This window comes from Pistacia vera, unplaced genomic scaffold (assembly GCF_008641045.1).
Source record: "Pistacia vera cultivar Batoury unplaced genomic scaffold, PisVer_v2 Contig34, whole genome shotgun sequence".
NCBI classification, from domain to species: Eukaryota; Viridiplantae; Streptophyta; class Magnoliopsida; order Sapindales; family Anacardiaceae; genus Pistacia; species Pistacia vera.
In genome coordinates, this window is record NW_022196157.1 from 409,841 (window position 1) to 480,242 (window position 70,402).

Below are 70,402 nucleotides of genomic sequence, written 5' to 3' on the forward strand. Positions count from 1 at the left end.
GGTAGCTCTTTTAAAACTACTTATCATATTGGTGATTCTTGGTAAAAAAAATTAGTATCATATTTATGAATAGGGGGCATTTTGTTATTTTTTAAACTTAAGGGACTTATTAAAACACCGTTTAAACTAAATATAAAGTGGGGAAGGATATCATCACGTGGTTAGCGATCGTGACAGACGCTGCTGTGTTTGTAAAATTTTGAAACGTGGCACGTTGTGGCGGTGATATGCAATACTTCAACTCGAACAACTTCCCCAACAACACATCTCTTTACGAAATACTGGGCTGAGCCTGGGCCAGCCCAATTGTAATATATTGAGGATAAAATAGACCCAACTATTTATAAAATTAAATATTAAATTTTATTCAAAATTAAAGTATAACATATGTAAATTAGTTAAAGATATTAATTCGCCCTAGGTTTTATTCAATAAAAAAAATCCTCATGATATTTTTAAATAACGTAAATCCTTCAACCGTTAAGTTTAGAAATTAAAATAAACAGTGTAAAAAAACAATTCGATAAACATATATAAACTTATAATAATGTATATTCTAATAACTCATTAACAATCTACTACCGGTAAAGAGATTTTATTATTTTACTAAACCTTCATATATAATAATGTAAGGTTAATTTGCACAAAGAAGTTCGTATAAAATATTTGTAATACATTAAATAAATTAATATAACTAATGATTAAATGAATATAATAAGTAAACTCTCCCTTCAAGTTGGTTAATAATTGTTGTGGCGGCAATGGCCGTTGGTTCATAAATAGCGGGTAAATGAAGTTTTAATGCATTGAAAAATCACCAAACCATGGTGTACTTAGCCAGATTCAAATTCTTGTATTCAAACTCAAGCTGTAAACTGAGAAAATCTGAACTCTGTAGAGTTTGGATTTCTCGTCTGTCAACCTTTTCCAAATCATCTAAACCTTCTCAAACTAAAAATGCCCAGCATCACCCTCCAAAGGGCCAAACAGAGAAAATTTCTTCCCTTTTTAACGAAATAACTGAAATTTTAGGGGCTGATAATGTTGTGCCAGATGAAACCCCATTTGGGCTTTCGATATCACGAGAAACGGAGGAGAAAGCAAGCAGGGTTAGCGAAAATTTTGATTCTTGCTTACCAAGTGTTTGTGGAAATGCCCAAGAGGAGAAATTTTCGGTATTGGGAGATACCCAGATGGGGAATTTGAGTGAAATTGATGTCAGTCCTGTGGTTCATGAGATAACAGAGATTGTTAGGGCTGAAAAGTGTGTTGTTTCGCTGGAGGAGAGGTTGGGGAATTTGGGTTTTCGGTTTGATCCTAAGGTTGTTGAGAAGGTTTTGAAACGATGCTTTAAAGTGCCGAATTTGGCTTTAAGGTTTTTCAATTGGGTGACGGTAAGAGAAGGGTTTCATCATACGAGTGAGATTTATAATACCATGTTGTCGATAGCTGGTGAAGCGAAAGAGTTTGGGCTGATGGAGGAGTTGGTGAAAGAAATGGAGATGAACTCGTGTGAGAAGAGTATCAAGACTTGGACAATTCTTGTATCGCAGTATGGAAAGGCGAAGCTGATAGGGAAAGCTTTATTAGTCTTTGATAATATGAAGAAATGCGGCTTTGAACCTGATGTGTCAGCTTACAAGATAATGATACGATCGCTTTGTAATGCCGGAAAAGGGGACATAGCTTTGGAGTTCTATAAAGAGGTGGCACAGAAGGAGATGCTGCTCGATTTGAATTTGTACAAGATGGTAATGAATTGTGCAGCAAGATTGGGCGATGTTGATGTAGTCCACTCTGTTGCCAATGATATGATAAAAATCTCTCAGATTCCGGAGCATGATGTTTATGTTCATATGCTGAAGAGTTTTTGCGCCTCTGGGAGAATTAAGGAAGCTTTAGAATTGATTCAGGACCTCAAGAGTAAGGAGGTATCAATTGACGACGACTATTTCAAGACTTTGGTGGAAGGACTGTGTAGGGCTGGTAGGATTTCAGATGCTTTGGAGATCGTCGACATTATGAAGAAAAGAGATTTGGTTGATGGGAAGGTCTACGGGTTCATTATTAGTGGACACTTGAGGAAAAATGATCTTTCTAAAGCTCTCGTTCTGTTTCAAGAAATGAAAGAATCTGATTATCTGCCTCTGGCTTCTACCTATACAGAGCTAATGCAATGCCTCTTCAAGTTAAATGAGTATCAGAAAGGCTGTGAACTATACGATGAGATGCTGCAGGGAGGAGTCCAGCCAGATAGTGTGGCAATCACCGCTATGGTTGCAGGTCATGTTCGCCAAAATCATATATCCGAAGCTTGGAAAGCGTTCGAGAGCATGAAAGATTACGGTATCAGAACCACTTGGAAATCTTATTCAGTGTTTATCAAGGAGCTTTGTAGAGTTTCCAGGACCGATGAGATTTTTAAGGTTTTGAATAAAATGCAGGATTCCAAAATAGCAATTGGGGATGAAATATTTCATTGGGTTATATCTTGTATGGAGAGAAGGGGAGAGATGGATAATGTCGAAAAAGTCAAGCAGCTCCAAAGAATCTCTAAACTTCACTCTCAAGGTGAATTCTCTAGTAATGAAACTTGCAGGAGACAAGAACTCCACGTGGAGTTGAACCATAACCAAATAGAGCAAGAGAAGATGAATTCTGTCTTGGTGAAGCCACCTTCAAAGGCTTACGGTGAGCAGGATTTGAAAGAAATTTGTAAGATCTTATCATCCTCCACGAACTGGTGCTTCGTTCAAGAAGCTTTAGAGAAATGCGCTGTCCAGTTTACACCAGAACTTATTCTGGAGATTTTGCGCAAATGTGAAACGAATGGTAACACAGCTCTGCAATTTTTCTCATGGGTAGGTAAACAAGCTGGTTATCACCACAGTACAGAAACTTACAACTTGGCGATCAAGATTGCAGGACGTGGGAAAGATTTTAAGCACATGAGGAACCTCTTTTTCGAGATGAGAAGAAAACGTTACATAATCTCGCCAGATACATGGACAATCATGATAATGCAATATGGTCGAGCAGGTCTAACAGAGATTGCTCTGAGGGTTTTTGGGGAGATGAAAGGTAATGGCTGCAATCCAACAGGTAGTACCTACAAGTATTTAGTCATATTGCTTTGTGGGAGAAAAGGTAGGAAGGTAGATGACGCTGTAAAAATATTTCAGGAGATGATTCATGCAGGATATATCCCAGATAAGGAATTGATTGAAACATACCTTGGTTGTTTAAGTGAAGTAAGTAAGCTGCAGGCAGCTAGAAGTTGCATCGATTCACTCTGCAAAGTTGGTTTCACTCGCCCTCTAAGTTACTCCTTGTATGTTCGAGCTCTTTGTCGAGCAGGAAGATTGGAAGAAGCCTTAGCATTGCTTGATGAGGTTGAAGAAGATCGACCTAAACTGGATCAGTACATCTATGGCAGCGTTGTTCATGGACTATTGCGAAGGGGACAAACAGAAGAGGCATTGGCAAAGGTGGAGTCGATGAAGCAGGTAGGCGTTTATCCAACTGTCCATGTTTATACATCCTTAATAGTCCATTTTTTCAAAGAAAAACAAATAGAAAGAGCTTTAGAAACTTTTGCCGAAATGCAAGAACAGGGTTGTGAGCCAACAGTCGTCACTTATTCTGCATTGATTCGAGGATACGTGAACGTGGGTAAGGTTATTGAAGCTTGGAATGTCTTTAACCATATGAAAACGAAAGGACCTTACCCTGATTTTAAGACTTATTCGATGTTCATAAGTTGTCTGTGTAAGGTAGGGAAATCTGAAAAAGCCCTGCAGCTTATATCAGAAATGTTAGACAGTGGAATTGTTCCTAGTAATATTAATTTTCGAACAATATTTTTCGGGCTTAACAGGGAGGGTAAGCAAGATTTAGCTCGTTCTGTATTACACAAAAAGTCTGCTTTAATACGTAGCCGAAAGTTCTTAAACTGAATTGTGTTTGTTTGGGATAATATTTGTTTTGATGACCTATATTCTTGGCTTATACTTTAGTAAAGACAATATACATAAAATCTTATACCCATTTCTCTGTTGTCATCGCTTCTTAATACACCATTTTCGTGAAATCAAAGTAGACAATATCTACTGGGAACTGTACTTATGAATCTGAATGAGAATGTCAAACAATATCTACTCGATCAGGCTGAAAAACTTGGACATCACTCAATAAAATATCTTACAAGCAGTAACTCTAACATGGAATAATATTTCATAAAATAAACAAAAGAATCTCATTTAGTAGTCCATGCATTTATTTCTGGCCAAAAAAGCCCAGGAAATACTAAGATAAATGTGTCAGACTCACATATGTGAACACTTATAATTCAATTATTTTTTTTCAAAAAAGAAAATGTAGCTCAGATCATTAAATTACAAAAATTAAAAAAGAGCTAATGTGACAATAGGTACCACAGGGATCTCAACTTTCCTATTCAGATTCCTTCATCTGTGTTTACTTCAGTAGCAACTAGGCCATCCATCAAATTCAGAAATTTCACCTACAAAAGGGGCAGAAAAAGGAGTACATAGCTTTGGAGTTCTATAAAGAGGCGGCACAGAAGGAGATGCTGCTCGATTTGAATTTGTACAAGATGGTAATGAATTGTGCAGCAAGATTGGGCGATGTTGATGAGTCCACTGTTGCCAATGTATGATAAAAATCTCTCAGATTCCGGAGCATGATGTTTATGTTTCATGCTGAAGAGTTTTTGCGCCTCTCGGGAGAATTAAGGAAGCTTTAGAATTGATCGAGACCTAAGGTAAGGAGGTATCAATTGACGACGACTATTTAAGACTTTGTGGAAGGACTGTGTAGGGCTGGTAGGATTTCAGATGCTTTGGAGATCGTCGACATTATGAAGAGAAGAGATTGGTTGATGGTGTATATATACACATATGTACGAATCTTTTTAAGACCCCAGTATTTTAAAAAATAACGAATCAAACCCTTAAGTGTACAAAATAAAAACTTGTAGATAAGATTGCCTCGTAAACAACATAAAAGATTGACCTATATATACGAATAATACTACATATACATCATTTTCATACAAAATTTCTCATACAATACTATGCGGTAAGATGTGATTGGGTGAAAGTTTGATTTTAACTTTAAATTAGTCAATCATATATTGCCACGTCTTGTTGTATGAAAATTACGTATGTGTAATATTACTTATATATTTTCTACTATCAATATGCAGTTTTAATATTTACTTATATTATTATCATTGGGGAAATTATGATAATAATTTTGCTAATAATTGAATTTATTCAAATTAAAAACAAGATTTTAACTTCTTTTTTTCACCTTAGCTCTCACTTTCTCTCTTCCACCAACTCTAAGTTATTAGTAGAAGATAAAATGGCTCCAAAAAAATTTATAATACAAACTTTATTTACAATAAATTAAGTCTTTCTTCTTATTCAACATTCCATGACCACGATACGTGGATGACAATAATCCCTCTCTTTGATATTTAAACAAAAAATGAAACATGATGAGGGCTTTCTTTTTTCCTTCTTATGATAGTTTATTAAAATCGATAGTCATACTAATATATGATTATTGATGAATTATAATTATTAATATGATATATTTGCACTAATAGAATAATATAATATATCTGTTGTTGCATGTAAAGACAATATCCAATTATTCAACGTCACATATTTTTATGTGGTAGCTCTTTTAAAACTACTTATCATATTGGTGATTCTTGGTAAAAAAAATTAGTATCATATTTATGAATAGGGGGCATTTTGTTATTTTTTAAACTTAAGGGACTTATTAAAACACCGTTTAAACTAAATATAAAGTGGGGAAGGATATCATCACGTGGTTAGCGATCGTGACAGACGCTGCTGTGTTTGTAAAATTTTGAAACGTGGCACGTTGTGGCGGTGATATGCAATACTTCAACTCGAACAACTTCCCCAACAACACATCTCTTTACGAAATACTGGGCTGAGCCTGGGCCAGCCCAATTGTAATATATTGAGGATAAAATAGACCCAACTATTTATAAAATTAAATATTAAATTTTATTCAAAATTAAAGTATAACATATGTAAATTAGTTAAAGATATTAATTCGCCCTAGGTTTTATTCAATAAAAAAAATCCTCATGATATTTTTAAATAACGTAAATCCTTCAACCGTTAAGTTTAGAAATTAAAATAAACAGTGTAAAAAAACAATTCGATAAACATATATAAACTTATAATAATGTATATTCTAATAACTCATTAACAATCTACTACCGGTAAAGAGATTTTATTATTTTACTAAACCTTCATATATAATAATGTAAGGTTAATTTGCACAAAGAAGTTCGTATAAAATATTTGTAATACATTAAATAAATTAATATAACTAATGATTAAATGAATATAATAAGTAAACTCTCCCTTCAAGTTGGTTAATAATTGTTGTGGCGGCAATGGCCGTTGGTTCATAAATAGCGGGTAAATGAAGTTTTAATGCATTGAAAAATCACCAAACCATGGTGTACTTAGCCAGATTCAAATTCTTGTATTCAAACTCAAGCTGTAAACTGAGAAAATCTGAACTCTGTAGAGTTTGGATTTCTCGTCTGTCAACCTTTTCCAAATCATCTAAACCTTCTCAAACTAAAAATGCCCAGCATCACCCTCCAAAGGGCCAAACAGAGAAAATTTCTTCCCTTTTTAACGAAATAACTGAAATTTTAGGGGCTGATAATGTTGTGCCAGATGAAACCCCATTTGGGCTTTCGATATCACGAGAAACGGAGGAGAAAGCAAGCAGGGTTAGCGAAAATTTTGATTCTTGCTTACCAAGTGTTTGTGGAAATGCCCAAGAGGAGAAATTTTCGGTATTGGGAGATACCCAGATGGGGAATTTGAGTGAAATTGATGTCAGTCCTGTGGTTCATGAGATAACAGAGATTGTTAGGGCTGAAAAGTGTGTTGTTTCGCTGGAGGAGAGGTTGGGGAAATTGGGTTTTCGGTTTGATCCTAAGGTTGTTGAGAAGGTTTTGAAACGATGCTTTAAAGTGCCGCATTTGGCTTTAAGGTTTTTCAATTGGGTGAAGGTAAGAGAAGGGTTTCATCATACGAGTGAGATTTATAATACCATGTTGTCGATAGCTGGCGAAGCGAAAGAGTTTGGGCTGATGGAGGAGTTGGTGAAAGAAATGGAGATGAACTCGTGTGAGAAGAGTATCAAGACTTGGACAATTCTTGTATCGCAGTATGGAAAGGCGAAGCTGATAGGGAAAGCTTTATTAGTCTTTGATAATATGAAGAAATGCGGCTTTGAACCTGATGTGTCAGCTTACAAGATAATGATACGATCGCTTTGTGATGCCGGAAAAGGGGACATAGCTTTGGAGTTCTATAAAGAGGCGGCACAGAAGGAGATGCTGCTCAATTTGAATTTGTACAAGATGGTAATGAATTGTGCTGCAAGATTGGGAGATGTTGATGCAGTCCACTCTGTTGCCAATGATATGATAAAAATCTCTCAGATTCCGGAGCATGATGTTTATGTTCATATGCTGAAGAGTTTTTGCGCCTCTGGGAGAATTAAGGAAGCTTTAGAATTGATTCAGGACCTCAAGAGTAAGGAGGTATCAATTGACGACGACTATTTCAAGACTTTGGTGGAAGGACTGTGTAGGGCTGGTAGGATTTCAGATGCTTTGGAGATCGTCGACATTATGAAGAAAAGAGATTTGGTTGATGGGAAGGTCTACGGGTTCATTATTAGTGGACACTTGAGGAAAAATGATCTTTCTAAAGCTCTCGTTCTGTTTCAAGAAATGAAAGAATCTGATTATCTGCCTCTGGCTTCTACCTATACAGAGCTAATGCAAAGCCTCTTCAAGTTAAATGAGTATCAGAAAGGCTGTGAACTATACGATGAGATGCTGCACGGAGGAGTCCAGCCAGATAGCGTGGCAATCACCGCTATGGTTGCAGGTCATGTTCGCCAAAATCATATATCCGAAGCTTGGAAAGCGTTCGAGAGCATGAAAGATTACGGTATCAGACCCACTTGGAAGTCTTATTCAGTGTTTATCAAGGAGCTTTGTAGAGTTTCCAGGACCGATGAGATTTTTAAGGTTTTGAATAAAATGCAGGATTCCAAAATAGCAATTGGGGATGAAATATTTCATTGGGTTACATCTTGTATGGAGAAAAGGGGAGAGATGGATAATGTCGAAAAAGTCAAGCAGCTCCAAAGAATCTCTAAACTTCACTCTCAAGGTGAATTCTCTAGTAATGAAACTTGCAGGAGACAAGAACTCCACGTGGAGTTGAACCATAACCAAATAGAGCAAGAGAAGATGAATTCTGTCTTGGTGAAGCCACCTTCAAAGGCTTACGGTGAGCAGGATTTGAAAGAAATTTGTAAGATCTTATCATCCTCCACGAACTGGTGCTTCGTTCAAGAAGCTTTAGAGAAATGCGCTATCCAGTTTACACCAGAACTTGTTCTGGAGATTTTGCGCAAATGTGAAACGAATGGTAACACAGCTCTGCAATTTTTCTCATGGGTAGGTAAACAAGCTGGTTATCACCACAGTACAGAAACTTACAACTTGGCGATCAAGATTGCAGGACGTGGGAAAGATTTTAAGCACATGAGGAACCTCTTTTTCGAGATGAGAAGAAAACGTTACATAATCTCGCCAGATACATGGACAATCATGATAATGCAATATGGTCGAGCAGGTCTAACAGAGATTGCTCTGAGGGTTTTTGGGGAGATGAAAGGTAATGGCTGCAATCCAACAGGTAGTACCTACAAGTATTTAGTCATATTGCTTTGTGGGAGAAAAGGTAGGAAGGTAGATGACGCTGTAAAAATATTTCAGGAGATGATTCATGCAGGATATATCCCAGATAAGGAATTGATTGAAACATACCTTGGTTGTTTAAGTGAAGTAAGTAAGCTGCAGGCAGCTAGAAGTTGCATCGATTCACTCTGCAAAGTTGGTTTCACTCGCCCTCTAAGTTACTCCTTGTATGTTCGAGCTCTTTGTCGAGCAGGAAGATTGGAAGAAGCCTTAGCATTGCTTGATGAGGTTGAAGAAGATCGACCTAAACTGGATCAGTACATCTATGGCAGCGTTGTTCATGGACTATTGCGAAGGGGACAAACAGAAGAGGCATTGGCAAAGGTGGAGTCGATGAAGCAGGTAGGCGTTTATCCAACTGTCCATGTTTATACATCCTTAATAGTCCATTTTTTCAAAGAAAAACAAATAGAAAGAGCTTTAGAAACTTTTGCCGAAATGCAAGAACAGGGTTGTGAGCCAACAGTCGTCACTTATTCTGCATTGATTCGAGGATACGTGAACGTGGGTAAGGTTATTGAAGCTTGGAATGTCTTTAACCATATGAAAACGAAAGGACCTTACCCTGATTTTAAGACTTATTCGATGTTCATAAGTTGTCTGTGTAAGGTAGGGAAATCTGAAAAAGCCCTGCAGCTTATATCAGAAATGTTAGACAGTGGAATTGTTCCTAGTAATATTAATTTTCGAACAATATTTTTCGGGCTTAACAGGGAGGGTAAGCAAGATTTAGCTCGTTCTGTATTACACAAAAAGTCTGCTTTAATACGTAGCCGAAAGTTCTTAAACTGAATTGTGTTTGTTTGGGATAATATTTGTTTTGATGACCTATATTCTTGGCTTATACTTTAGTAAAGACAATATACATAAAATCTTATACCCATTTCTCTGTTGTCATCGCTTCTTAATACACCATTTTCGTGAAATCAAAGTAGACAATATCTACTGGGAACTGTACTTATGAATCTGAATGAGAATGTCAAACAATATCTACTCGATCAGGCTGAAAAACTTGGACATCACTCAATAAAATATCTTACAAGCAGTAACTCTAACATGGAATAATATTTCATAAAATAAACAAAAGAATCTCATTTAGTAGTCCATGCATTTATTTCTGGCCAAAAAAGCCCAGGAAATACTAAGATAAATGTGTCAGACTCACATACGTGAACACTTATAATTCAATTTTTTTTTTTCAAAAAAGAAAATGTAGCTCAGATCATTAAATTACAAAAATTAAAAAAGAGCTAATGTGACAATAGGTACCACAGTGATCTCAACTTTCCTATTCAGATTCTTTCATCTGTGTTTACTTCAGTAGCAACTAGGCCATCCATCAAATTCAGAAATTTCACCTACAAAAGGGGCAGAAAAAGGAGTAAACTATAGTTTTGTTTAACTAGCAGAGATTAAATGTGTAATAAGCACTAATAGAAATAAGCTGACATGAAAAATCCAAACATTACAAGTTTTGCACTAAGAAGAGGAAAAATAAATACCCACATCTAATGTGAAGTCATCTGCATCAGATCTTGAAGTTAACTGTTGTCGACTCCATAAGGAATTGCTGATTACGGCAGCAAAAATAAGGATTAAATCATCAAAACCTTGAAAACAGTTTAGATAACAATTTTGTCAGAAATTTTATTATCATTATTATTACTCACTTAGTTACTAAGAACTTAGATTCCAAATGGTTTAATAATGACAAAGTAAGATCTGTACTTCTCAAATTGTCATGTAAAACTCGCAGTTGCAGATATAGATCTCCCTAACCTAATATTTATACTTTGTCACACTTTTAATTCTTAGAAATAAATTTTTGCTTTCTAGAAGGTCACTGTTAGAGTACTAGCAAAGACGAATGATCATTACCTCTAGAAGTATACCTAAGTTAAGATCAATAACATTAATGTACATGTGCATATTTGTCATATTCGACAACAAAAAAACCTTTGTCAACAAAAACACTTGATAATATCTTTTCTTATTATTTATTCTTTTTCTCTCATTTGTAAACAATAATATTTGTAGCCCCTCTAGCCAATATATTAAATGCTTGGATGGAATACCTGCATTAAAGCTTCTTTGCAATTTCTTCATTTACACGACTATAGTAAGTCATTCTTCGGATACATATTAGCGCATCGTCAAATTTATGATTTTGAAATGCATTGGCAAAGGAGTTTGACCAATGCATCAACTTCTCTTGCATCTGACCAAACAAGGAAAATTAAAGAAATTAAAAACAAAATGTAATAAACAATAATAGTAGTTACATCAAATAAGTCTGCACATTTCTGCTGAAGTGGCACTAAAATTTAGTAAACATCGACGCTTTTCTTCTATAAACTGTCCGCAGGCAGAGTTGCAAAAGATATAGCCCACTAATTGTAGGCCGTGTTCCTACACAACCATCCTGTTCAAGGTCCTTGATCAGGCAATTATCTTCCATACTTTCAACAGTCTACAGAATGTGATTTCAGAAATGCAGACCATGGAATAGATGATTGTCTAGCTCGGTCTCATCAGTGCTCACTTCAGCCAACACTCAGCATGCAATATATGCATATGAAAATTTTGATCCAACACTCTGAACAAACTAGTCTACCCTCACAAAACAAATCTATAGATCAAGAGCTGTATCATACCGTAGACTTTATTTGATTTAAAGCCTGCGAATCAGTTGCATCTTCTACAGCTTCCCTGATTTCCATAATCTGTAGTTAAATCAGAAACCGCCATTAAATATTTTTAATTAAGAAAAAAAGAAAAGAGATTCAACATAAGGTTCAAGAAGCCAAAAAATTTCCTCGCCATTTTTATCAGAAGCATCAGATATTTATCAACAAATCGAATGAGAAGGAAGAGCAGCAAGAAAGTGCAAAACGCTCCTCCCCATATTTCTATACATCCTAACAATCCTTCTACTTGTAAAAGACAAAAAGATTTTTCTGAAGGGAACTCCAGATAGAACTATAAAGAGTTGAAGCTTCACATTTATATCAAACAAGGCACCAACACATACCTCAGTGAGCAACTCTGGTTCAGAAACTGTCTCTTCTTCATTAACATCTACACCTTCAAGCCTCATCTGTAAAGCAAATTGTAAAATTTTTAATTTCATTAGCGATTATATATATATAAGACAAAAGAAGCATTGATGAGAAGCATAAAGAAGGTCTTCTTTCATATCTATGGAACTAAATGAATAATTTAAATCACAAGGACCATAAACCAGATACATCAATAGCTTCTCAACAACAATATACTAAATCCACAAAGATTCAATTGTCCTCTGGTGAGGAGTACACTAATCTATAGCTAATGCACACTCAAGTCTTGGTTTCTCTTGTAATCATACTAATATTCGCTTCACTACATGTATCTGCTAATTATTTTTAAAAAAGTGCAAAATATTTTACATATTAAACTAGAAAGCCCTGATAATTTTCCGAGTGTAATAAAATTGACAAGAAATTCATCCTAATGATTCTTAAAGTAAATCTTACAATGTATATTGCCCGAGACAATGGATTCCTAAGTGTGCGGTAGGCTTCAATCACGCAAGCAGACTGTTCAGCAGCATACTCTTTCTCCCTCTAGCAAACAGAAGAACATATTAACACAAAATCATAAGATATCAAACAACACATTTTTTTTTTTCAAGAATTTCACAAGTATTGGAACAGACCTCAGATTTTGAATGAACTAGATCAGGATGTAGCTTTTTCTGCCAGTCTTTGTACTTTCCCTCCAGACTCCCATCCTCTATTTCATACTTTTTCCCCCTGTTATGAATTAACCGAAAAATAATTGTGTTTATGGACTTCAAAATAAAAGTACAGAAACCATAACAACCTCAACTTAACTGCCTATAATATACAGCCCACTACTAAAAATTGATATTACTGGTACACTAATTTTGAAACTAACTTTTCGGTCCAGTTGGGAGAAACAGAGCTAATGAAGCTGAGAGAAGCTACAGACTTTACATAGTTTGAATGCTTAAGTGAAAATGAAAATAGAAAGAAGAGAAGATAGATTCTATAATTACCCTCAGAACTTTTACAACTTGAAGGGTATTAACGCCACAAAATATGGCTTGTTAATGTTACAAATGTAAAGTTCGGGGAAGAAAGTATCACGATTCACAATTGCAAAAATTTAATAACTTGTGATTATACATTAATGTAACTTGTAAACATTACACGTGTTTCGTTCTTTTAACCATCTTCCATATAGTAGCTGAAAAATCTTCAGTGAAACATAAAGATAACCTTTTAGTCTGTCGAGCCAATTTCATTTTCCAAGGGAAAGTAAAATAATGAAAAAAATTTCCATCGTTGTCAAATTCTCATATCCCTATATTTATCAGTTCCCTTAGCTTCTTTCGTTATCCAAACTAGAAATCAAAAATTAACTCTCCTTGCTTATACTCTCAAATACAATAAACAATGAGACAATAGAACTCATTTCTTAGGTCCATAATTGCACTAATCTTTCGAGCAATCAATTTTAGTTCCATTTAGTTCAAATTTCATTTACACAAATCTTTCTCGCAATCAATCAAAGGTAAATTTCAAATTTCATTTTTCTTTTTCTTTCCTAAACTTTCTCGCGAACCAAACAGTAATTCAGCAATTACTAAAAGAAAAAGGGTAATAGCAACAGAAAATATATATATATATATATATATAGAAAATAACCAAGAAAAAACTTAAACTTGAAATTTAAATACTCACAATCCAAATATTTGAAAATAATTCACCGACTGATCAACAGGCTGAACACTCCGACAGGACTCACAAAACAAAAACGGCGACGTTTCAGGCACCGCATTGCAGTTCCAGCACGTGACGTTGTGAACTCTATCGGCGGATTCCGAGCAGAAGGTTTCGGACCAAAATGTAAGGTTTGCACCAGAACGGCACCGTTCGTACGGACGAGAGAAAGAAGATGAATTGAGGAAGCGATTCCATGAGGTTGAAGTGTAATTGTAATTTGAAAGCTCAAAACGACACGTCGTACGAAGCGCTTGGCGGACAACGCCGGAGAGAGGCTTCCAAAGCTTCTCTGTTCTATTCATCTTTCCGTTTGCTTTCCTGAATATGAAATATTTTAAATTAATCGGGGACTATTTATACTGTGGTGTGATATTAGTCCCGTGGCGTGATATTTTAATTTAAATGTTTTTTCGGTTAAATTTTTAACTTTTAAAATTAAAATCGAGTTTATTGCGATTTTCTCCCGGAATTTTAACTAAATAATTTTTTTTCTCGAATACTTGAAATAACAATTTATTCTCTAGTGTCAATGTGCTACTTTTTTCTTTAAATCTATTTATAGTAATATTTTATATAAAAATAACTTTTATATAATTATAAAATACTTTAGTCCTAATTCGAAAAAGATATAAATAAGAATAAATTTTACATTGTAATAAGTTATAATTTTTTTCTAATTACCGTCTTAAGAAAGTAGTCTCCACATAGTAATAATTATTTGTATATTACCAAAAAATATATACTATGTTACAACATTAAAGATTTATGATAAAATAAAATATTTATCTAAAGTTATTTGGGATAATAATTTATGCTTTAGAGTTGTTATCGCATCTTTTAATTTACGGGTGCATATTAACTCGTTAGCATAGATACCTTCTTGTTGAAACTAAAATATTTCTATCTTTTCAAGCATGTTTAGAGTTTCTTGATACGAAACTTTTTATATTTAGATACTATTATTCTCAAGACTATTTTATTTCTCTTCTTATCTAATTATAACAAAGACTACTAAAATAATTATTGAAATCCTTATACATACTACTAAAACGTGAATTATAAAATAATAAATGAAAACAGTAATTTTCTTAACTATATCTCTATTAAATTATAATTTTTTTATGATAATAAATTAATTTGATCACACATATATGATCATAGAAAAGTTTTACTGTATTACCATTTATTTATTATTCCGATATATTAAATTTAAACCTTATTGTCGGGTTTTTGTCATATTACGAACGCATATTATTATTGATCATTGATCCGTACTTAAACATCGTTATCAAAATATTGATGGATGAGCATGGTAAATTGTTATTTTAGATACGAGAAGGGAAAAATTAGTATTAAGTAAAATCTCGGAGAAAAAATTCATTAAACTCTAGTAATAATTAAAAACTTTTTTTAATAGAAAAAATTAAGAATTAAGAAAAAATATTTATTTTTTTGGTTTTTCTGATTTTACACACTATTGTTTAGGATTTTATTTTAAAAATTATTTTTGAAACATTTTCAATTTTATTTCAACTGAGCACTTTTTCATTAAAAAAATTATTCCTTTATTGTTTTTAAATAAAAAGCTTTATTTAAATTCTATACTGAGCATGCCTTTAAAAATTTGGATTAGTTAACTACCTCTGGGTGATCAAATGGTTTGATAGAAACTCTTGGATGTATTATTCAAGAGGTTCTGAATCAAGTCCCATCTATTGCTATAGGGATAGCCATTGGGGTTTTTACCTGACCGATAATTCTAAGATCCTGGGGAATAGGAATTAGTTGAGATACGTCTAAACTGACCCGCACACCCAATCATCTAAAAAAAAAAAAAAAATGAGTTAGTTTTAAATTCAAACTCTCTATTAAAATCTTTTCTTTTTTTTTTTTTTTTTTTTTTTCTTTTTTGTTACTTTAGACTTAAAAGAGTCGGACAAAATAGGATATATGATTAAAAGTTTAGATTTATTATTATTAATTCTTAACGAATAAGATACTAATAAGGTGTAAAATGCGATTATTGTAAAGTTACACATTACTAGTATAATATTAAATTTTATCAAAAATAAAATAAAATAATTTCAATAACATTTACTGATTTTAGAAAGTATCATAACCATCATGGCAGAGTAGAGTTAATTGCTCAATTTTGAAGAAAAATTGTAACAATTTTCATATAAAATCATTTCCTGAAGTACAAATTTATTCTACTAAGAAAAAAAAATATAAATATAAATATAAATATAAATACAAACACATCCCCGAATGGGGTGACAAAAAGGCTTCAGAGAAATGTATAAAACAAAGTGTAGTCTGAAAGCAAGATTTTGTGTAACATGTTACAGATTCATTCTCAGGTATCTGCAGTCATTTATTGATGCTGAAAAGCTTCTTCTTCTAAGTCATAAATTAAGCAGAATTCAAGGGGAAGAAGCAACAGATCCAATGCTTTTTTCGCCGGCTTAATTTCTTCTTTTCATTGATATAGTTTTCATGGATGACATTTGCTTCTGTGTTTGGTTGCTTATTATTAGCATGCATGGTTTGGTCTGAAACAGGTGTTGTTACCATAGTCCCATTCTGGGAGGAACTCAAAGAAACCTGGTTGGTCTCACCCAGATTTGGAAGATCATCTTCTGGTGATGCTGGCGCTATCCTATTATGGTTCACTTCCCTTAAGTAAGAATTTGATCCGGCTTGCCTGCAAAGAATGATCAAACCAGTGTTAGTTCATTGTTATACATTCGCTTATGTCTAACCAGGGAAACTGATACTGAAATGTACCTGTCATCTTGAATTCCAGAGCTATTTCTCGATTCATTACCAGTTTTCTCTACTGTTTCTTTTTTGGATACCTCAACTTTTGTACAGACTTCATCTTCTGAAGAATTTGTGTCTTTATTGTCACCCTTTTCCGTGTTAGGAGGCTTTTTATTGGTAAGAAGAAGGGATGGACTGCTTTGGCCATTAAACCCATGTTCACGAACAATATGTATGGCCTTCTCTAATGTTTGTAGAGCTTGTTGCACACGAGGACTGATAGAAACATTTGTTTTGACATTCACATGACAATTTTCTGGGATCTTATCGGCAAAGGATTGATCCATATCTTTGTCACTCTCCTCTAAGTACGTGCTTTCCTCGCTTTCTTCTTCCTCTATCTCATTGACAGCTTTTCTCTCTGTAACTTGTGCATCATTGGGCAAAGATTCACTGGCATGGTTCACGTTATGAGCATTCTGTTCAACATCACTCAGGCCATCCTGCATACCTCCAATAAGATGTTCTTCCGGCATAATACAGGAATCATGCCTGAGCTCCTTTTCTCTCAGAGACTCATCAATCTCAACAACAAGCTTTTTATCTGTAACTAATGCATTGTTTGGCGAAGATTCACAGGCATGGTTAATGCTAATAACATTCTGTTCAGCATCACTTGGGCCATCTTGCATGTCTTCTATCAGATTTTCTTCAGGCAGAATAGATGTATCATTCTTTGGCTCTTCAGTTTTCCAAGTTTCCTTGGACTCCTTCCTGGAATAAAGAACTTCACGTATTCGGGCATAAAGTGGCTCCTTCAAGGCCTTGCTGTACTCTTCACTATCACTAAATGCAGAAGCCACTGCCTGAAATAAAGTTAAAAAGCTGAATTAGCTGGTAACATACAGTAGCATGACACATAGCAAACAAGATGACCACGTGCTCAAGGATAAAACATTGCTGAAGAAATTGAATTACCTTTTGATAGAGCCTGAAACCACTTCCGATGAGCTGCCTTGAAATAAAATTTATGAGGGAAGGAGGGACAAAGTCAACCTTCACATCCATACGTGCTATTGTCCTACAAAAATTGGCAGAATTCAAAATTTTGTGACAAAAGAGCACCAAAAACAGAACATTGTTGCGCGGTAACAGTTATTTTTCTTTTTCTCCTTTGGTGCCTTTCCTATTAGCAATTACAAGCAATCTACCAGCTTAACTATGATTTTGTTTCATTTTAAGCACAAAGAAACTACATGATTCACCTTCATTTTATCTCATTATTCATGGAAACTTCAATGATTAGTTTTTGTCTTCTGCTCCATATAGATTATCAAGCAACGCAAAGTTTGGTTTTATGTGGCCTTAACTATGTCCTTTGGTATTTTTCTCCATCGGAAAAAAAATGACGCAGCTCAACCCATTCTCATAGGCGGCCACAGAGGTAGTATAGCCAATTTATATTACCAATTAAAGACGAACTCACCTAAAGTAGCTTCTTTCCTGGGTCACCTTTTGTATAGCAACGCCTCCCACCACCTCAATCCTTACCACATCTTTTGCTTCAGGAATTCCATCATTAGTGAACCCATGAGTATTTTTATCAATGCTCTTCACATCATCAATCTGAAAGTAAAATGATAACAAAATTCTTTTGTTTAGCCATCAGTCCGAAAGTACTCGGGTTTCTGGACACAGGTAGAAAAAATATAGAGAATCTGATGAAAATAAATTCCAACATTTAAATGCATACCGTGTTAAATAGAAGAACAATGAGATCATCTTGAAAATACTCAAACATAAAATAGTGCACAATAGCCTCTCTGGCAGACAGCGGCCAAGTAACCTTCATTCTTTCTTCCGAAAACATAAGGAAAAATCAGCATCTTTAAGTTACAGAATTAAGGGAAATTAAAGGAATCAAGTAAGAAAATTTCAAACAACTGCTGCGTTTTTATGATGGACAAACCTCACTAAAGATATCTGCTCACAAATCCGGACCTTTTGCAAACATTGTAAAGCAGTGATTTTGAACGTCGGAAAATTATACTGAGGCCACCTGGTAGAAAGTAAGGAATTAGAGAAGAGAAAATTATATTCCAATTACAATCCACATCAAAGGTTCTCACAGAAACCATCTTAATTTCAACTATATAAATCTTATTAGCTCTTAACCTTTCTTGGTTGCAAGTATAGGCAAAACTGATAAGCCCTTTAAGCTAACATTGTTCTAATTTTGGATGCAAGAGTAGATATATTCCTCCACAGAAGACGTGTGAGAAGAATAAGACAAATATCAAAAGAAACAACTTTTCATTTTGACATCATTTTCCATAGCCAACAAACTTTTCACAGAGGAGGACTGGGAGGACTCGGAATAGAAATAAGTTCACATCACAGCGCATGGCTGAATATCAAGCACATGCACGACAAATACTAGACTAGCTCACTCAAGACAAAGATAATGGTGAAATTCAGCAAAACAATTCCAGAGTTAACAGATTCATACTTTCTGAAGTCCAGAAAATTGATAACACCATAAAGAAATATTAGTATCATAAGATGATACACCTGGAACTCTTGGTTATGCCAATAAGAAAAGTCTTGGAAGAAAAAAGGTCGATTGTGCTCATAGATGAGCCTGACAAACAATAAATGAACCATAAGCACAAGTTTTTTGAAATCAGGGAGGAAGAAAAAGAATACAAAATTTTAAACAAGTATAGATGTTTTAACTATATTTTTCTTGGAAAAGAAAAGTGTCAGTATTATTCACATACTACATCAACTAATACTCAGTATTCCCTATACATAAAAAAGATATTATGAAAAGGGAAAATATCAACAATGATGGAAACAAGTCTCACCATTTCCTGTAGAGGGTTGACTCCCAAGAGACACATAAACCTGCATTGAGGTACAGAAGTTAAATAAAAACTACCAATAATGAATAAAAAAGTGATTTGTGCGGTTTTTTTCTCATCATTGTAGTATTCTATGATGAAGCTTGAAATTCTCTTAAGTATTTCAGTGAAACTCACAAGCATCTACGGGCCCCTCTACATAGCCTTCAACAAGTAATGAATGAAGAGGAGTGCCCTCAGGTCCTTCACGATACATAACACGGAACTCTTCATTATCCTGTTTTAACTGTCAGAAACCGCAGGCATCAACTATGTCAATATATATAGAAGCCATTTTGGAAAATATTTGTCAGTTGATTTAACTACCAATAATCATGATCAAAGAGAAAACACACAAGAATTTAAAAACCTCAAAAAAGGAAAATAAAGTACAATGGTCCTCTGACACATGATGTCCAACAGAACAATTGAACACAATCAACAAGGTGATGATATTGCTCATCTGCCATGATTTCTCTCTTTCAAGATAAAAAAGAATTTTAAGGATATAAAAAAGGTAAATTTTCCAGCATTCCAGCTGAGTGAGCTTACTTTCCATTCACGATGTGATCCCTCGCTAGCTTTTGAAACCCCATCATCATCTACAGAAGCACTCCTCAACATGTCAAGAAACTTGGAAACTTCCACCGTCTTCCTCTGTACTACACTTTCACTACATTCTGCCCAACCCAAAGTTATGAATTACAAACTATTATTCGCTCAGATTACAAAACAGTTCACCAATACCTTACATCAACTATACTTACAAGGATTCACACAAAGTTTGAATAGATACTAACCTCCAAATCCATCACCGGAAGAATTTAGCTGATTTTTCACTAGATTTCTAAGGGTCTCCTCATTCGTCAATTCAGGAGATGCCAATGTCCTGTCAAGCCTCTCTCTATACTGAGAAATTTTTCCCTCCTTTCCCATCTTAGTATCGCCAAGAAAATCACAAAGACTTCACATTGTATACCGCATATTCATTTTGCTCCAATCCCCCCTAAAGTTTCAATCACATAACAACGTTCAGATTCTCTAAGAAACATAAAGTCAACCCTATATACTATTTCTCTTAACATTAAAAATACCAAAAAAAAAAAAAAAATTATGAACTCATTTGTCTTCAGCAATAAATACCTGCAAATTTACCAGAAATAGCAAAGCAGCAAGTGAATGGAAAAATTATCATCAAAATCCGTTTCTCCTGATTGAGACAAGTTTAATAGTTTAGTACGATCTTTAAGATTCTATGCATGAATAAATAGTCAAATTCAGCTACATAAAAAGCATTAAATTTTCAAACTTCATAAGTTCAAATACCATAAAATTTCTCATTCAACTTTCCCAGCATAAAATAACATAAAAAAAAAAAAAAACGCAATCAAAATTAAAAACCCAGAACGAAAATGAAAAAGTTTATGAAAAATCAACTCACCAGAAGCTCTTGGTAAGACAAACCCAGCTGGAGTTATGGAATTCTGAAGCCAACCCAGAATAAAAAATCAGAAATTGTTGCAACCTATATGCAGATCTCGATATAATTTAGTGAAAATCACAACCAGAAATGAACGTGAACATGAACTCTCTTCTTGGACTTAACCAATTCCAGACATAAAACAGAATCAGAATCACCAAAAAAGAGTTATTTAACTTAACCAATAAAAAACTTTTATTTATTTATTTTGTTTATTTAATAAAACCATGGAATGGTTGCCGGTAACTTTAACTGTATTAAGTATCCCTTTTTCTTTTTCTTTTTTTTTCTGTGGAATATTATATTATAAAATGGGAGACTTTCCTATATGTTAGGATTTGTAATCCAAAGCCTAAGATCTGGTCCAATAATTAAGACATTATTACAATACTGGATCCCTAATGTTATCAAAACATTTTTATCGTGATTAAAAGTGTTTAAAGGTAATGTAATATTCTATTAAAACATTAAAAAAATGAGAAAATAACACCTCATTCCAATTTCCAGGTGAGTTTGACTCCAAGGGTTGATGTCTAGAAAAACAGGTGTGTTTGTTTTATTATCTTGAATAGTATTTTTTAAATATTATTGGGAAGTAGAGTTATTATTATAGGTAGAATTTAAATTTTTCATAAAATGACAAAAACAACCCCACCTACCCACTGTGGCTAGATTTCGACCATCACTGCTGGAATCTAGCATAATGGCACACGACCGATTAGATTTGGCCAATAGTTCGTCGATCTGGCCAGATCTGACTGTCATTGACAGTCAACGATGGCCAACTCTTAGCCATTGTTGACGTCAACGATGACCAACTCTTAGCCATTGTTGATGTCAACGATGGCCGTTGACTGCCAAATCTAGCATTTTTTTGCCAGATCCATCGTGGATCTGGCCGAAAAATGTCAAATCGGCATATTATTGGCTAGTTCCAGTTGGTAGTGCGCTGTTGTGACATATTCCGACTACTATCAACGGTGATTGCCAGAATCTGGCAACTATGGGTGGGTGGGGGTGTTTTTGTTTATTTATAAAAAAAAAATTATTGGGGGTGTTTTTGTTTATTTATAAAAAAAAAAATTATTGGGGGTGTTTCGTCAATTAACAAACTTAAGGGGTTTAAAATAGCTTCTTAATTTAGAATATGATTTTGAAAATAAACATTTATATTTGGAATAATGATAGGATATTGGTGAAATAATTAAACAAATGCAACCATTTTATGACAATAAGCATTTATTGATTCAATTAAGTTGATAGAAACAACTTAATTGAATTTATTGATGAGTAAGCTACTTTTTTCCACCTAAATAATGATTTAATGAATTTTTTTACCTACAACTTTTAAAGTACTATTTTATACTAAATTTAATTCCAACCGTGAATAGAGAGTAAAATGATATAGACTGTTAAACTTTTGAACAGGGAGGGTGATGGTCTTTTGGTAGTGAAAAATTAGATTTTGGTGATTGAAATTCATCGAAATTTGACTTAGGAGGGACCTATACAAACCCTAATTGCTCGTTCTTGGCGTTTAGTGGAGTCGAAGAAAATAGAGTTTGAGGAGTTTTGGTGAATGGTGATCAAGGAAGAGAATAGTTTGTGATGTGGGATCGCAATGATGTCAGATCAGAAAACAGAATATAAATTTAGGTATTAAAATGATTTTTAAAGTTGTGGGTTAGAAAGTGTCATTAAACTATTTTTGAGTGAAAAAAAAAAAATCCTTTGCTTTTTATTGATACCACAAAGTTGATGAAACAAGTTAATTGAAAACCATAATAATCTAGTAACATTTCTTGATGATATTTAGTTATAATAGTAAAAAAAAAATTATGCTATATAACAAATTTTTGTAATCATAAAATGTAAATAACAAAATTTCGATCTAACAACATTATCGAACGAAAATATGTTGCTCACATCTTAACATAGTAAAAAATATTGACTTTAATAATATATATAACTAAGATGCCAGCTCAATTACATTATCAACAGTAAAAAATTCTTTGAAATCCTAGGGTAACGGTTTTGATATAGTACTACTATGTTAACACTTTCTAACCTTACAATCCCTAGTATTGAAGGCAAGTTAATAAGTGGGGGTGGGAGACAGGGTTAAATTAGATTGAGTGCGGAGAAAAGAGAAAGGAAAAGAGGAAACTTTTGCCTTTTGGGACATGACATGGCGACTATTAATGTTACATTGCTTGTTGGTTGCGTAGAGCTTTGGTTATGTCGCGTTGTCTTTAAGCCGTATTTATGCGATGCTACATTCTTGCTCACGTTCCCACTCACGGAACGTGAAACACGCTCATTTTGATCATTCTCTCTTCTTTTAGAAACTTAAATTCTCATTTAATGGCGCATTTATTTATTTAAACTACATTTTCTTCTAACTCTTTAATTTAGAGCATGTTTGGTTGACTTTTCACTGGCCAATTTTTTTTTTTTTATCTATAGCACTTCGAAGTTTTTAAATTTTTTTGGTTGCATTTAAAAATGTTTATACAATTATAAAAAAAAAAAAAAAAACTATTTTATGACTTCTAGCTCTCCCATAAACTCTTTTTGGGCTTTTCTAAAACTTTTCTATGTCAAATATTTACATTATTGTTATCATTTCCCCATATATCTTTCCTTTGAAATAAAACTCTATTATTATATTATTATTATTTAATCTAGTAAAAAAACTCACCACTTTCATCTAAGATCGAATTCACAATAATTTTATAGGTATGCAAACTGCAAAGTCTTACCAATACTTTTAATATTTAAATGATATTTTTTTTTGGTATATATATAAGTTTGGTAATATGTGAAAAAAATAAAAAAAATTTGTTTCATTACATAGGTTTTCAATACTTGAGACTGCAAATTTTATGTTGTTTTTATTATTTAATTAAAAAATTAGTTAAGACCATTAAAACCTCGAAGTTAACATTATTTAAATGTAATAATATTGAGACAAATTACTATGTCTTTTTGTTTTTGTTTTTATGTATCGGGGATGTTCAAGCCAGTTTGAACGCATTTAATTAATCCATTGAATTTAAATTACAACCGTGAAATTCTCTATTAATTACCTTTATTAGCAACTTAGGTTAATCGAATTCATGACCTCTTAAGTATACACTCAAGATTTTAGTTGATCACTATTCACCAATGGGTGTTTTAACTAAATAAGTTATGTTTTTAAAATAATTTTTTTTTTGATAAATTATTTTTATTTGGTTTTAATTGAAAGTTTATTTTTTTTAAAATATGTTTTCAAATAAATATAACAAACGCATATACGATTTCTTATTTTCAAAAAGGTTTTCAGGCAAATATATAGAATGTATTTTCATTTCTTTAAAATAGGATCATCTAAATCAATTATTTTAAAATATTCTCATAAATAAAAAGCACACACCCGTGAAGAGTTTGGTATTATTTGCTCTCTAATGAAGTTGAACGATAATTAGTTTGAATTATTGATTAGTAGTAAATTAATTAGTTGATTTGTTTGGTTACCAACTAATTAATCATATGATTATTCTAATAAAATTAAATCTGGTAATATAATTGGTTAATTAATATGCATTAATAATTTTAAGGAGACTTTAAATTAGACATTAATATTAATTATTTAAATAGATAAAAATAACAAAACTTTATAAGTATATAATAGAAAAAATCAAAAACTTTTAAGTATTATAATTATCTCAACTGATAATTTTGTTAGTCTAATACTGTCTCTGTTTTATTATAACTTTTAATAAATTGAAATGTTTGTTTTTCGGTTTGAAAACAAATAAATTAATATTTATTATTTTGGTTGGCAGCAGTGTTAAATTACAAACGGGGCCCTGAACATGTTGATGACAAAAAGTGGGCAGCCATCCACATCTTTCCTAAAGTAATTTCCAAATCTTCAGAATGTGGGCCTAATGCCCACCCACATAAGTGTAAATATAAAATTTAATGTTAGCCCATACTTTTCTGAAACTGTCACTTATACGCTGTTATAATAATTACATTCATAAAAAATTCCTAAAATGTAAAATCCCAAACTCGAACATTAAATTTTTGAGGGTTATCTTACTTGTGCTTCTAGGTAGGGATGTGAAAAAGAAACCCGAAACCGAAACCAGCAAGTACGGATTTCGTTCGGTTCCTACTCGAACTGACCCTCACAAGGTACGTTCGATTCTAGAAATCAGGAATCAGTTAGTTCTATTTTGGTTCCACCTGTAGGAATCGAAAACCAAACCGATCGGTGGGTAGGAATCAGGACTAAATTATAATTTTTGTAACTATTGCCATGTATAGTAACTTTTAGAGGGTTTATTTGTCATTTTTATAAATATAGAGGGTAATTAAATTAACACGGTACCCGAAATTAAACCATGTTTCAGGTTCGATTCGGTTCCAATTCAAGGAACAGCCAGATTCGTTTCCTTTGTTGAGCGGGTACCTGGACCTGCCCACCTTACTTCTAGGCAGGTAAAACCATTGAAAAACAAAGAAATTTGATAATATTAATGCATTGCGACAAGCTTTTTTTTAAAATAAAAATAAATGCATTGAAAATCAACCTTTATTTTGTAGTGACCTTAACGTGCGCTGAAAAACCCAATGTCCAAAATTTCTAAAATTTTAACATATTCAAAACTTCAAAATTATATCGGTAACAAATTTGACAATCGACATGATAAGTTCAACAGAAGAAGTTGTGGTTTTGTCGGAGATGTGTAAGGCTCTCTTCAAAAGTGGGCTTTGTACTGAATTTGGGCCTTTAAGAAAGTTGTAGCCCATGATCATCTCTTAGAGTCGGGCCTCTTCATTAAGCTTCTTATAATCGATAGGCTAAATCGAACAAGATGCTTCAAAAGAAAATGAATTGGAAGGAAAATTATTTAGGGAATATTTTTTTTGATTCAAAATAACTTCTAAAAATTATCAAAATTTATTTTTATTATTCTCAATATTTTTAATATTTGAAATAAGGTCCAAAAACTTTTTCAAAGTTATAAACACAACAAAATAATTTTTTCCTCAATTTGATTTTACCCTATACCCTTCAAAATTATATTCGCAAACTATTCCTTAAATATTTTTAATTCATGTTTTTTATTTAAAAAAATTATATTTAAAGCATAAAGCCACAAACCCTACTTGGTTTGGGCCTGTAAACCCAAATCGAAGCCCAAGTTTAAAAATCCAGGCCCATGATCTCAATACCCCTCATTTTTTCCTCCTTCTCTTTCGTTCAACATCGCGCACACTCTGCTCTCTACTTCTCAGTCACAGTCGACTCCGTCGCCTCCGTCACCTCTCTAACGGTAAAATACTTCACTTTGCTCTTCCATTTGTCTCTGCTCAGGTTTCTTCAATTCATTGAATTCGCTTTAGTTTAGTTTATTTATTTATTTATTTTTATTGCTTATACAATGTTGTATTGTTGTAAATGCGATGTTGTTCAAAGTTCTCTTCCACCGCGTGAATTTTTTTTTTGAATTTTGTTTTAGGTTATTTCAAGAAGGAGAAGCTATTTGTACTAGAAACACTGTTTTACACTTTGTTTTTTTACTAGTATACTCGTATTGAAAATAAAAATGTCTGTTTTAATTATCTCTACAATTTTTTTTTTAATATTTTTTGTTCAAGTACTATTGTTTAATTGTTTTGTATCCAAAGTACTAGAGATGTGGAGTAAAAATCTAAATTTTTAACTAAATAAGATTGTGCACTTAGAAAATGGGTGGTGCATTTTATTGATACAAATAACCCATAAAAGTTCGAGAAATTTATGACAATTTCCGTTTCTTTTGCTATTGTTGGAGGAATTTTTGATAATAAGTGTACAATTTTGAGGGGATGTTATATAATTATATTGTATTTTTGTTTTGGTATATTCGTTCAAAGCTGCTTGCATAACATTGTTATTTAATTTTAGTCTCCTGCAGGTTTGCAGCGTTAAAATTTTAATATGCTGTCTTGTGTGTTTTTTGTTTCTTGAGTTTTCAATGTAATTGGTTACTATAATTTTTCAGATTATTTAATACATTTCCCCGTGGATATTCTTTGTTATTTGCTTTCAAAGTCATGGTGGGGTGCCGAGACATTTGCAGTTTGCGCTTCATCAAGTTGGAAAAAGGGTGGCACATAATTCAATGTATCTACCAACTTTTCTTGTCTGTCTCGTGTGGATTCCCCTCTTTGTGTTAGTCTATTGCAATCTCTTTCTATGGGAGCATATTATGAACTCTTCCTCTGACTGAATAAGAATCTAAGGTTAAATTTATAGTAAAGTAAATGGCTAGTTGATAGGAAATATGGAATACCAAATTTAAAATCCCTTGTCATCATTCTCCTTGAACTTTTGCAGGTCAGTTACCTCATGCACAGAGGCTCTGGAAATCACCTCTCAAACTTCTCAAGGCCTTTATACAGTATTTGCACACATTGGTAATACTTGCATGCCTTTTACATTTGTGTGTTTCTTTTATGAAATTGAAGCAATTTTAGAAATTGCTTGATTGATCTATGTGTCAAATATAATAAATAGAAGCAAAGTGCCAGTTTAGCTATGACACACGTTGAGACCTGACATGTTTGCAAATTTTCTGTTAACTGTCCATGATTCTTAGTAGATCTGATAACATTTTACAGCAGGCTAGCATGGATTTCTCGTATAGGGGCTACTTTCTGAATTAATTGGGAAACATGTGTTGTTAAGAAAATTTAATGAATAGTGTTGCTGTCAAAAATTGTTCAGCTTGCTTGATGTTCACAGATGTTTTTTCTTCATGCATGCGTGGCCACACCCCCCTTTGTTGTAGACAAGCACTCCTTTTGTAGTGCCTAAGGTCATGTACAGTTGGAAACTCTTTCTAATTATCGCTTTTTAAGTTGAAGCAGAGGATGATACACCAAGCAAAAGCTGACACCTTTCAAATAATTTTCAAGATGAACATTTATCTGCTGGAACATTATATAAAGATTTGAGTTTGATTTGTTCAACCCTTCACATTCGTACTATGGGAATTTTGTACTATGTAGTTTGCTGGTTTGGGTCTCTTGGGGCTATACAAAGGTCTTTGGAATAGGTTTGGTTAAATTTGTTAGTTTAATAAAAAGTATAAACTTTAAAAGAATAAAGCAAACACAGGAATTTTTCGGATGATGGGGTTTTTACTTCAGTGCTCAAGATGCAAAATGTGACATTTTATTTTTATCTTATTTCGGTTGTTACTGTTATAATTTGTTGTATCTATCATCATTATTGTTTTTACTCGAATAGGATATTTCCCTCAGGCAGTTACTAGCAGAGTTCATCAAATGAAACACCTATTTCATCTCCATTGACTCCTGTGTTGCAATAGATAGTGGAAAAACTGATGAGAGAAGGTGGTTGTTACCCTCAAAAGTTCAAGCAGTTCTAAAGGGCATAAAACAGTACTACTATAGAAAATTTTACAGGAACATTTATTTTCATTGTTTGTTGTAAGTGTGGATCTTATTCCTGCTGTCTTGCATCCAAGTAGTTCTAGGCTTAAATTTCGTTGTGTATTAGACTTCAAATTTAAACTGCTTCAGAAAACATGAGTTGCACATGGTTTGTGTAAACACAAGATATACATTGGTAGATCTCTAGTACAGACATTATGCTATTCAGGCTTAATTCTGCTGTGTTATGTAAACATGTATATTTCTTGGTCTTTTTCTGCGTCATTTGACTAGCTTTAGTTCACGGCTCTTTCAGAGTCCTAAAAGGTCAACTTGGTTGCTGAATTCATACGTGGCATGCGTGTGGAAGATGCATTGTTGCAGCTACAAGTGACCATAAAGCGAGCGGCAAAAACTGTCTATCAGGTGATCCAGCCATATGACTCCTGTAGGTTTCATCAAGTAGGAAGACTTAAAATTTTAATGATACAGTAGGGTGGGGTCAACAGAGTAACTTCTCAGTTAATTAAAAGTGTGTTGACAATTTTTTTCTTTTTTTTTGAATCTAGCCTTCTTAATAGTTCCTACATTTTGAAATAAAGGAAACAATAAAAATAAATAATAAAGGGAAGTTATAATCAGGAAGCAGCTAAGGTGAAGAAAGTTATGCACTTTGGAACAAGATTTGGACTGTATTTGTAATTTTTAAAATTCATTATTAAAGCATTTTCAAAATGGTTGTGCGGCTTGTGCATTTTGTTTACATTCCTGCCTGTGAACTGAAGACAACTCATAACTTAGTGCATAAGGGTTTCCAGAGGTTTGAAGACGAGAATGATTGGTTTCCTAAGAATTGGGAATGTCAATTTTAGCATTCATTTGATTAATTTGTATTCTGTAGGTTATTCCCTCTGCCCGAGCAAACGCCACTCATAATCATGGGTTGGATCCTGATCGTCTACTTGTTGGTAAGTAATCGCAAGTGAATTTTCTTGTATTTTGTTTTCACTCTGCTAATCTGTATATCTAATTCTTTACAGCTGAGGCATTTGTTGGGAAGGATTTTTTAAGAAAAGAATTTCATACCATGCAAAGGGAAAATGTGGACTTAAAGTAAGACCGAATGCCGTTTGACAGTGGTCGTGAGGGAGTGACCCCAGAAGAGAGCAAATAGCCCGGTTGAGAGTACACAATTTCCGCAAGAAACTAAGAGGGAAAAGCGGCTTGTACCTCATACACTTATTGAGCAACTCCAGTTTGGAACCGCAAAGGCAAAACCCGTCGTCATGAAGCAAATGTGGCTGCGTAACTCTAATTTCTCTGTTTTTGCCTTTTTTTAGAAGGTTTTAGTAGTTTGTGAGACCTAGATCTGCATTATAGCAGAATTATCTTGTAGAATTTTGCCACCAAATGTCCAAAGACAGAATGAATAGAACAAAAAAGCAAAATAACTGCTCAGTTTTGGTTAATGCAAATTGTAGCTTCAACGGCTGCAGGTGTTTTTGAATACTCAAATGTAGAATTTCATGGGAACATATTTCCAGTTTAATTCTCTATAAAATGAAATAATATTTTGTAACGGACATGTTCATTTTGTTTTTCTCTTAATTCTCGCACTATTCTACTGGAAAAGTATAAAAGAATAATCCAAATTTCATCACTTTGACATTCAAATTTCAAATAAACCCGAAATGGTAATAATTAACGTTAACATCAATTCAACAATAACAAAACTAACATTGATCATCACCCGCTGAGGTTTTCAGAAGTTTGGGAAGAAAAATAAGACTGCAAGAAAATACGAGACGAATGCCAGATGTTACAAGAAATTCCAAGTACTTAGCAGTTTGGTCCATCGATATTTCTGTCTGAGGATCTCAACCCCCAAGTAGTCAAGAGGGCCATGAACAGCAACATGAGGCTTCCAACCTTCACTCTTACGGCAGAAATTTAGAGTGTTTTGTCAGAGTGTTCGAAGCAATGAGTTGAGCCACTGACTCAAGAAGTTCTGAGGTTGTCCTTCAACAACTTCCTAACTATGCTGTTAGTCACCAGTTCACACCACAGAAGGAATTCATGTCAAAGAAGGCATACACTTACTAATCCACAACTATCAAAGGAGAAACATATCAAGAATAAGATCCCATTAAAATTCAATTTGTATTTGGTAAAATGTTTCAAAAACCCCCTTTTGGAAAAATCAGAAGTAGAGGAATATATGTATATACAAAATGGAGAACGATCCATGGGATAATTTTGAGTGTTAGATCAGTGCAAATTGTTGATTGAGATCATCTATCATGCATATTGCATAATGAGCAACATAATTTAGAAAGGATCTTAACTATTCAAAATACATTGATAATAAAAATGCACCACTGATCCTTACCAAGCAGAATTTACCAAATTCAATAAACTATTTCGGAAACTCAAAGCACTTCCAATAGCAAAATTATCAATCACTCCTTCTTTTCTTCACACAACAACTAATATTACTTCTTTCTAATGTTAACAATCATTCAAACTGGTCCTAGACTATCCAAGGTCTGTTCACATTCACCGTAAAAACGAACGAGCAAGTTTCAATGGGCCACAAACACAACAATAAAATGTTAACATCAAATGCAAATATTTAGAGAAACATCAGCACCATCATCATCATCATATATAACCAATTGCAAGAATTATATGAGGGTATCAAAACTTTGACTTACCGATAAATGCCGTTAACTAACAGTATCGACAAGGAATCAGTTTTACCAGCCATCCGAAGATCCATCCAGCATCTACATCGATCAAAAACTTCTGACCGAGTTTTCTTTCTTCGGGCTTCACTCCGTGAAAGCCTGAAACTTCAACCCCCTCAATACGAGTTTGTCACCTCTCAATAACTCAACTGTTCCATAACTGCTCCTAATCAATATCATAATTCACAATTAACTATGACTCAACACATAGTACTTTAATTTCCCATTGGCATCTCATCAAAAACTTGAGTGCATAAACAAAGTACTAAAATTTCACACAATAATGGACATTAACATGATATACTATTTGGAGAATTAAACGAAAAGAAATACTGAAATTGAAACCAATAAACCAGTAGTTTAAGTCTGATAGGCACTTCACCAACACTTGGGGCATAAACAAAGTACTCTAATTTTACACTCAAAAAACTGTAAATACAAATGAAACAGAGTAATCTTGGAGAATTAAAGCAAAAGAAAAGGCTAAAATTGAACAAAACACAACCCACAAACCATAAGTTATGTTAAGACAAATATATAATAACCCAGAAAAATATTGAAGTTAAAACTTGAGAAGAAAAAAAAACCCAACTTTAGATTGCATAGAACAAAATAAATCCTTATAATGAAGATACAGAGTGTTTTGGCGCTAATGAGAGCTTTATTGGGCTATAAAGGGGAATGAGACTTCAGACTTATCGAGTATACACCCACCAAGATCCCTATCGTCCCACAGGCCACCAAAGAGTCCCTAGTCTTTGCATACTTTTGTTAATTTGTTAATAGATTAGGGGTGTTCGTTTTCGGGTATCCTACACTTTTTGAAGAACCAGAACTGAACCGGAATCGGAACCGACGTTTCCTTGAAGTTTGGAACCAGAACCAGAACCAAACCGACGGTTCCGATTCCTAGGTACCTGGAACCAAAATCTGTAATAACGGTTCCGTTTCAGTTCTGGGTACCCGTAAAAATTACATGACCCCTCAAAAGTTTTTAAAATGGCAAAAAAACCCTTAAAACTTACAAATACCCCCTACCTGGCACTGTTACAAAAATAAAATTACAAATTATAAATTCAAAATTACAAACTCCATTACTTTGTAAAGGTAGATTCTCAAAAGGCAAACCAACTTACTTTAAATGTTATCAATAATAATATAAATGTATTCCACTTACTTTTTCTACAAAAGTTTTTATTAACCCCCCTAATCTTTAATTTTATTTTATATAGTCTTGGTTCCTGGTTCCTAGTTCCTGGTTCTGGTTCTGGTTCCTAACTATAGGAATCAAACCGGAACCGAAACCTACCCATTACGACTGTTTGGTGGAACCGACCAGAACCAGAACCGGAACCAAACCCAGGGTACCCGCCGGTTCGGGTCCACCATTCTTTTGAACACCTCTAAATAGAATAGAAAGAAGTAAGGGTGTCTTTCATAGTTTCAAAACGATAAGGGGTACTTAATATTTTCAGTATTTCAGTGTTAATAAGTGCCAAAATCTTCTACATGTGGTAAATGGTGGACTAATAAGATTATAAGATGTTGCCACGTTTCTTAAGCCACTGTACTAACATAAACGTGGCGATGATCTGTTAATTTGTGACATATGTGTTTGTTTTGGCAGCGTGCAATTGGTTGAAGTGGGCGGCTCAAGTTCTACATAAACACCTCCTCGACTCCCCCTCTGTACAATGTATCCAATTCAAAGAGTGGTGTAAGGAGAAAGAAATAACATTGCAGTCCTCTAAGTTTTTGTTCTATTCTGTGTCATCCCTCATATCTGCAGAAATCAGCTCGAGTTCTGTTAAGGTTGTTATTTCTATATGTGAATTAGATACAATTGAACATGTTATTTAAGATTATAAGATTATAACTTGTTGATGCCTGATTTTGACACCAATTAAATGCACGTGTGAAATGCTGAGTGCGCCCAGAAGACACACGTGGATGTGAGAGTGAGAGTAAATGCAATAAAGAACAGCGTTTAAAGTGGTTCGGATGCTAAGGAAGTAAATCCTACGTCCATTGATTTTGTATTAATGATAGTGGTCAGGTCGCATTCAACGGACTGACTTACAAATGATTATACAAGAGTTAGAATGCTATTTTTTCTTTAGAGAGAGTAGTTAATCCCTTAAATGAGAGAGGAGCTCTCAATTTATAGTGGGATGGATTAAGGTTATCATTACTAAATCTATGAGTTGGTGGGATTATCCGTGTAAATCCTTCTTTATGTCCCATTGCCCACCTTATAGAGCGATTTACGCGATTTGGTACAGTGATTAGACACGTGGAATCACTCTAGCTCTTAGCTGATCTGACGTGCACCCATTGCCCTGACAAGAGCACGCCGCCCCTATCATTGTGTGACGTCTACCTCTGATTGGCTGCGGACATACCTAAGCTCTGACTTTTTATGCTGATTGGGTCTTGCGTCAACCCTACTTTTTCAGGCATAATAGAAGTCCCCTAGTTTTTAAGGTTTGAGGATCAAACCTTGGACACTATAATTCATGCCGTGACAAGACGCCTTCGAGGAAATTTTGGTGATTTCGACCTGTATGAAAAGAGGTCGAGACTGCGCTTCTGTGCACGCGACCTGATTTTGGACCATACTAGTGCTTTGATTTTGATCTTCCGAAGTTCACGACCTAACTATACTTGGAATTCCCCGGACAAGGGATTGGGCTGTTTCGAAACTTAATACTCATCGAGAGTCACGTCGCCTCGCGACCAATAGGGTAGAATTGAGGAGTCACGTTGCTTCGTGACTGGTCAGATGAAGAGTGTTCTACGTAACGATCTCTTTGGGCTTTACCCGTTGCATTTTCGCAATGGATACATTTAATGAAATGCCTTCTGCTCTGACAGACGTGTCCTGTGCGCAATTAATGTCAGCCATACGCATTAAATGCATGACATGCCAAAACGATATCCCCTATTAGAGCATTAAATACAGATTGGGGTGCATTTAATGCGGCAGGGGAATCGTGTCGTCGCTTGGGTTTTTCAACGGAGAGGGACGAAGATTTGGTTTTCTTGGAGCGTAACGGTCACCCTTCCTCGTGGGTCTGGGACACGTGGTCGCGATCAACAGTGAGGTACATTTTTTTGCCCAAACGTTGTTTGATTTCAAGAAAACCAAGTGCCAGTTCTTTTGCTATAAAACTCAGGTTCGTTTCAGGTAATGTCGGCACACTCATCTTTTCAGAGAGAGCAAGAAACTTTTGCAAACTTGGATTCTTTGCCTTCTAAACCAACGCGTACCTGATATTCGAAGCAGAAGGATCCATCTTCATATTCTGAGAGGTAAGAATTATTTTCTGTTTTTATTTCTTACTCCTAGTAGTTGATAAATGATACGTCTTCCGGTAGTTGATCGAAGACGAAATGCTCTTGCTAGGTTCGAGCCATGAATGGCGGCTCAAAATATTCTGTTAGGGTTTTTCTGGGATTTAGGAAGGGAAGTGTTTGCTTTCCTCCACACCATCGTACGAAATAATGTACGAGTGCTAAAAAGATTCCCTGCTTATCGCTTTTGCAGACTACAATAGAATGGACCCCTCAACAACCAAGTCCGAGGAAGAGACCAGTTCGCCTACGCTGGATGTTCCTGCGAGTCCCACCCGAGAGATCTTCTCAGTACTTACTGAGAATGAGCTCGAAAGAGTGATAGACCAATACGGTATCGTGCACTGCTCGGCATCCGCCACGTGGGTTGGCTGTGATCTCCGAGGAAATCTTCAAGGGTGGGGGATTGATCCCTTTCCACCCTTTTGTCAGGTTGGTTCTGGATAATTTTGGGATCGCACCGATGCAACTCATACCAAATGCGTACATGATTGAGGTTGCCATGTACATCACGTGTCGCGAGAACGGGTTGGGCAAGCTAACCGTAGTAGAACAATGATTCCTACTACTTGTCCAGGCGACCTACTATAGAAGCGGGGATACACAGTTACCCTAGCAACGCAAGGGCCTACGAGATGAAGTTTTTCTTCTTTTGTTATGACGGCCTCTATCGTTTCCAGGACCCGAGTAGGTTCTTTTCCCTTAACGAACTCATTGACTTTGTTTTTCTTACTAATGAACTGTGTATTTTTTTGGTAGTTAACAAAACAACCAGTTTGGATTTGCTTGCGAATCCGAATAGAATCGTAGCCTTTGGTTTCTTACCCGAAGTGAGTCGCGATGCAAAGCTGCTCGTGACAACCGCGAATCTGCGGAGATACAGCTTTATCAATGTAGACGCGACCTTAGAGTCCCCATTGAGTAAGTTGCGCTAATTGGGTCCTTTTTTATTACACAGTGAACTATTTTTACTAACGACGTTCATACGCAGCAACCATGCCTCTGAAGGTGCCAAGGTTGCCACAACGAAGACAATTTACCTTCCCTCGAGCGAGGATCGCTAAGACGATCGAAGCAGCTTCTAGTGGTCTCCCGTTCGAAGGGGCAACACTAGGGGCTTCAGCATGTCCTGTTGAGACTTCTCAACCTTCAGCGGGCACCCTGGACCGACCTACGGGTACTTCCTAGTCTTCAGCTGTTCACCCAAAGCAAAAGACAATGGCCTAGTGATCAAGGAAGAGGCAACAAATTTGGGCCAAAGAGTCAGAGTCCGAACCGGATGATCTGGGCATTTAGCTCGGGAGGTCGCAGCTAGGCATTCCCACTACTTCGGGAGCATCTTGAGTAAGGCAAAGCGGGGTCGCGAGTACTGGAAAGAGGTCGGGTAAGGAACCGATGGGCGACGCCCCTGTCGAGGGCACCGGCAAGGACACTCCAATGCTAGACTCGATGGGACAACTTGTTAGTGAACGACCCAGTTGCGCAGTGGAAAACAAAAATTTATACAACCATAGATCGTTCCTTAAAGTCCAAAATCAAGGCACAAATTTTACAGCTTATGTATTTCATCAAGAATCTGCAGAAAAGTAAATCTAAAGTTTAGATTCATACCCACGTTGGAGGCTCCACCAATATTGTCTCTGAACATTTTTTGTTCAAGTAACTATTGGTTTATTGTTTTGTATCCAAAGTACTAGAGATGTGGAGTAAAAATCTAAATTTTTAACTAAATAAGATTGTGGCACTTAGAAAATGGGTGAGTGCATTTTATTGATACAAATAACCCATAAAAGTTCGAGAAATTTATGACAATTTCCGTTTCTTTGCTATTGTTGGAGGAATTTTTGATAATAAGTGTACAATTTTGAGGGGATGTTATATAATTATATTGTATTTTTGTTTTGGTATATTCGTTCAAAGCTGCTTGCATAACATTGTTATTCTAATTTTAGTCTCCTGCACGGTTTGCAGCGTTAAAATTTTAATATGCTGTCTTGTGTGTTTTTTGTTTCTTGAGTTTTCAATGTAATTGCGTTACTATAATTTTTCAGATTATTTAATACATTTCCCCGTGGATATTCTTTGTTAATTTGCTTTCAAAGTCATGGTGGGGTGCCGAGACATTTGCAGTTTGCGCTTCATCAAGTTGGAAAAAGGGTGGCACATAATTCAATGTATCTACCAACTTTTCTTGTCTGTCTCGTGTGGATTCCCCTCTTTGTCGTTAGTCTATTGCAATCTCTTTCTATGGGAGCATATTATGAACTCTTCCTCTGACTGAATAAGAATCTAAGGTTAAATTTATAGTAAAGTAAATGGCTAGTTGATAGGAAATATGGAATACCAAATTTAAAATCCCTTGTCATCATTCTCCTTGAACTTTTGCAGGTCAGTTACCTCATGCACAGAGGCTCTGGAAATCACCTTCAAACTTCTCAAGGCCTTTATACAGTATTTGCACACATTGGTAATACTTGCATGCCTTTTACATTTGTGTGATTTTCTTTTATGAAATTGAAGCAATTTTAGAAATTGCTTGATTGATCTATGTGTCAAATATAATAAATAGAAGCAAAGTGCCAGTTTAGCTATGACACACGTTGAGACCTGACATGTTTGCAAATTTTCTGTTAACTGTCCATGATTCTTAGTAGATCTGATAACATTTTACAGCAGGCTAGCATGGATTTCTCGTATAGGGGCTACTTTCTGAATTAATATGGGAAACATGTGTGTTAAGAAAATTTAATGAGATAGGTGTTGCTGTCAAAAATTGTTCAGCTTGCTTGATGTTCACAGATGTTTTCTTCATGCATGCGTGGCCAGCACCCCCCTTTGTTGTAGACAAGCACTCCTTTTGTAGTGCCTAAGGTCATGTACAGTTGGAAACTCTTTCTAATTATCGCTTTTTAAGTTGAAGCAGAGGATGATACACCAAGCAAAAGCTGACACCTTTCAAATAATTTTCAAGATGAACATTTATCTGCTGGAAGCATTATATAAAGATTTGAGTTTGATTTGTTCAACCCTTCACATTCGTACTATGGGAATTTTGTACTATGTAGTTTGCTGGTTTGGGTCTCTTGGGGCTATACAAAGGTCTTTGGAACAGGTTTGGTTTAAATTTGTTAGTTTAATAAAAAGTATAAACTTTAAAAGAATAAAGCAAACTACAGGAATTTTTCGGATGATGGGGTTTTTACTTCAGTGCTCAAGATGCAAAATGTGACATTTTATTTTTATCTTATTTCGGTTGTTACTGTTATAATTTGTTGTATCTATCATCATTATTGTTTTTACTCGAATAGGATATTTCCCTCAGGCAGTTACTAGCAGAGTCATCAAATGAAACACCTATTTCATCTCCATTGACTCCTGTGTTGCAATAGATAGTGGAAAAACTGATGAGCAGAAGGTGGTTTTACCCTCAAAAGTTCAAGCAGTTCTAAAGGGCATAAAACAGGTACTACTATAGAAAATTTTACAGGAACATTTATTTTCATTGTTTTGTTGTGAAGTGTGGATCTTATTCCTGCTGTCTTGCATCCAAGTAGTTCTAGGCTTCAAAATTTCGTTGTGTATTAGACTTCAAATTTAAACTGCTTCAGAAAACATGAGTTGCACATGGTTTGTGTAAACACAAGATATACATTGGTAGATCTCTAGTACAGACATTATGCTATTCAGGCTTAATTCTGCTGTGTTATGTAAACATGTATATTTGCTTGGTCTTTTTCTGCGTCATTTGACTAGCTTTAGTTCACGGCTCTTTCAGAGTCCTAAAAGGTCAACTTGGTTGCTGAATTCATACGTGGCATGCGTGTGGAAGATGCATTGTTGCAGCTACAAGTGACCATAAAGCGAGCGGCAAAAACTGTCTATCAGGTGATCCAGCCATATGACTCCTGTAGGTTTCATCAAGTAGGAAGACTTAAAATTTTAATGATACAGTAGGGTGGGGTCAACAGAGTAACTTCTCAGTTAATTAAAAGTGTGTTGACAATTTTTTTCTTTTTTTTGAATCTAGCCTTCTTAATAGTTCCTACATTTTGAAATAAAGGAAACAATAAAAATAAATAATAAAGGGAAGTTATAATCAGGAAGCAGCTAAGGTGAAGAAAGTTATGCACTTTGGAACAAGATTTGGACTGTATTTGTAATTTTTAAAATTCATTATGTAAAGATTTTCAAAATGGTTGTGCGGCTTGTGCATTTTGTTTACGATTCCTGCCTGTGAACTGAAGACAACTCATAACTTAGTGCATAAGGGTTTCCAGAGGTTTGAAGACGAGAATGATTGTGTTTCCTAAGAATTGGGAATGTCAATTTTAGCATTCATTGATTAATTTGTATTCTGTAGGTTATTCACTCTGCCCGAGCAAACGCCACTCATAATCATGGGTTGGATCCTGATCGTCTACTTGTTGGTAAGTAATCGCAAGTGAATTTTCTTGTATTTTGTTTTCACTCTGCTAATTCTGTATATCTAATTCTTTACAGCTGAGGCATTTGTTGGGAAGGATTTTTTAAGAAAAGAATTTCATACCATGCAAAGGGAAAATGTGGACTTAAAGTAAGACCGGAATGCCGTTTGACAGTGGTCGTGAGGGAGTGACCCCAGAAGAGAGCAAATAGCCCGGTTGAGAGTACACAATTTCCGCAAGAAACTAAGAGGGAAAAGCGGCTTGTACCTCATACACTTATTGAGTCAACTCCAGTTTGGAACCGCAAAGGCAAAACCCGTCGTCATGAAGCAAATGTGGCTGCGTAACTCTAATTTCTCATGTTTTTGCCTTTTTTTAGAAGGTTTTAGTAGTTTGTGAGACCTAGATCTGCATTATAGCAGAATTATCTTGTAGAATTTTGCCACCAAATGTCCAAAGACAGAATGAATAGAACAAAAAAGCAAAATAACTGCTCAGTTTTGGTTAATGCAAATTGTAGCTTCAACGGCTGCAGGTGTTTTGAATACTCAATGTAGAATTTCATGGGAACATATTTCCAGTTTAATTCTCTATAAAATGAAATAATATTTTGTAACGGACATGTTATTTTGTTTTTCTCTTAATTCTCGCACTATTCTACTGGAAAAGTATAAAGAATAATCCAAATTTCATCACTTTGACATTCAAATTTCAAAATAAACCCGAAATGGTAATAATTAACGTTAACATCAATTCAACAATAACAAAACTAACATTGAATCATCACCGCCTGAGGTTTTCAGAAGTTTGGGAAGAAAAATAAGACTGCAAGAAAATACGAGACGAATGCCAGATGTTACAAGAAATTCCAAGTACTTAGCAGTTTGGTCCATCGATATTTCTGTACTGAGGATCTCAACCCCCAAGTAGTCAAGAGGGCCATGAACAGCAACATGAGGCTTCCCAACCTTCACTCTTACGGCAGAAATTTAGAGTGTTTTGTCAGAGTGTTCGAAGCAATGAGTTGAGCCACTGACTCAAGAAGTTCTGAGGTTGTCCTTCAACAACTTCCTAACTATGCTGTTAGTCACCAGTTCACACCACAGAAGGAATTCATGTCAAAGAAGGCATACACTTACTAATCCACAACTATCAAGGAGAAACATATCAAGAATAAGATCCCATTAAAATTCAATTTGTATTTGGTAAAATGTTTCAAAAACCCCCTTTTGGAAAAATCAGAAGTAGAGGAATATATGTATATACAAAATGGAGAACGATCCATGGGATAATTTTGAGTAGTTAGATCAGTGCAAATTAGTTGATTGAGATCATCTATCATGCATATTGCATAATGAGCAACATAATTTAGAAGGAATCTTAACTATTCAAAATACATTGATAATAAAAATGGCACCACTGATCCTTACACAAGCAGAATTTACCAAATTCATATAAACTATTTCGGAAACTCAAAGCACTTCCAATAGCAAAATTATCAATCACTCCTTCTTTTCTTCACCAACACACTAATATTACTTCTTTCTAATGTTAACAATCATTCAAACTGGTCCTAGACTATCCAAGGTCTGTTCACATTCACCGTAAAAACGAACGAGCAATTTCAATGGGCCACAAACACAACAATAAAATGTTTAACATCAAATGCAAATATTTAGAGAAACATCAGCACCATCATCATCATCATATATAACCAATTGCAAGAATTATATGAGGGTATCAAAACTTTGACTTACCGATAAATGCCGTTAACTAACAGTATCGACAAGGAATCAGTTTTACCAGCCATCCGAAGATCCATCCAGCATCTACATCGATCAAAAACTTCTGACCGAGTTTTCTTTCTTCGGGCTTCACTCCGTGAAAGCCTGAAACTTCAACCCCCTCAATACGAGTTTGTCACCTCTCATAACTCAACTGTTCCATAACTGCTCCTAATCAATATCATAATTCACAATTAACTATGGACTCAACACATAGTACTTTAATTTCCCATTGGCATCTCATCAAAAACTTGAGTGCATAAACAAAGTACTAAAATTTCACACAATAATGGACATTAACATGATATACTATTTGGAGAATTAAACGAAAAGAAATACTGAAATTGAAACCAATAAACCAGTAGTTTAAGATCTGATAGGCACTTCACCAACACTTGGGGCATAAACAAAGTACTCTAATTTTACACTCAAAAACTGTAAATACAAATGAAACAGAGTAATCTTGGAGAATTAAAGCAAAAGAAAAGGCTAAAATTGAACAAAAACACAACCCACAACCATAAGTTATGTTAAGACAAATATATAATAACCCAGAAAAATATTGAAGTTAAAACTTGAGAAGAAAAAAAAACCCAACTTTAGATTGCATAGAACAAAATAAATACCTTATAATGAAGATACAGAGTGTTTTGGCGCTAATGAGAGCTTTATTGGGCTATAAAGGGGAATGAGACTTTCAGACTTATCGAGTAATACACCCACCAAGATCCCTATCGTCCCACAGGCCACCAAAGAGTCCCTAGTCTTTGCATACTTTTGTTAATTTGTTAATAGATTAGGGGTGTTCGTTTCGGGTATCCTACACTTTTTGAAGAACCAGAACTGAACCGGAATCGGAACCGACGTTTCCTTGAAGTTTGGAACCAGAACCAGAACCAAACCGACGGTTCCGATTCCTAGGTACCTGGAACCAAAATCTGTAATAACGGTTCCGGTTTCAGTTCTGGGTACCCTGTAAAAATTACATGACCCCTCAAAAGTTTTTAAAATGGCAAAAAAACCCTTAAAACTTACAAATACCCCCTACCTGGCACTGTTACAAAAATAAAATTACAAATTATAAATTCAAAATTACAAACTCCATTACTTTGTAAAGGTAGATTCTCAAAAGGCAAACCAACTTACTTTAAATGTTATCAATAATAATATAAATGTATTCCACTTACTTTTTCTACAAAAGTTTTTATTAACCCCCCTAATCTTTAATTTTATTTTATTATAGTCTTGGTTCCTGGTTCCTAGTTCCTGGTTCTGGTTCTGGTTCCTAACTATAGGAATCAAACCGGAACCGAAACCTACCCATTACGACTGTTTGGTAGGAACCGACCAGAACCAGAACCGGAACCAAACCCAGGGTACCCGCCGGTTCGGGTCCACCATTCTTTTGAACACCTCTAAATAGAATAGAAAGAAGTAAGGGTGTCTTTCATAGTTTCAAAACGATAAGGGGTACTTAATATTTTCAGTAATTCAGGTTAATAAGTGCCAAAATCTTCTACATGTGGTAAATGGTGGACTAATAAGATTATAAGATGTTGCCACGTTTCTTAAGCCACTGTACTAACATAAACGTGGCGATGATCTGTTAATTTGTGACATATGTGTTTGTTTTGGCAGCGTGCAATTGTTTGAAGTGGGCGGCTCAAGTTCTACATAAACACCTCCTCGACTCCCCCTCTGTACAATGTATCCAATTCAAAGAGTGGTGTAAGGAGAAAGAAACATTGCAGCCTCTAAGTTTTTGTTCTATTCTGTGTCATCCCTCATATCTGCAAAATCAGCTCGAGTTCTGTTAAGGTTGTTATTTCTATATGTATTGATACATTGACAATGTATTTAAGATTATAAGATTATAACTTGTTGATGCCTGATTTTGACCACCAATTAAATGCACGTGTGAAATGCTGAGTGCGCCCAGAAGACACACGTGGATGTGGAGTGAGAGTAAAGCAATAAAGAACAGCGTTTAAAGTGGTTCGGATGCTAAGAAGTAAATCCTACGTCCATTGATTTTGTATAATGATATTGGTCAGGTCCATTCAACGACTGACTTACAAATGATTATACAAGAGTTAGAATGCTATTTTTCTTTGAGAGAGTAGTTAATCCCTTAAATGAGAGAGGAGCTCTCATTTTATAGTGGGATGGATTAAGGTTATCATTACTAAATCTATGAGTTGTGGGATTATCCGTGTAAATCCTTCTTATGTCCCATTGCCCACCTTATAGAGCGATTTACGCGATTTGGTACAGTGATTAGACACGTGGAATCACTCTAGCTCTTAGCTGATCTGACGTGCACCATTGCCCTGACAAGAGCACGCCGCCCCTATCATTGTGTGACGTCTACCTCTGATTGGCTGCGGACATACCTAACTCTGACTTTTTATGCTGATTGGGTCTTGCGTCAACCCTACTTTTTCAGGCATAATGAAGTCCCCTAGTTTTTTTTAAGGTTTTGGGATCAAACCATGTTTTCAAATAAATATAACAAACGCATATACGATTTCTTATTTTCAAAATAAGGTTTTCAGGCAAATATATAGAATTTATTTTCATTTTTTTAAAATAGGCATCATCTAAATCAATTATTTTAAAATATTCTCATAAATGAAAAAGCACACACCCGTGAAGAGTTTGGTATTATTTGCTCTCTAATGAAGTTGAACCGATTAATTAGTTGGTAAATTATTGATTAGTAGGTAAATTAATTAGTTGATTTGTTTGGTTACCAACTAATTAATCATATGATTATTCTAATAAAATTAAATCTGGTAATATAATTGGTTAATTATATATGCATTAATAATTTTAAGGAGACTTTAAATTAGACAGTAATATTAATTATTTAAATAGATAAAAATAACAAAAACTTTATAAGTATTATAATAGATAAAAATAACAAAAACTTTATAAGTATTATAATTATCTCAACTGATAATTTTGTTAGTCTAATACTGTCTCTGTTTTATTATAACTTTTAATAAATTGAAATGTTTGTTTTTCGGTTTGAAAACAAATAAATTAATATTTATTATTTTGGTTGAGCAGCAGATGTTAAATTACAAACGGGGCCCTGAACATGTTGATGACAAAAAGTGGGCAGCCATCCACATCCTTTCCTAAAGTAATTTCCAAATCTTCAGAATGTGGGCCTTAATGCCCACCCCATAAGTGTAAATATAAAATTTAATGTTAGCCCATACTTTTCTGAAACTGTCACTTATACCCTGTTATAACAATTACATTCATAAAAAATTCCTAAAATGTAAAATCCCAAACTCGAACATTAAATTTTTGAGGGTTATCTTAACTTGTGCTTCTAGGTAGGGATGTGAAAAAGAAACAGCTGAAACCGGAACAAGCAAGTACTTGGGATTTCGGTTCCGGTTCCTAGTCGAAACTGACCCTCACAAGGTACGTTCCGATTCTAGAAATCAGGAATCAGTTAGTTTCTATTTTGGTTCCACCCTGTAGGAATCGAAAACCAAAACCGATCGGGTGGGTAGGAATCAGGACTAAATTATAATTTTTGTAACTATTGGCCATGTATAGTAACTTTTAGAGGGTTTATTTGTCATTTTATAAATATAGAGGGGTAATTAAATTAACACGGGTACCCAGAATTAAAACCAATGTTTCAGGTTCCGATTTCGGTTCCAAATTCAAGGAACCAGCCAGATTCGTTTCCTTTGAATTTGAGCGGGTACCTGGACCTGCCCAACCTTACTTCTAGGCATAGGTTAAAACCATTGAAAAACAAAGAAAATTTGATAATATTAATGCATTGGCGACAAGCTTTTTTTTTTTAAAATAAAAAATAAAATGCATTGAAAAAATCGAACCTTTATTTTGTAGTGACCTTAACGTGCGCTGAAAAACCCAATGTCCAAAATTTTCTAAAATTTTAACATATTCAAAACTTCAAAATTATATCGGTAACAAATTTGACAATCGACATGATAAGTTCAAACAGAAGAGAGTTGTGGTTTTGTCGGGAGTATGTGTAAGGCTCTCTTCAAAAGTGGGCTTTGTACTGAATTTGGGCCTTTAAGAAAGTTGTAGCCCATGATTCATCTCCTAGGAGTTGGGCCTCTTCATTAAGCTTCTTATAAATTCGATAGGCTAAATCGGACAAGATGCTTCAAAAGAAAATGAATTGGAAGGAAAATTATTTAGGGAATATTTGTTTTTGATTCAAAAATAACTTCTAAAAATAATATTCAAAATTTATTTTTATTATATCTCAATATTTTTAATATTTGAAATAAGGTCCAAAAACTATTTTCAAAGTTATAAACACAACAAAATAATTTTTTCCTCAATTTGATTTTACACTATACCCTTCAAAATTATATTCGCAAACTATTCCTTAAATATTTTTAAATTCATGTTTTTTATTTAAAAAAAATTATATTTAAAAGCATAAAGCCATAAACCCTACTTGGTTTGGGCCTGTAAACCCAAATCGAAGCCCAAGTTTAAAAAATCCAGGCCCATGATCTCAATAACCCATTCATTTTTTTCTCCTTTCTCTTTCGTTCAACATCGCGCACACTCTGCTCTCATACTTCTCAGTCACAGTCGACTCCGTCGCCTCCGTCACCTCTCTAACGGTAAAATACTTCTCTTTGCTCTTCCATTTGTTCTCTGCTCAGGTTTCATTCAATTCATTGAATTCGATTTAGGTTTAGTTTATTCATTTATTTTTATTGCTTATACAATGTTGTATTGTTGTAAATGCGATGTTGTTCAAAGTTCTCTTCCACCGCGTGAATTTTTTTTTTAAGGTTATTTCAAGAAGGATGAAGCTATTTGTACCCTAGAAACACTGTTTTACACTTTGTTTTTGTTACTAAGTATACTCGGTATTGAATTTAAAAATGTCTGTTTTAATTAATTCTCTAGAATTTTTTTTTTTTAATATTTTTTGTTCAAGTAACTATTGGTTTAATTGTTTTGTATCCAAAGTACTAAGATATGTGGAGTAAAAATCTAAATTTTTAACTAAATAAAGATTTGTGCACTTAGAAAATGGGTGGGTGCATTTTATTGATACAAATAACCCATAAAAGTTCGAGAAATTTATGAAATTTTCCGTTTCTTTTGCTATTGTTGGAGGAATTTTTGATAATAAGTGTACAATTTTGAGGGGATGTTTATATAATTATTATTTTTATTTTTGTTTTGGTATATTCGTTCAAAGCTGCTTGCATAACTTATGTTATTGTAATTTTAGTCTCCTGCGTGAGTGTTTACAGCTTGTAAAATTTTAATATGCTGTCTTGTGTGTTTTTTGTTTCTTGAGTTTTCAATGTAATTGTGTTACTATAATTTTTCAGATTATTTAATACATTTCCCCGTGGATATTCTTTGTTAAATTTGCTTTCAAAGTCATGGTGGGGTGGCCGAGACATTTGCAGTTTGCGCTTCATCAAGTTGGAAAAAGGGTGGCACATAATTTCAATGTATCTACCAACTTTTCTTGTCTGTCTCGTGTGGATTCCCCTCTTTTGTCAGGTTAGTCTATTGCAATCTCTTTCTATGGGAGCATATTATGAACTCTTCCTCTTGACTGAATAAGAATCTAAGGTTAAATTTATAGGTAAAGTAAATGGCTAGTTGATAGGGAAATATGGAATACCAAATTTAAAATCCCTTTGTCATCATTCTCCTTGAACTTTTGCAGGTCAGTTACCTCATGCACAGAGGCTCTGGAAATCACCTTCTTCAAACTTCTCAAGGCCTTTATATCAGTATTTGCAACAATTGGTAATACTTGCATGTCCTTTTACATTTTGTGTGATTCTTTTTATGAAATTGAAGCAATTTTAGAAATTGCTTGATTGATCCTATGTGTCAAATATAATAAATAGAAGCAAAGTGCCAGTTTAGCTATGACACACGTTGAGACCTGACATGTTTTGCAAATTTTCTGTTAACTGTCCATGATTCTTAGGTAGATCTGATAACATTTTACAGCAGGCTAGCATGGATTTCTCGTATAGGGGCTACTTTCTGAATTAATATTGGGAAACATTGTGTGTTAAGAAAATTTAATGAGATAGGTGTTGCTGTCAAAAATTGTTCAGCTTGCTTGATGTTCACAGATGTTGTTCTTCATGCATGCGTGGCCAGCACCCCCCTTTCTTGTAGACAAGCACTCCTTTTGTACTGCTCTAAGGTCATGTACAGTTGGAAACTCTTTCTAATTATCTGCTTTTTAAGTTGAAGCAGAGGATGATACACCAAGCAAAAGCTGACACCTTTTCAAATAATTTTCAAGATGAACATTTATCTGCTGGAAGCATTATATAAAGATTTTGAGTTTGATTTGTTCAACCCTTCACATTCGTAAACTATGGGAATTTTGTACTATGTAGTTTAGCTGGTTTGGGTCTCTTGGGGCTATACAAAGGTCTTTGGAACAGGTTTGGTTTAAATTTGTTAGTTTAATAAAAAGTATAAACTTTAAAAGAATAAAGCAAACGACAGGAATTTGTTCGGATGATGGGGGTTTTTACTTCAGTGCTCAAGATGCAAAATGTGACATTTTATTTTTATCTTATTTCGGGTTTTACTGTTATAATTTGTTGTATCTTATCATCATTATTGTTTTTACTCGAATAGGATATTTCCAGCTCAAGGCAGTTACTAGCAGAGTCATCAAATGAAACACCTATTTCATCTCCATTGACTCCTGTGTTGGCAATAGATAGTGGAAAAACTGATGAGCAAAAGGTGGTTGTTAAACCCTCAAAAGTTCAAGCAGTTCTAAAGGGCATAAAACAGGTACTACTATAGAAAATTTTACAGGAACATTTATTTTCATTGTTTTGTTTGTGAAGTGTGGATCTTATTCCTGCTGTTCTTGCATCCAAGTAGTTCTAGGCTTCAAAATTTCGTTGTGTATTAGACTTCAAATTTAAACTGCTTCAGAAAACATGAGTTGCACATGGTTTGTGTAAACACAAGATATACATTGGTAGATCTCTAGTACAGACATTATGCTATTTCAGGCTTAATTCTGCTGTGTTATGTAAACATGTAATATTTGCTTGGTCTTTTTCTGCGTCATTTGACTAGCTTTAGTTCACTTGCTCTTTCAGAGTCCTAAAAAGGTCAACTTGGTTGCTGAATTCATACGTGGCATGCGTGTGGAAGATGCATTGTTGCAGCTACAAGTGACCATAAAGCGAGCAGCAAAAACTGTCTATCAGGTGATCCAGCCATATGACTCCTGTAGGTTTCATCAAGTAGGAAGACTTAAAATTTTAATGATACAGTAGGGTGGGGTCAACAGAGTAACTTCTCAGTTAATTAAAAGTGTGTGACAATTTTTTTCTTTTTTTTTGAATCTAGCCTTCTTTAAATAGTTCCTACATTTTGAAATAAAGGAAACAATAAAATAAATAAATAAATAAAGGGAAGTTATAATCAGGAAGCAGCTAAGGTGAAGAAAGTTATGCACTTTGGGAAACAAGATTTGGACTGTATTTGTAATTTTTAAAATTTCATTATGTAAAGAATTTTCAAAATGGTTGTGCGGCTTGTGCATTTTGTTTACTATTCCTGCCTGTGAACTGAAGACAACTCATAACATTAGTGCATAAAGGTGTTTCCAGAGGTTTGAAGACGAGAATGATTGTGTTTCCTAAGAATTGGGAATGTCAATTTTAGCATTCATGTGATTAATATTTGTATTCTGTAGGTTATTCACTCTGCCCGAGCAAACGCCACTCATAATCATGGGTTGGATCCTGATCGTCTACTTGTTGGTAAGTAATCGCAAGTGAATTTTCTTGTATATTTGTTTTCACTCTGCTAATTCTGTATATCTAATTCTTTACAGCTGAGGCATTTGTTGGGAAGGGATTTTTTAAGAAAAGAATTTCATACCATGCAAAGGGAAAATGTGGACTTAAAGTAAGACCGGAATGCCGTTTGACAGTGGTCGTGAGGGAGATGACCCCAGAAGAGGAGGCGCAAATAGCCCGGTTGAGAGTACACAATTTCCGCAAGAAGACTAAGAGGGAAAAGCGGCTTGTACCTCATACACTTATTGAGTCAACTCCAGTTTGGAACCGCAAAGGCAAAACCCGTCGTCATGAAGCAAATGTGGCTGCGTAACTCTAATTTCTTCATGTTTTTGCCTTTTTTTAGAAGGTTTTAGTAGTTTGTGAGACCTAGATCTGCATTATAGCAGGAATTATCTTGTAGAATTTTGCCACCAAATGTCCAAAGACAGAATGGAAATAGAACAAAAAAGCAAAATAACTTGCTCAGTTTTGGTTAATGCAAATATGTAGCTTCAACGGCTGCAGGTGGTTTTGAATACTCAAATGTAGAATTTCATGGGAACATATTTCCAGTTTAATTCTCTAGTAAAATGAAATAATATTTTGTAACGGACATGTTAATTTTGTTTTTCTCTTTAATTCTCAGCCTAATTCTACTGGAAAAAGTATAAAGAATAATCCAAATTTCATCACTTTGACATTCAAATTTCAAAATAAAACCCGAAATGGTAATTAATTAACGTTAACATCAATTCAACAATAACAAAACTGAACATTGAATCATCACCGCCTGAGGTTTTCAGAAGTTTGGGGAAGAAAAAATAAGACTGCAAGAAAATACGAGACGAATGCCAGATGTTACAAGAAAATTCCAAGTACTTAGCAGTTTGGTCCATCGATATTTCTGTATCTGAGGATCTCAACCCCCAAGTAGTCAAGAGGGCCATGAACAGCAACATGAGGCTTCCCAACCTTCACTCTTACGGCAGAAATTTGAGAGTGTTTTGTCAGAGTGTTCGAAGCAATGAGTTGAGCCACTGACTCAAGAAGATTCTGAGGTTGTCCTTCAACAACTTCCTTAACTATGCTGTTAGTCACCAGTTCACACCATCAGAAGGAATTCATGTCAAAGAAGGCATACACTTACTAATCCACAACTATCAAAAGAGAAACATATCAAAGAATAGGATCCCATTAAAATTCAATTTAGGTATTTGGTAAAATGTTTCAAAAACCCCCTTTTGGAAAAATCAGAAGTAGAGGAATATATGTATATACAAAATGGAGAACGATCCATGGCATAAATTTTGAGTCGTTAGATCAGTGCAAATTGGTTGATTGAGATCAATCTATCATGCATATTGCATAATGAGCAACATAATTTAGAAGGAATCTTAACTATTCAAAATACATTGATAATAAAAATGGCACCACTGATCCTTACACAAGCAGAATTTACCAAATTCATATAAACTATTTCGGAAACTCAAAAGCACTTCCAATAGCAAAATTTATCAATCACTCAACTTCTTTTCTTCACCACAACAACTAATATTACTTCTTTCTAATGTTAACAATCATTCAAACTGGTCCTAAGACTATCCAAGGTCTGTTCACATTCACCGTAAAAACAGAACGAGCAAGTTTCAATGGGCCACAAACACAACAATTAAAATGTTAACAATCAAATGCAAATATTTAGAGAAACATCAGCACCATCATCATCATCATAATATAACCAATTGCAAGAATTATAGATGAGGGTATCAATAACTTTGACTTACCGATAAATGTCCGTATAACTAACAGTATCGGACAAGGAATCAGTTTTACCAGCCATCCGAAGATCCATCCAAGCATCTACATCGATCAAAAACTTCTGACCGAGTTTTCTTTCTTCGGGCTTCACTCCGTGAAAGCCATGAAACTTCAACCCCCTCAATACGAGTTTGTCACCTCTCAATAACTCAACTTGTTCCATAACTGCTCCTAATCAATATCATAATATCACAATTAACTATGGACTCAACACATAGTACTTTAATTTCCCATTGGCATCTCATCAAAAACTTGAGTGCATAAACAAAGTACTAAAATTTCACACAATAAAATGGACATTAACATGATATATCTAATTTGGAGAATTAAACGAAAAGAAATACTGAAATTGAAACCCAATAAACCAGTAGTTTAAGATCTGATAGGCACTTCACCCAACACTTGGGGGCATAAACAAAGTACTCTAATTTTACACTCAAAGAAACTGTAAATACAAATGAAACAGAGTAATCTTGGAGAATTAAAGCAAAAGAAAACGCTAAAATTGAACAAAAACACAACCCACAAACCATAAGTTATGTTAAAGACAAATAATAGAATAACCCAGAAAAATATTGAAGTTAAAACTTGAGAAGAAAAAAAAAACCAAACTTTTAGATTGTATAGAACAAAATAAATACCTTATAATGAAGATACAGAGATGTTTTGGCGCTAATGAGAGCTTTATTGGGCTAATAGAGGGGAATGAGACTTCAGACTTATCGAGTAATACACCCACCAAGATCCCTATCGTCCCAACAGGCCACCAAAGAGTCCCTAGTCTTTGCATACTTTTGTTAATTTGTTAATAGAATAGAAAGAAGATAAGGGTGTCTTTCATAGTTTCAAAACGATAAGGGGTACTTTATATTTTCATTAAGTTTAGGGTTATTAAGTGCCAAAATCTTCTACATGTGGTAAATGGTGGACTAATAAGATTATCAGATGTTGCCACGTTTCTTAAGCCACTGTACTAACATAAACGTGGCGATGATCTGTTAATTGTGACACGTGTGTTTGTTTTGGCAGCGTGCAATTGGTTGAAGTGGGCGGCTCAAGTTCTACATAAACACCTCCCCGGCTCCCCCTCTGTACAATGTATCCAATTCAAAGAGTGGTGTAAGGAGAAAGAAATGACCTTGCAGTCCTCTAAGTTTTTGTTTTATTTTGTGTGATCCCTCATATTTGCAGAAATCAACTCAGGTTCTGTTAAGGTTGTTATTTCTATATGTGAATTGGATACAATTGAACATGTTATTTAAGATTATAAGATTATAACTTGTTGATGCATGATTTTGACACCAACCAAACGCACGTGTGAAATGCTGAGTGGGCTCAGAAGACACACGTGGATGTGAGAGTGAGAGTAAATGCAACAAAGAGCAGCGTTTAAAGTGGTTCGGATGCTAAGGAAGCAAATCCTACGTCCATTGATTTTGTATTAATGATAGTGGTCAGGTCGCATTCAACGGACTGACTTACAAATGATTATACAATAGTGAGAATGCTATTTTTTCTTTAGAGAGAGTAGCTAATCCCTTAAATGAGAGAGGAGCTCTCAATTTATAGTAGGATGAATTAAGGTTATCATTACTAAATCTGTGAGTTGGTGGGATTATCCGTGTAAATCCTTCCTTATGTCTCATTGCCCACCTTATAGAGTGATTTACGCGATTTGGTGTAGTGATTAGACACGTGGAATCACTCTAGCTCCTGGCTAATCTGACGTGCACCCATTGCCTTGACAGGAGCATGCCGCCCCTGTCATTGTGTGACGTGGCTGCCTTTGACTAGCTACGGACATACCTAAACTCTGACTTTTTATGCTGACTGGGTCTTGCGTCAACCCTACTTTTTCAGGCATAACAGAAGTCCCATAGTTTTTAAGGTTTGGGGATCAAACGTTGGAAACTATAATTCATGCCGTGACAAGACGCCTTTGAGGAAACTTTAGTGATTCCGACCTGTTTGAAAAGAGGTCGAGACTGCGCTTCTGTGTGCGCGACCTGATCTTGGACCATACTAGTGCTTTGATTTCGATCTTTCGAAGTTCACGACCTGACTATACTTGGAATTCCTCGGACAAGGGATTGGGCTATTTTGGAACTTAATACTCGTCGAGAGTCACGTCGCCTCGCGACCAATGGGGTAGAATTGAGGAGTCACGTTGCTTCGTGACTGGTCAGATGAAGAGTGTTCTACGTAACAATCTCTTCAGGCTTTACCCGTTGCATTTTCGCAATGGATACATTTAATGAAACGCCTTCTGCTCTGACAGACGTGTCCTGTGCGCAATTAATGTTAGCCATGCGCATTAAATGCATGACATGCCAAAACGATATCCCTTATCAGAGCATTAAATGCAGATTAGGGTGCATTTAATGTGGCAGAAGAATCATGTTGTCGCTTGGGTTTTTCAACGGAGAAGGACGACGATTTGGTTTTCTTGGAGCGTGACAGTCACCCTTTCCTGTGGATCTGCGACATGTGGTCACGATCAACGGTGAGGTACATTTTTCCGCCCAAACGTCGTTTGATTTCAAGAAAAACAAGCGCCAGTTCTTTTGCTATAAAACCTAGGTTCGTTTCAGGTAATGTCGCCACACTCATTTGTTCAGAGAGAGCAAGAGACTTTTGCAAACTTGGATTCTTTGCCTTCCAAACCAGCGCGTACTTGATATTCGAAGCAAAAGGATCCATCTTCATATTCTGAGAGGCAAGAATTGTTTTCTGTTTTTATTTCTTACTCCTAGTAGTTGATAAATGATACGTCTTCCGATAGTTGATCGAAGATGAAATGTTCTTGCTGGGTTCGAGCCATGAATGGCAGCTCGAAATATTCTGTTAGGGTTTTTCTAGGATTTAGGAAGGGAAGTGTTTGCTTTCCTCCACGTCATCGTATGAAATAATGTACGAGGGCTAAAAAGATTCCCTGCTTGTCGCTTTTGCAGACTACAGTAGAATAGACCCCTCAATGACCAGGTCCAAGGAAGAGACCAGTTCGTCTACGCAGGATGTTCCTGCGAGTCCCACCCAAGAGATCTTCTTAGTACTTACTGAGGATGAGCTCGAAAAAGTGATAGACCAATATGGTATCCGCATGGATGTCTTCCGTGATAGGACACGCACAGCTTGGCATCCACCACATGGGTTGGCCGTGATCTCTAAGGAAATCTTCAAGGGTGGGGGGTTGATCCCTTTCCACCCTTTTGTCAGGTCGATCCTGGATCATTTCAAGATCGCACCGATGCAACTCACGCCGAACGTGTACATGATTGAGGTTGCCATGTACATCGTGTGTCGCGAGAATGGGTTGGGTGAGCTAACCGCAGTAGAACTCGGTTGCTCGTACATCCTAAAAAAGAGCAAGGACAATGATTCCTACTACTTGTCCAGGCGACCTACTATAGAGGAGGGGATACACAGTTACCCTAGCAATGCGGGGGCCTACGAGACGAAGTTTTTCTTCTTTCGTTACGACGGCCTCTACCGTTTCTAAGACCCGAGTAGGTTCTTTTCCCTTAACGAACTCATTGACTTTGTTTTTCTTACTAAAGAACTGTTTATTTTTCTGGTAGTTAACAAAATGACCAATTTGGATCTGCTCGCGGATCTGGACAGAATTGTAGCCTTTGGTTTCTTGCCCGAAGCGAGTCGCGACATAAAGCTGCTCGTGACAACCGCGAATCTGCAGAGATACAACTTTTTCAATGTAGACGCGACCTTAGAGTCCCCATCGAGTAAGTTATGCTAATTGGGTCCTTTTTGATTGCACAGTGAACTATTTTTACTAATGACGTTCATACGCAGCAACCATGCCTCCGAAGGTGCCAAGGTCGCCACAACGAAGACAATTTACCTTCCCTCGAGCGAGGACCACTAGGACGATCGAAGCTGCTTCCAGTGGTCTCCCGGCCGAAGGGCAACACTGGGGGCTTCGGCACGTCCTGTTGAGACTTTTCAACCTTTGGCGGGTGCCTTGGACCAACCTACGGGTACTTCCTAGTCTTCAGCTGTTCGCCCAAAGCAAAAGACAATGGCCCAGTGATCAAGGAAGAGGCGACAAATTCGGGCCAAAGAGTCAGAGTCCGAACCGGATGATCTAGGCATTCAGCCTGGGAGGTCACAGCCAGGCATTCCCACTGCTTTGAGAGCATCTCGAGCAGGGCAAAGCAGGGTCGCAGGTACTAGAAAGAGGTCGGGTAAGGAACCGATGGGCGACGCCCCTACCGGGGGCATCGGTAAGGACACTCTAGTGCTAGACTCGATGGGACAATTGCCGGATCATTTATAGCCGACGGTCTTCGCCTTATTGGAGTGCGAACTCGTAGAAGTATTTGAACAGTTCGTGGGTTCCAACCATGTGGACCTGATGTCCACATCAATCTAGCATATAAGCAAGGTAAAACGAATTGTCCTCAACGAGGACTTTACCTTTTCGTTCTTAGTAGGAGACTAACATTCTTCTTGTTCGCAGGCTCTGCTTTCCATGCAACTATCCCCACAAAAGGTCTGGCTGGAATCTGCTGTAGGAGAGGTCGCGCTAAAGGAAGAGAATGCGAGGCTCAAGCGAGATTTGGAAGCCGTCGAAGCAGAAAATGAGCTATCCACTGAATCGGTGAACCAGTACCTGAGCGAAAGGAATGCGGCTTTTCGCACAGTGGATTTTCAAAGGACCGAGCTCGAGAAGCATAGGGAGGAGATAAAGGAACTCCAGAGGACTATAGCCAAGCTCTCTAGGGAGGCTAGCGAGAAAGACCAGGAGCTCAAAATGACCTTTCAGCAGGCCTTACGAGCAGAGCAGGAGAAGGAGGTCTCAGAAAAGCAAAGGCAGGCTCTCGAGGCTGAAATCCAAGCAAGTTAGGGAAGCGATCAGCAGGGCATAAGCTAATCGTTCCATTTCTGGATACCGCATCTCGACATCTAACAGACACTTGCTCGCTTAATACACTGGCCATTGGACCCTATCCTCTTCTCGAATTAAGGCACTGATCGCGAACTGAGAGACAGACAGATACAGGAGGAGGATCTCTTGCGAGAGAGGCTTGGACAGAAGAGGTGGCTTCCCGAGGTGTTCTTTAATACTCTGGAATGCCTGTTCGCACTCGGGAGTCCACTCAAACTTTTTATTGACCCTTAGAACATTGAAGAATGACAAGCAGCGATCTGTTGCCCTCGACATGAAGCGACTTAGTGCCGCTATTCACCTATGGAGGCTCATGACCTACTTTTTGTTGGTCAGGCTTTTCATATCGAGGAGAGTTTGGATTTTCTCGGGGTTGATCTCTATTCCCCGTTGGTTAACCATGTATCCTAGGAATTTTCCCGAGGATACTTCGAATGAGCACTTGAGGGGTTTAACTTCATTCTGTATTGTCGGAGGATGTCGAACATCTCAGCGAGATACGCTATGTGATCTGAAGCGACATGCGACTTGGCCAGCATGTCATCTACATAGACGTCCATTGATTTTTTGATCTGTTCGGAGAACATTTGGTTAACCAACCGCTGGTAAGTTGTGCTAGCGTTCTTGAGGCTGAAGGGCATAATTCTGTAGCAGTACAACCCTCGATCTGTAACAAAGGATGTATGCTCTTTTTTCGACGCATACATCAGAATTTGATTGTATCCTGAGTACGCGTCCATAAAACTCAGCAGCTCGTGCCCTGAGGTGGCATCCACGAGCTGGTCGATCCTAGGCAGAGGAAAGCTATCTTTTGGGCACGCCTTATTGAGGTCGGTGAAGTCGACACAGGTCCACCATTTGCTGTTGGGCTTTTTTACTAGAACCGAGTTGGTAACCCAGGTTGGATAGAGCGTTTCTCAGATGGATCCATTCCAAAGGAGGTTATCCACCTCAAGTTTTAAGGCAGCATATCGCTCCGGATCCATCGCTCTTCTCTTTTGGCGAACCGGCTTGGCTTCATTGTCGATCTTCAATGCATGGCAAATAATATCCGAGCTAATCCCGACCATATCTGCATGTGACCATGCGAACACATCAATATTCTCTTTGAGGAAGCTGGTTAGTTCGGCGGCGAGCTGGGCGTTCAGATTGCTCCTAATTCTTAATACTCTGCTCGGCTCGCTCTGGTCGATCGATACTTCAGACAGATCCTTAACTGGCCTACTGGAAAGGCATTCCTGAATACGAGGATACATATTATCCTTGGCTAGACCAGGTTGTGGTTCGATCCGGCTGATTGCCATTGCCTATCAGGGAATGCCGTGTGAGATGCCTTTCCTTTTGCACGAATTGCACTGTTTTCATGTAACAGTCGCGAGATGTGCGCTGAGATCCGCTGACTTCCCCTATCCCCGTCGGAGAGGGGAACTTCATCTTCAGATGGTATGTCGAAGTGACTGCCTTGAAGTTTCTCAGCAGAGGTCACCCTAGGATACCATTAAAAGCGGATGGGCAATCCACTACCAAGAATTCAGTTACCTTGGTCACTTCGTCAAAGTCAACCAGCGTGACTGGAAGCAAGATCGTTCCTTTGGGGATCAGGTGGTCCCCTGTAAAACCATATAGGGGATCAAGGCGGGCTTCAGGTCGGCCTCGTCCAAGTTCATTCTTTCGAAAGCTGTCTGGAATAGGATGTTCACAACACTTCCGTTATCCACCAACATTCTGTGGACGTTATGGCACCCTATTAAGGGCGTGATCACAAAAGCGTCATCGTGGGGATGATGCAATCGAATTGCATCCTTTTCGGAGAAAGTAATTTCCTCCTCCCTGCGAACCTTTTGTGGTCGACGCGTCGTGCTCATCACACTGATAGGATCGTGATGGGCGGTGCAAGCATATCTTTTCTGGGCACCTCGCGAGTTCCTCACGAGGTGCGATCCTCCAAAGATCAAATTAACGCTGCATATACCTTTGCGATCACGACGCTTCTTTCTTGGTTCCCCTTGATTTTTCTCCTGTGTGAGGGTGGAGTCATCAATATATTCCTTGAAATGCTCCTGCTTAATGAGGTCTTCGATTGCCTGTTTGAGAGCTCGGCACTCATCGGTGTGATGCCCATTATCCCGATGAAAGCGATAATATTTTTTACTATACTGGCTAATAGGGGATTTTTCATGGGCTCAGGCTCTCCGAGCAGGCTGGCCTCTTCCGACTTGTCAAGAATAGCTGACACGGACACATTCAAAGGCGTATACTGATTTATGTCGCGATCGCGACGAGGAACTGGAGCATAAGACTTTTTGGGCTCATAGCGCGGTTTCTTTCCTTTTCGTTGATCTTCAGTAGCCCACCTATGATTAACCCTCCTACTTTCCCCCCGACCAGACGCACTACCTGAAGCGTCGGGGTCGGGCGGTGGAGCGTCGCCATAGAATTTTTCAATTCGGAGGTATTTCTCCGCAAGGTTATAGAAGTGGGTGAGGGAAACATCATCCTCAGCATATAACTCTTTCCACAGGTCAGTCTGTGGGCGAACTCCTGCTATGATGAGAGTACGATCAAACTCTTCGGGAGTGTGAGCTACTTTATTAAGTTCTTGGTGGAATCGGTCGATGTAAGACTGGAGGGATTCATCCCTCTCTTGCATTATATTGCTGAGGTAGCTTAAAGGCATTGAGAACTTTCAGTTTGCTTGGAAATACCTTAGGAACGTCTTACTCATCTAAGGCCATGAGTTGATCGATCCCGCTAGGAGCGACCTGAACCATGGTTTGGCATGAGAGGTTAGAGTTACTGTCAACCAACGACACTTTGCCAAATCTGAAACCTGGTGAAGTTTCATCAGGTCGTTGAATTTGTACAAGTGATCCTGCAAATCAGAATTTCCATCGAACGCCTGCATGTCGGGCATTCTAAATCTTGACGGGAGAAGGGCGACTAATACTGTTGGAGAAAAGAGAGACGCTGATGCGACCTGCCCTTGCTCATTTTGTTGAGCTCTAAGCTGGTCTAGAGCTCGTTGCAGCTCCTCAATCTGGCGCAACGGAGCTATTTGGGGATTGCTTTCACCCATGCGAGTTCGACCCTTGCGATTGCAATTGAGGAAAGTCTGGAGGTCGGATTCCACTTCGCCTCGGCTGGCAGTTCCAGCCGCTCTCAACACACGCTGGCTAGAGCCGTGTAATGGCGATGAATGGTACGGAGAATTTTCATGACCTCCGCGGTGGTACGAACTGCCCCGCAGAGTGTGGGAACCTCCCATACGACTATGATCAGGATTGTTTCTCTGGCGATGATGAGAATCGCCCCGCCCAGCACTTTTATAGGGGTTTTCATGTGACGTGGCATAGGACGGCTCTGGCTGTGACTTTTCACTGAGTCTTAACGCCACAGATATTCTATTCGGGACATGGTCGGTGTTCGTCGACCCTTTGGAGCCTTTAGGCCCATTTTTCGCCACTTGCTTACCCTTCATTCGGCGTGCTGCAATGCTCGCGGCACGAGCTATCGCCCTTTGCCATGCTTTCGCTCGACCTGCAGGCATTTTTGGCGGTTGCACTGCCCCAGCTAATTCGAGAGGTACTCTCTGGTCCAAACGGTCCAACCTTTGTTTAACCTTTTGGAGAGTATTGTTGAACCTCTCCAGGTAGCTCATGATGGCAAGGTCAAGTTGTGAACTTGACGGGATATCCCCTGCGACATTTTGTGGAACCAAAGGTACCTCGAGAGAGGTGTCCTCCTGCATTTGGGGGATCTCCTTAGCACCCTGATTGGTTCGTTTAGGTTCAAGTCGGCGAGCCATTTGCTGTTGTAGGACTAGTAGGTTAGAGATTCTCCTGATAAATGATGAATTCTAAATCAGGGCCCGCCCTCCTTCTAGCGCCAAACTGTTGATGCGTGATTTTAACACCAACCAAACGCATGTGTGAAATACTGAGTGGGCCCAGAAGACACATGTGGATGTGAGAGTGAGAGTAAATGCAACAAAGAATAGCGTTTAAAGTGGTTCGGATGCTAAGGAAGCAAATCCTATGTCCACTGATTTTGTATTTATAATAGTGGTCAGGTCACGTTCAGCAGACTGACTTACAAATGATTATACAAGAGTGAGAATGCTATTTTTTCTTTAGAGAGAGTAGCTAATCCCTTAAATAAGAGAGGAGCTCTCAATTTATAGTGGGATGGATTAAAGTTATCATTACTAAATCTATGAGTTGGTGGGATTATCCATGCAAATCCTTCTTTATGTCCCATTGTCCACCTTCTAGAGCGACTTACGCGATTTGGTGCAGTGATTAGACACGTGGAATCACTCTAGCTCCTGGTTGATTTGACGCACACCCATTGCCTTGACAGGAGCATGCTGCCCCTATCATTGTGTGATGTGGCTGCCTCTGACTAGCTGCGGACATACCTAAGCTCTGACTTTTTATGATGACTGGGTCTTGCGTCAACCCTTTTTTTTTAGGCATAACATAACTCAACACAATGAACATGTTATTTTCACAATTGAAATTATGCATTTCCTTATATATATATATATATATATATAATATATATATATATATATATATATATATATATATATATAAGAGTTTCTTAACCAGAGTTGCTCATTGAGGTATGTGTTGGTGCCTTGTTTGATATAAATGTGAGGCTTCAACTCTTTATAGTTCTTCTATCTGGAGTTCCCTTCAGAGAAATCTTTGTCTTTTACAATTAGAAGGATTGTTAAGAGGAGCATATTGCACTTTCTTCCTTACAAACAGTGCTACTCTTTCCTTCTCATTGAATTTGTTGATAAATTTCTGATGCTTCTAATAAAAATGTAGAGGAAATTTTTTGGCTTCTTGAACCTTATGTTGAATCTCTCTCTCTCTCTCTCTCTCTCTCTCTCTTTTAATTAAAAATATTTAATGGTGGTTTCTGATTTAACCACAAATTATGGAAATCAGGGAAGCTGTAGAAGATGCAACTGATTCGCAGGCTTTAAATCAAATAAAGTCTATGGTATGATACAACTCTTGATCTATAGATTTGTTTTGTAAGGGTAGAATAGCTTGTTCAAAGTGGTTTGAAAATTTTTTTCTTATACGTCGCATGCATATTGTTGAGGCCAGATATTTGGCCCCAACTATTTGCACGTGCAAAGTGCTAAGCTAATTTAGAAGTTACACTTGAATGGAAAATGAAGTAAATAAATGGGAGATGATTTTTAAAATGGTTCGAATGCTCAAAGCGAATCCTACATCCGCTACATTTTTATAAATGAGAGATTACAATCAGGTCACGTATAGTGATCAAATAGTAGAAATACAGAGAGGGAGAGTGAGTGTTTTTTGTTTCCTTCAGAATCTCGAAAATGAGAGGGGAGCTCTCTATTTATAGTAAAAGATTTTTGGGTAATGATTACAAATCTGTAAGCGAGGAGGTGCCGTACAATTCCTACCTTGCTTCTCATTGGCTTATTGTACAGGAGATATCCTTAAATCGCGTAGAGCTTAGGCAGGTGGGCGACTCCCAGCCACTCACAAACCAAATCTTTACTTGCCAAGTTGATGACAGCCTTACTCCTTCCGTCCTTGGACGATGTGGTAGCGCTTGGGTGGCACAAAGCCTTCCTGAACTCTAATTGGTCCTTGTTGACATAAACTTGCATCAACCCTGATTTCTTAGGCATAACAGAAGCCTCCCAATTCTTAAGGCTCAAGGTTTGAACCTTGAGAACTTCATGATTACGTCATGATTTGACTTGTCCTAAGGAACGGTTGCTCAAACTGTAAGTGGAGAACAACTGAAATGACATAAAGTTCACGGTCTAACTCGACCAACAAACTGAGTGGAGGTCACTGGATCTTCAATAATTGCACAAGCGACCTGAGGTGATCGTCCCCTAAAGGTTCAACGACCTAGGTCGGATCCTACTCAGTGCTATACCAACGTGCTTTGAACTTTATCCATCGCTCGTGACTTGAAGACACTTAGGATATTTTGTTGTCAGAAACTGGAAATCACTTCGCTCTGAGCTTGATACACGGAGAAGAGTGTTCCATTCGAATGACCTCTTCAGATGTTATCCGTTGCGCTTGACAGCTGGCCTGGTCAATAAAATAAGTTTTATTTGACAGATGTGTCTTTGCGCAATAAGTGTCAGCCATGAGCATTAAATGTAAGTCATGCTGAAATGACATTCTCTTTTAAAGCATTAAATGCGATTGAGGGCGCATTTAATGTGGAGGAGATAACCACGCCGACGTTTGGTGTCTCCAAGGGAGGGAAACGTCAATTGATCTCCACGAAGCGTGAAGATTACTTTTCACAAGGATTGATGACACGTGGTCGCATCCAACAACTGGGAACGCGTCCCGCCTAAACGTCGCTTGCAAATGAAGCCACTAAATGTCGCTTGCAAATGAAGCCAAACGTCGCTTGCAAATGAAGCCAAACGTTGCCTTCTTCAGTATAAAACCCTAAGCCCACTTCAAGCTTTTCAGAGAGAGAAAAAATAGAGTTTTTGCACTCAAGAAATCAATTCATCCTTCTTCCAGTTGATGCGCACTTGCCATTATGACAGAACGTTCATCCCTAACAACTAAGAGGTAAGGAAAACTCTTCCTTTTCTTCTTTTCATTTCTGTTAAAGACTCACTTTTTTATAACAATGGTGGGTATGAACGTCTGGTAAACTTATACGATGCACACTCTTGGATAGTGTTCAAAAAGGAACACTCTTAAGAGTTAAAAACCTAGGACATAGATCCTTGGGAACCCATTCTCAAGGATGTTTAGGGTTTTTAGGAGAAAGACTAGGGTTTCACTTTATTCTTATAAGTCATCGTATGAAACACTGTGTACGGAGACTGAGTCACCTCCACGTGTCATACCTTTTCAGACTTTAGGAGCGATGGACGCTTCAGAGATAAGAGTAGTCGAAAGGACAAGCTCGTAGCCTCCAAGCACCTTGACAGGTGTCGAACAGGCAGTACTATCAGTAGCCACTGCAGATGAAATTCAAAAAGTGGTAGATCAGTTTGCGATCAACGTAAATGTCTACCAATACAGGTCACACACTGCTCAAGACCCTCCAAAAGGAATGGTTGCGATCTTAGAAGCAATTTTCAAATGTGGGGTGACGATACCCTTTCACCCCTTCATCAGGTCGATCCTCAACCACTTCGAGGTCACGCCATTTCAATTAACGCCCAATACGTATATGATAGCAGTTGCTATGTATATCGCATGCCGCGAACATGAACTTGGAGAGTTAATAGTGTTGGAACTTACATGCGCTTACTATTTAAAGAAAAGCAAGGACAAGAATTCTTTTTACCTCTCGAAGCGATCTACGATTGAGGGACGGATATTTGGTTACCCTAGCAACATTGGGGCTTACGACACCAAATATTTCTCCTTCGAGTACGATGGCGTTTGTAAATTTAAGGAGCTGACTAGGTTTTGCCCTTTTAATTTCCAAAATGACTATCATTTCCTTTAACTCTCTTTTGGTAGTTAAGACTAATGGATTTTTTGCTTTTTCGTAAAGAACAAAACGACCAGGTTGTTGACTCTAGCGGATTTCAACCGCATTGAGGCATTTGGTCATTTACTCGATCAGAGTCACGATGCAAGACTGTTCGTGACCACTGCCAACCTGTGAAAGTACAGTTTTTTCAGTCCCAAGGCCTATTTCGAAGCTCCAGCCCGTAAGTATCTTCATATTTAAAAGAAATTTTAGCCTTTTACCGAAGATGACCTTTTTTCTAACATATTTTCATGGCATGCAGCGACCATGCCACCAAGGGTTCCAAGGCCATCGATGACGGCTAGGGAGTTTGTATTCCCCCGGGTCAACCTGACTGAGCCAGCCAAAGCGACCCCTGGTGATATCCTTATAAGAGCAATACGGATTGGTGCCTAAAGGCGACCATCCATGGAGCGATGCAAAGAAGCTCCTCGGCTCGTAGCTACTCATAACATGAAACATAAAACTATGGGCCAGAAGACCACCAAGGAGGAATCGAAGTCGGAGCCATAGGGCTTCGGGTGCTGCCAGAAAGATCTCAGCCCTACCACGTCATTCCCTCGAGAATGACTCAGAGGGTCCCTCCGGCACTTCAGCGACCCTCGAGAGCTCATGTAGGGGAGAGGGAGAGACCACAACTGCCTAGAGGAGAGCAGGCAAGCAACGGGTTAAAGATGTACCTACCCCTTTAGGGCTAGACCTGTTTGTATTGGATTCTTAAGGCAACTGCTGGAGCACTTGCAGCTGTTAGTGTACACCCTGTTGGAATGCCAACTTGCAGTGGCTTTTGAGGAGTTCATGGCCTCCCAACCTATTGATTTGATGGCTATTGTGCTCCAACTACATAATTAGGTAAAGCAGCATGTTCTCTTCGAGAACTTTCTAATATCAACTGATTTCTCAGCTTTTTTAAGATCTTTGGAAAAGGAAACTAACTTTCGTCTCTTTTCCCATGCGATCCCTGCTCGCCTGATCATAGCCTAGTAGAAGATTGACATGGACTTTGCTGGCAGACTCCACAAGCTAAAGAAGGAGAATGCCAATCTAAAGCAGGATTTTGCAGCCATGGATGCAGAAGCAAAAGCGGTTCGTGTTCAGGTTGATCAGTACCTGGTAGAGAAAGATTCTGCTCTTCGGGCTACGGACTTCAGAAGGTTAAGCTCGAAAAGAGAGATGGGGACAACAAGGAGCTCCAACGGATGGTGGGAGGGAGTTAGGGATTAGGGCAATTATAATTTATTTTTGGGTCCTGTTTGCTGTACTTATTAATGAAATGCATCTTTCTTAATCTCTCGAGCACTTACAATTTTTGTACCTCATGTTATATATGAGGTCGCATTTTAACCGTTTATAACATTAGAACAAGTCTATGCGAACATGATTACAATATGTCTGTGCGAGCAAAATTACATTGGAAAGATTATAACAGAAAATACATTTGTTATTTACAAAGATTACGAGGAATAAAACTTTACAAGGAAAGACTGAGTTTAGAATTACTGATATATGGTCGGAGATGCTCAGCATTCCAGCTCGGGGTACTTCGGAACCATTCAACCTTTGAGATGATAAGTCCCTGGTTTTATCACTTTGGCGATGCGGTATGGACCTTCCTAGTTCGGTCCTAAAACTCCTGCACTTGGTTCTCTAGTACCGAGAAGAACTCCTTCAAAACAAGGTCACTGACCTGAAAGCTCTTCTCCTGACTAGAGTCGAAGAACCTCTTCACACGCTACTGTAGGCTGTATTCTTAGCTGAGCCTTGCTGCGGTGTTCTTAACCAGGTCCTGACTTGCGCGCAATGCGCTTCATTGTTAGCTGTGTATAGGGCCCTCCGAAGTGAACCAGTTCCTACCTCCATAGGGATCATTACTTCACAACCATATGCTAGCGAAAAGGGGTTTCTAAGGTAGAGGTTCTCAGAGTTGTCCTATATGCCCATAGAACTTCGGGGAGGTCGTTGGCCCAATTTCCCTTGGTGCGCAAGTTTTGCCTTCAGAGTGTGCTTGATGGTTTTGTTGACAGCTTCAACTGACCATTTGCTTGGGCCTTGCGACTGAGGTGAATTTTTTATGAATGCCCAGCTCGTCGCAAAACTGCTTGAATTCCTCCTTGTCGAATTGTTTACCATTGTCCGAGATAAGAGTATGAGGAATCCCATAGTGGCAACAATGTTCTTGAAGACAAAATCCTTGAGCTTTCTGGTCGTGATCGCGGCTAATGGTTCTGCTTTGACCCACTTGGTGAAGTAATCCACCGCGACCACAACATACTTTACTCCCCCTTTACCAACTGACATGGGACCGATGAGATCGATTCCCTACATAGAGAATGGCCAGGGGCTGGTCATGGTTATCAGCTGGAGGGAAGGAGCTCACGGTATGCTCGCGAACCGCTGGCACTTGTCATACCTTTTGACAAAGTTGTAGGTGTCTTCTTGGATTAGGGGCCAGTATGTTAGTGTATATTAGTGTATGCCTAGAAACCATTCGTGTGTCAGTTTCAGAGCATTTTGTGTATCTATATATATCATAAATAATAGAAGAAAGAGTTCTTCAATTCATACATGTAAATTGTTTCCTTTATCAGTCATGCATTTAAAATAAAGTATGTATCTGAATTGTCCAGATGATTCATTTAATAGGTAAATGAATTATCGAAAAGGGTTCCCTACAAGCAATATAAATTTGGGCAACTATATGCACAGTAGGCATACCGGATGCTTCCGAAAGAAATCATGAGTTGATATAAGTACGGATGACGATGATAGTCATGCACTAGGGCATTGGTATGGATTAACGGTTGGTGAACTGTTTTTCGAACGTGACCGAATAAGACAAATCACTTGGAAAAGCATGTAGTCAATGATTATCTTTTGGGTTATATCAGTGCACCGATGTAGTCCTTGACCTGAGATATTTTAGTTGGATCCGATATGGATGCGTTGGTTCATACGGGGTATAAGTACGAGACTAATCATGTTTCTTACAATAAAGCCTATTTGGTCATGCGTTGTTCATAGTGGAAACGAACGATGGTCAAAAGGGGATCCATTGACTCGAAAATATAGGATTGGGAGTACCGCTGACTCCATCCGGATTCGAGTTCCTAGACGAACATCGATAAATGTCAGAAAATGAATCTCTGGCCAGAGTCTATTATTAGTCATACAAAAGTAAGTTGTGATGACAAGTTCCGGACATATTGATCGACAATTCGGTGGAAGATCGAGTTTAGGATTTTGACGTTCCATGAATCCATACTCGATTAGGATATCTCAATGGAGGGACTTTACTTGCATGGTACGTATGATCTGAAATGGGTTCGATGAAGTATTTTTCATCGTGGTTTAGGGACTATGGCACATGCTAGATGTTTACCCTAGTCGTTGGGCCTCCGGACAGGTTTCCAGATTCAACAGAACCGGCTCACGGCTAATCCATGGGTCTACATGGGCCACACATAGCCTTGAGAAGTTAGAGAAGGATGAGAGAGAGAAATGATTATCCGAAGAGGGCAGCACCTTCCGAGGGTAATAACGGGATTTATATAGTAATAGTTACATGAAATCATTGTGGACATTTTAAGGGTTAAATGGTCAAGCAATAATAATTATATTTAATTATTATATCTTAAAGTGTTAAGATTAATGAGATGCAAATAACCTTTTAATAGTTAAAGGGTAAAAATGAGTAAATTTTTGGGTGGTTAATGTAAACTAGTTTAGTTTACATGGGCCCTTGAATAATATTGATTATCAAAGGGTAGCATATTAAATTCATGGGGCCTTTATAAAATAAGATTTTATTGGACTTGGAAGTGAAAAATAAATAATCGCAATATTGCCAAGTATATAAGTGCAAAATGTTGCATTTTTGTTCATTCTTGACTAGTTCACAAAAACACAAACCAAAACTTCTCTCAAACCCACGGCCACTCTTTAATCTCTCAAGGTGGTGTGTTAAGTGTAGAGGTTTCATCCTTTTGAAGCTAATCTTCATCAATCCAAAGCAAAGGTAGGTATAATTTCTTCCAAGCTTGTTTTAAAACTGTTTTCTTGAATCCATTTTTTATCGTTCTTTCCATTTCCACCACTCTTCATGCATGCATGCTGTTCTTATAGTAGTACCCTTGGTGAGAGATCGTGCGGTGGTGTGATTACCACAAATCCCTTCATGTATCTCCCTCATGATGAATATGCCTCTTCGCTAGTTCACATCGGAGGAGAGGGGCACTAAACCCTGCAGTACAGTTGGTCTAATAAGGGTGTAACGAGTAGATCTTGTTCACAGAGTCCTTGCCTCGACCTGTTGTCAGGCAAGGTCCCGTCCCTGAGATACTGAATGATAGGGGTCATCCAGAAATTTGATTCAATTACATTCACGGCCTGTTCGTTCTGGCTGATACTGGGGGTCTTGATGAATCAAACAGGAATGCTCTCCGGTGTATCTGAGTCCAATGACAAGGCGATCCTTGCCAAGGCATCTGCCACAGAGTTGCTTCTCTAGGAATCTATTGATCGTGAAGTGCTTGAACGGCTTGAGTGCGGCTTTAGCTTTCTTCAGATAGCTGATCATATTTCTTCCTTGGCTTGGTACTCTCCCAGAATCTGGTTAACGACCAACATGGAGTTGATGTGGATACTGAGTGGTTGCACCCATTTCTTTGCCAACGCAGTCCAGTGAGCAGAGCTTCATACTCAGCCTCATTATTGGTAGCCTTAAAACCAAACCGAGAGAATGCGTGAATGCGAGCCCCTGGATAAAAGGAGAAGACCTGCCCCGACCCTCTTTCTGTTCAATGATCCATCGACGTAGAGGCTCCAGGTCGATAGAGTTGGCAATTTCCTGAATCGACTCATTCGTCGGATGATATGAGAACTCTGATATGAAGTCGGCAATAGCCAGCCCTTTGATAGTTGATTTTGGTTTGCACTTTAGATCGAACTGAATTAATTCTATGGCCATTTAAGTAATTTACCAACGTCTGGCTTCTGGAAGACTGCTTGAGCGGGTAATTAGTCATTATATCGATTGTATGGGCGTGGAAGTAAGGTCACAACTTTCTAAAAGAGACAGTAAGGCATAAGCTAATCGTTCCATTTGGATACCGCATCGGCATCTAACAGACACTTGCTCGTGTAATACACTAGCCATTAGATCCTATCCTTTTCCAAATTAAGGTTGCACTAATTGCGAACTGAGAGACGGACATATAGGAGGAAGATCTCTTGCGGGAAAGGCTTGGACAGAAGAGGTGGCTCTCGAGGGTTCTTTATACTCTGGAATGCCTGTTGCACTCAGGAGTCCACTCAAACTTTTATGGCCCTTAGAACATTGAAGAATGGCAAGCAGCGATATGTTGCCCTCGAAATGAAGCGACTTAATGTGCTATTCGCCCATGAGGCTCATGGCCTACTTTTTGTTAGCGGGCTTTTCATATTGAGGAGAGCTTGGATTTTTCAGGGTTGATCTCTATTCCCATTGGTTAGCCATGTATCCAGGAATTTTCTCGAGGATACTCGAATGAGACTTGAGGGGTTTAGCTATTCTGTATTGTCGGAGGATGTCGAACATCTCAGCGAGATGCATTATGTGATCTGAAGCGACATGCATTGACTGCATGTCTCTACATAGACCTCCATCGATTTTTGATATGTTCAGAGAACATTTGGTTAACCAACCGCTGGTAAGTTGCGCCAGCATTCTTGAGGCTGAAGGGCATAACTCTATAGCTGTACAACCCTCGATCTGTAACAAAGGATATATGCTTTTGTCTGGCGCATACATCAGATATGTGATTCCGAGTACGCATCATAAACTCAGCAGCTTGTGCCTTGAGGTGGCATACACGAGCTGGTGATCCTAGGCAGGGGAAAGCTATCTTTTGGGCATGCCTTGTTGAGGTCGGTGAAGTCGACCAGGTCCACCATTGCGTTGGGCTTTTTACTAAAACCGGTTGGCAACCCAGGTCGAGAATAGCGTTTCTCAGAGGATCCATTCTGAAGGAGGTTATCCACCTCAAGTTTTAAGGTAGCATATCGCTCAGATCTGTCGTTCTTCTCTTTGGCGAATGGCTTGGCTTCACTTGTCGATGTTCAATGCATGGCAAATATATGAGCTAATCCCGACCATATTTGCATGTGACCATGTGAACACATCGATATTTCTTTGAGGAAGCTGGTCAGTTCGGTGGCGAGCTGAGGGTTGAGATTGCTCCCAATTCTTATACTCTGCTGGCTCGCTCTAACAGATCCTCAACTGGCCCACTGGAAGGGCATCTTGAATACGAGGATACAATATCCTTGGCTGGACAGGTGTGATCTCCGGCTGATCGCCATTGCCTTCGGGAATGCACGTGAGATGCCTTTCCCTTTGCAAGCTATCTGCACTACTTTCACGTAACAGTGCGAGATCGCGCTGAGATCCGCTGACTTCCCTATCCTGTCGAGGAGGGAACTTCATCTTCAGATGGTGTATGGAAGTGACTGCCTTGAAGTTTCTCCAGAAGGTCGCCCAAAGATACCATTAAAAGCGGATAGGCAATCCACTACCAAGAATTCAGTTACCTTGGTCACTTCGTCACAGTCACCCTGCGTGACTGGAAGCAAGATCGTTCCTTTAGGGATCAGGTGGTCCCTGTAAAACCATATAGGGGATCTAGGCGGGCTTCAGGTTGGCCCCGTCCAAGTTCATTCTTTTGAAAGCTGTCTGGAACAGGATGTTCACAACACTTCCGTTGTCCACCAACATTCGTGGACGTTATGGTGCGCTATTAGGGATGATCACAAGAGGTTATCTTGGGGTGATACAATCAATTGCATCCTTTTCGAGAGGTAATTTCCTCCTCCCTCGAACCTTTGGTGGTCGACGCATCGTGCTCATCACACTGATGGATGTGATGGGCTGCGCGAGCATATCTTTTTGGGCACCTCGTGAGTTCCTCGGAAGTGCGGTCCTCGAAGATCAAATTGACGCTACATATACCTTTGCGATCACGACGCTTTTCCTGGTTCCCCTTGGTTTTTCTCCTGTGCGAGGGTGGAGTCATCAATATATTCCTTGAAATGCCCTGCTTGATGAGGTCTTCGTTGCCTATTTGAGAGCTCGACACTCATTGGTGTGATGCCCATTATCCTGATGAAACGACATATTTTTTACTATACTGGCTGAGGGGATTTTTCATGGGCTCAGGCTCTCCGAGTAGGCTGGCCCTTTCGTCTTATCAAGAATAGCTGATACGGACGCATTCAGGATATACTAATTTCTGTCGCGATCGCGACGAGGAATTAAGATAAGAACTTTTTGGGCTCATAGAGCGTTTCTTTCTTTCGTTGATCGTCAGTAGCGCACTTCGATAACCCTCCTACTTTCCCCCAAAAGATGCACTACTGAAGCGTCGAGGTCGCGGCGGTAGAGCGCTGCCACAGAATTTTTCAATTCGGAGGTACTTCTCCGCAAGGTTATAGAAGTGGGTGAGGGACATCATCCTAGCCTGTAACTCTTTCCACAGGTGGTTTGTGGGCGAACTCCTGCTATGATGAGAGTCGAACAGACTTCGGAGTGTGAGCTACTTTATTAAGTTCTTGTGGAATCGGTCGATGTAAGACTGGAGGATTCATCCTCTCTTGCCTTATATTGTTGAGGTAGTCAAAGGCATTGGAACTTTGGTTTGCTTGGAAATGCCTTAGGAACGTCGTGCTCATCTGAGGCCACGAGTGATCGATCTATTGGATGACCTGAACCTCATTTGGCATGAGAGGTTAGAGTTATGCCAACCACAAC

The 70,402-nt window shown here is 37.4% G+C and overlaps 6 protein-coding genes and 2 pseudogenes across 14 annotated transcripts; 5 read left to right on the forward strand and 3 right to left on the reverse strand.

Annotated features, from left to right (window-relative positions):
* The first annotated feature begins 771 nt into the window (after positions 1-771).
* LOC116138293 (putative pentatricopeptide repeat-containing protein At5g06400, mitochondrial) lies at positions 772-3,981 on the forward strand. Its single transcript, XM_031424009.1, has one exon. The coding sequence runs from the start codon at positions 825-827 to the stop codon at positions 3,954-3,956; it is 3,132 nt and encodes a 1,043-aa protein (XP_031279869.1). The 5' UTR covers positions 772-824; the 3' UTR covers positions 3,957-3,981.
* A 279-nt stretch (positions 3,982-4,260) lies between these two features.
* Positions 4,261-13,997, reverse strand: LOC116138309 (iron-sulfur cluster co-chaperone protein HscB homolog). 4 transcript variants are annotated; one of them, XM_031424028.1, is made up of 8 exons: positions 13,618-13,996; positions 12,567-12,663; positions 12,385-12,474; positions 11,901-11,966; positions 11,524-11,592; positions 10,945-11,087; positions 10,376-10,439; positions 4,261-4,522 (listed from the first exon to the last, which is right to left on the reverse strand). In XM_031424028.1, the coding sequence occupies exons 1-6, from the start codon at positions 13,959-13,961 to the stop codon at positions 10,950-10,952; spliced, it is 804 nt and encodes a 267-aa protein (XP_031279888.1). In that variant the 5' UTR covers positions 13,962-13,996; the 3' UTR covers positions 4,261-4,522; positions 10,376-10,439; positions 10,945-10,949. The 4 variants fall into 4 exon arrangements, with proteins under 4 accessions (XP_031279888.1, XP_031279889.1, XP_031279886.1 ...); XM_031424029.1 differs by lacking the exon at positions 4,261-4,522 and adding an exon at positions 10,086-10,227 and having other exon boundaries at positions 10,376-10,479; positions 13,618-13,997; XM_031424026.1 differs by lacking the exon at positions 4,261-4,522 and adding an exon at positions 10,086-10,227.
* On the forward strand, positions 6,477-9,686 carry LOC116138308 (putative pentatricopeptide repeat-containing protein At5g06400, mitochondrial). Its single transcript, XM_031424025.1, has one exon. It carries the CDS (start codon positions 6,530-6,532, stop codon positions 9,659-9,661), a length of 3,132 nt encoding a protein of 1,043 aa, XP_031279885.1. The 5' UTR covers positions 6,477-6,529; the 3' UTR covers positions 9,662-9,686.
* Positions 13,998-15,866: 1,869 nt separating the features above from the next.
* LOC116138280 lies at positions 15,867-20,995 on the reverse strand. Of its 3 annotated transcripts, XM_031423989.1 has the most exons (12): positions 20,767-20,992; positions 20,469-20,535; positions 20,126-20,331; positions 19,878-20,005; positions 19,464-19,572; positions 19,290-19,329; positions 18,392-18,481; positions 18,176-18,275; positions 17,909-18,048; positions 17,401-17,503; positions 16,447-17,288; positions 15,867-16,363 (listed from the first exon to the last, which is right to left on the reverse strand). In XM_031423989.1, exons 3-12 carry the CDS (start codon positions 20,259-20,261, stop codon positions 16,072-16,074), a joined length of 1,980 nt encoding a protein of 659 aa, XP_031279849.1. In that variant the 5' UTR covers positions 20,262-20,331; positions 20,469-20,535; positions 20,767-20,992; the 3' UTR covers positions 15,867-16,071. The 3 variants fall into 3 exon arrangements, with proteins under 3 accessions (XP_031279849.1, XP_031279848.1, XP_031279850.1); XM_031423988.1 differs by lacking the exon at positions 20,469-20,535; XM_031423990.1 differs by lacking the exon at positions 20,469-20,535 and having other exon boundaries at positions 16,188-16,363; positions 16,487-17,288; positions 20,767-20,995.
* Positions 20,996-28,570: 7,575 nt separating this feature from the next.
* On the forward strand, positions 28,571-29,582 carry LOC116138260 (annotated as a pseudogene).
* Positions 29,583-37,386: 7,804 nt separating this feature from the next.
* On the forward strand, positions 37,387-39,117 carry LOC116138261 (annotated as a pseudogene).
* A 6,004-nt stretch (positions 39,118-45,121) lies between these two features.
* LOC116138284 (50S ribosomal protein L22, chloroplastic-like) lies at positions 45,122-48,909 on the forward strand. Of its 2 annotated transcripts, none has more exons than XM_031423994.1 (7): positions 45,122-45,188; positions 45,915-46,092; positions 46,262-46,344; positions 47,203-47,364; positions 47,682-47,792; positions 48,284-48,350; positions 48,425-48,909. In XM_031423994.1, the coding sequence occupies exons 2-7, from the start codon at positions 45,969-45,971 to the stop codon at positions 48,700-48,702; spliced, it is 825 nt and encodes a 274-aa protein (XP_031279854.1). In that variant the 5' UTR covers positions 45,122-45,188; positions 45,915-45,968; the 3' UTR covers positions 48,703-48,909. The 2 variants fall into 2 exon arrangements, with proteins under 2 accessions (XP_031279854.1, XP_031279855.1); XM_031423995.1 differs by having other exon boundaries at positions 45,129-45,188; positions 45,967-46,092.
* Positions 48,910-49,077: 168 nt separating this feature from the next.
* LOC116138285 (dihydroneopterin aldolase 1-like) lies at positions 49,078-50,961 on the reverse strand. 3 transcript variants are annotated; one of them, XM_031423997.1, is made up of 3 exons: positions 50,831-50,961; positions 50,156-50,360; positions 49,078-49,458 (listed from the first exon to the last, which is right to left on the reverse strand). In XM_031423997.1, exons 2-3 carry the CDS (start codon positions 50,350-50,352, stop codon positions 49,251-49,253), a joined length of 405 nt encoding a protein of 134 aa, XP_031279857.1. In that variant the 5' UTR covers positions 50,353-50,360; positions 50,831-50,961; the 3' UTR covers positions 49,078-49,250. The 3 variants fall into 3 exon arrangements, with proteins under 3 accessions (XP_031279857.1, XP_031279859.1, XP_031279858.1); XM_031423999.1 differs by having other exon boundaries at positions 50,156-50,354; positions 50,831-50,936; XM_031423998.1 differs by lacking the exon at positions 50,831-50,961 and having other exon boundaries at positions 50,156-50,760.
* Positions 50,962-70,402: the final 19,441 nt, after the last annotated feature.

Coding starts and splice junctions, on each gene's coding strand:
- LOC116138308 (XM_031424025.1), top strand. CDS start 6,530: ATGGTGTACTTAGCCAGATTCAAATTCTTGTATTCAAACTCAAGCTGT.
- LOC116138309 (XM_031424028.1), bottom strand. CDS start 13,961: ATGAATAGAACAGAGAAGCTTTGGAAGCCTCTCTCCGGCGTTGTCCGC. Junction 11,593..11,900: donor AACCAGAGTTGCTCACTGAG/GTATGTGTTGGT, acceptor ATTTAACTACAG/ATTATGGAAATCAGGGAAGC. Junction 11,088..11,523: donor TAAATCAAATAAAGTCTACG/GTATGATACAGC, acceptor TTGTTTGGTCAG/ATGCAAGAGAAGTTGATGCA.
- LOC116138285 (XM_031423997.1), bottom strand. CDS start 50,352: ATGGAACAAGTTGAGTTATTGAGAGGTGACAAACTCGTATTGAGGGGG. Junction 49,459..50,155: donor AGTTATACGGACATTTATCG/GTAAGTCAAAGT, acceptor GGTGACTAACAG/CATAGTTAAGGAAGTTGTTG.
- LOC116138284 (XM_031423994.1), top strand. CDS start 45,969: ATGGTGGGGTGGCCGAGACATTTGCAGTTTGCGCTTCATCAAGTTGGA. Junction 46,093..46,261: donor GGATTCCCCTCTTTTGTCAG/GTTAGTCTATTG, acceptor GAACTTTTGCAG/GTCAGTTACCTCATGCACAG. Junction 47,793..48,283: donor CAGCAAAAACTGTCTATCAG/GTGATCCAGCCA, acceptor TGTATTCTGTAG/GTTATTCACTCTGCCCGAGC.
- LOC116138293 (XM_031424009.1), top strand. CDS start 825: ATGGTGTACTTAGCCAGATTCAAATTCTTGTATTCAAACTCAAGCTGT.
- LOC116138280 (XM_031423988.1), bottom strand. CDS start 20,261: ATGGGAAAGGAGGGAAAAATTTCTCAGTATAGAGAGAGGCTTGACAGG. Junction 18,482..19,289: donor TCAACCCTCTACAGGAAATG/GTGAGACTTGTT, acceptor ACTTTCTACCAG/GTGGCCTCAGTATAATTTTC. Junction 18,049..18,175: donor TTGTTCTTCTATTTAACACG/GTATGCATTTAA, acceptor TTTTACTTTCAG/ATTGATGATGTGAAGAGCAT.